Source organism: Trachypithecus francoisi, unplaced genomic scaffold (assembly GCF_009764315.1).
Source record: "Trachypithecus francoisi isolate TF-2019V2 unplaced genomic scaffold, Tfra_2.0 Lachesis_group9, whole genome shotgun sequence".
Taxonomy (NCBI): Eukaryota; Metazoa; Chordata; class Mammalia; order Primates; family Cercopithecidae; genus Trachypithecus; species Trachypithecus francoisi.
The window spans coordinates 32,847,099-32,919,187 of record NW_022681474.1 but is presented as its reverse complement, the minus strand read 5'-3'; the positions used below and the strand labels follow the sequence as shown (position 1 = coordinate 32,919,187).

At 43.4% G+C, this 72,089-nt stretch overlaps 1 protein-coding gene across 1 annotated transcript; it reads right to left on the bottom strand.

Annotated features, from left to right (window-relative positions):
• Positions 1-35,152: 35,152 nt before the first annotated feature.
• On the bottom strand, positions 35,153-62,513 carry MAP3K8 (mitogen-activated protein kinase kinase kinase 8). The gene is given in 9 exon segments (XM_033208464.1): positions 35,153-36,247; positions 36,250-36,321; positions 37,494-37,740; positions 38,755-38,907; positions 45,655-45,761; positions 46,882-47,143; positions 48,744-48,911; positions 56,989-57,347; positions 62,157-62,513. Coding segments are annotated over 9 exon segments (1,716 nt in total). The 5' UTR covers positions 62,449-62,513; the 3' UTR covers positions 35,153-36,191.
• Between the last annotated feature and the right edge of the window lie 9,576 nt (positions 62,514-72,089).

The window sequence follows — 72,089 nt, the reverse complement described above, 5'->3', positions numbered from 1 at the left end:
GAGAAAAGGCCAGAATCAGAGATCTGAGGGCCATCCAGACTCCGTCTGCATCTTTTGCCCTGTTTCTGGTCATCAGCCTGAGCCTCACTCTTGAATGATCAGTATGGCAGGAAATGTGGTTCTTGAGCTCTGAAGTTTTGCACATTAGTGTCCTGTGTGTTTGTGTGTGTGTGTGAGTGTGTCTGCACGCGCGCGCACGTGACTGCAGCCTAGGGTATATTTCCATAATTTCCTAGGTGTGAATTGGGGGCGTGACAACCAAGAGTGTTTAGGTCACACTTGGCTAGAAGGATACAGCAGCTCCTGGCATATATTCTGTAGGGATCATGGATGAGATGTAGTGTTTGGATATAGGAGAGAGGTCTCTAAACTGTCTGGTTAGGAAGCTCTCTGCAAGAAGCAGGTCTGTGGGTGTCATATGTACACTGGTGGTGCTATTGCTCTTTCAGCTCAGATTCTTCTGTCAGTTACTAGTGATGCCTGGGAAAGGAATAACTTCTTATTTTGCTTTATTAATGTACTTGGCGAATGGTGCAACTTTGTGCATTTGGGACAGAGATAACTGACTTCATGGTATTGGGTTTCCAGCTGGGATCTGACTCCCCATACAGACCAAAGCTCATCAGTCAGACTCTGAATTAGAAGTGCAGGGGAATTTTCAAGAAGAGTGGAGTTGCTGGATCGAGTTCCCCAAATCCTTTAACACTGAGTCTTCTGGGCCCCCTGAACCACCTACCTAAGAATCCTCACCTTCCATCCCCTAGCCACCCTCATTCTCCTGCCTGGCGTGCGGCAGCTGTCAGTAAACACTCCAGCTCTCTTTTTGCTATTGTTATTATTGTTGTTATTTTAAGACGGTCCTTACAAGTTGTCATTATATAAGTGCCCCAGCCTAGCATCAAAGAAGCCAGAAATTGCCCCTGACATTGATCTCCACCCAGTTTCTTCTTGCACAGCAAACAACTCATTTCCACCCCCTCGCCCGTTTCTCCAGCTCTTCCCTGGGCTGGGCTGTGTCCCTTGCTTTCTGGGTTAGTCACATGCGTGTCAACTTTCAGTTTAGTTTCGCCACATGAGGAGATTTCTTCATCTCCATTGAACTCCCAAGTTTCCTTCACCTTTGACACCATTCTTTCTGACACCTCCAACGTTTTTTTCAGACAAATTCTGATTCTCCCTTCTACCAAGCTGCAAGCATCCTTCTTTAAGTTTCTCGTGGGGTCTTTTTCTGGAGCCTTGTTGCTCATGTGCCGTTTGCTCCACACAACCCATCTTGCACACACACCTCCAGCCATCTCCACTCAGTTTCCTTGGAACCCCCTTTTTACTCCACTTTCATTCTTTTTTATTTTATTTTTCGAGACAGAGTGTCTCTCTGTCACCCAGGCTGGAGTGCAGTGGCTTGATCTCGGCTCACTGCAACCTCCGCCTCCCGGGTTCAAGCGATTCTCCTGTCTCAGCCTCCAGAGTAGCTGGGATTACAGGCCCGTGCTACCATATCCAGTTCATTTTTGTATTTTTAATACAGACGAGTTTCACCATGTTGGTCAGGCTGGTCTGGAACTCCTGACCTCAGGTGATCCGCCCACATTGGACTCCCAAAGTGCTGGGATGACAGGTGGGAGCCTCCTACCTCTTTTTCACTTGATGCATCTAAACCGAGCCCTGCCTTCCTTGTCCAGGTGGGAGCTGTCTGCTCCTGGCTGTCCTTTGCTGCCCTCGGGGTTCTCCCCACCTACTCCCTCTTCATTCCTTCTCCTCCTTCAGCATCCACTGGTTCATCTTTGCTCCCTCCACCCTTCTTCCTCTCTTGTGGTCTTTGCCTTTTTCACAGGTTGGTCCCTGCCTGTCCCCTGGGCAGGTGTATCCAGCCCCGTGATATTTCCCCTCTCACTCTGAGCCTGCCTCTTCTGCTGTAGCCCACGTGTGGGTTGTTTATAGAAATGTCGCTTTCCTCCACCCAAAGGTTACCCCAGCCTTCTATTTTTATTTTTCTACTGAAAGCACTGTTATCGGCACTATGCTTGAAATATCATTCTCAGCCACAGTGCTGAATTCTGATAGTTTCCCTTTTTGGGGTGCATTAGTTTCAAATGTAACAAAAATGAGCCAGGCAAGGTGGCATGTGCCTGTAATCTCAGCTACTGGGGGCTTGGGTTGAGGGGATGGAGGCAGGATGATTGCTTGAGATGGTTCTAAGTTGTAGTGGGTTGTGATCGCTCCTGGGAGACAGAGTGAGACCCTGTCTCTAAAAAAGGGAAGAAAAAAATGACAAAATGATTTATTGTAATTATAAAAATAATATATGGTTACAATAGAAATTTGGTGACTAAAATACTAACACTTTGTTGTATATTTCTTTTATATTGTTTAAAAGGTATGATTTTTAAAAATTGTAATCATATCTCACACACAGTTGTCGATTCTTCCATTCTCTTTTTTTTTTTTAAACTATTATTTTTTATAGAGATGGGATCTCCCTGTGTTGCCCAGGCTGGTCTCAGCTCCTGGGCTCAAGTGATCCTCCCACTTTAGCTGCCCATAGTTCTGGAATTACAAGCGTGGAGCACTGTGCCCTGCCAATTCTTCCATTTTCACTCAGTATAAAAACTCATTCATAAGGGAAGGATGGAATGAGGTCCTGGGGATACAATGCTCACTGCCTTCATTGAGCTGATGGTCTAGTATCAGAAGTAATTGGACAGGTATGATACATGGAAATTACAAAGTGCTATAGCCCCAGATCTAGTCTCGGGGTTGGGGGAGGTGGTCAGGTTCCCCTCACCAAGCGAGGTCTGAGCTAAGATCGGAAGAATTAGCAGGAGTTTCCTGGGCAACAAGGAGGGAGAGCTCTAGGCAGAGGGAACAGCACACGTGCATTGTAGATGGGAGAAGGGCAAGGGAAACTTTGAAGGTTGAATCTAAAGAGGCGATGTAAGCCAGTTTGTTGAGTTTGTACGTATCATAATAGCAAGGGAAACTTCTTTTGAGGCATTGTGATTTGACAATCAGACAACAACTCTAGCTACAGTAATGGAGCATGAATCAACTCTTTTTTTTTTTCTTTGTCACCTAAAATCCTTAAGTTGGTATACCCACAATTTACTTAATCATTTCCCTGATATTGCTAATATTTCACAGCTGTAAATAATATGCTAATCATAGTTCTCTGTGGCTCTCCTCTATATAAAACTAAAACCATTTTGGGATGCTAATCGAGTAGTATATTTTTGTTTGTTTTCTGGAGGCATGATCTCAACCCGTTGCCCAGGCTGAAGTGCAGTGGCATGATCATGGTTCATTGCAGCCTCAACCTCCTGGGCTCAAGCAATCCTCCCACTCAGCCTCCCAAGTAGCTGGGACTGCAAGCATGTGCCACCACACCTAGCTAATTTTGTTTTATTTTATTTTATTTTATTTTATTTTTGTAGAGACAGGGTCCCACTATGCTGCCCAGGCTGATCTTAAACCCCTTGGTTCAAGCAGTCCTCCCAGCTTGGCCTTCTAAAATACTGGGATTATAGGCATGAGCCACTGTGCCCAGCCTGAATGCCTCTTCTATGTAATGAACCATATCTTGTCTTTGCTCCAATTCTAGTTCCTGTTTCTTGCCTCCAGTCTAAGTCCCAAACTGATCTATTTCACTGGGCTTCTTAGGAATTGCATGAAAATACCAGGCCCCAGCTGGACATGATGACTGACATTTACCTGCCCACATCCACCACCAAACTTCCACTGGAGCACACGGAATGGCGTGAGAAACACCTAGACAGTGCATTTCACACCAAGAAGAGAAGCTCTGGGGACTGGATGGCATGTGTTTCCGCAGGGAGTCGGGAGCCTTGGTGGGAGACACTATGGTGAGAAACGGAGAGTGCACATACTTACTGAAAACGTACTGAGAACTCACACCAAGCATTTTCAAATCCTTCCTCTTTTTCTCAGCCCTTTTTGTAGTTATCCCAGCTCAGCTGTTAATTACCATCAGTGAGTGTAGAAGAGGAAGGAAGCAAATACCGCCCTTCTTAAGCAGCTGGGCTATTTTAGGGCAGACGTGATGGACTCTCAATTAGAAATTTGTACTAAACGTTCAATTCACCCTCACACCGATGTCATAAATCACAAATTGCATTTCTCCAGTTTGGTTGTCAAGGAAGGAGCCAAAAACGTGTGCTGGATGCTCTATAACTACTTAGCTAGGGTGGTGTCCCTCCTTTCTGTGTGTTGTTTTCTACTTATTGCAACCCCTCTTGTTATTTTGTCATTTTTCCTGACCACTTAGCTTCCTCCGAAATTAAATGTTATTCATTAAGGAAACACCTTGTTTTCACGGTTCTTAATTTCTCACTAACTAGGCTGTATACAACCAAGGTATCAAAACCCATGCCAAGGTTTATAAATCTTCCAGAAATCTTACAGTAATGATCTGTCTCATCCTTGGTGCCTTCTTGGTATATTTTTACATTCTCTTGAAGTCCTATTAATAATTCACACGTTCCGTTATGCAGAAGGGGTGCACTGCCAGGTAACAGAGTCCTCCATTCACTCATTCATTCACTCATTTGTTCAGGAAATATTTATCAGGTCAGGCGCAGTGGCTCACACCTGCAATCACTTTGGAAAGCTAAAGTGGGAAGATCATTTGCGCTCAGGAGTTTCTGACCAGCCTGGACAACATAGTAAGACCCAGTTTCCATATTTAAAAAAAGAAAGAGGCCTGGCACAGTGGCTCACGCCTGTAATCCCAGCACTTTGAAAGGCTGAGGCAGGCGGATCACTTGCGGTCAGGACTTCAAGACCAACCTTGTCAAAGTGGTGAAACCTCATCTCTACTAAAAATACAAAAATTAGCCAGGTGTGATGGCACGCACCTGTAATCCCAGCTACTCGGGTGGCTGAGGCAGGAGAATGGCTTGGACCTGGGAGGCCGAGGCTGCAGTGAGCCGAGAATATGCCACTGCTCTCCAGCCTGGATGATAGTATGAGAATACATCTCAAAAAATAAAATAAAATAAAAAATAAAGAAATAGGCCAGGTGCGGTGGCTCGTGCCTGTAATCCCAGCACTTTGGGAGGCCAAGGCGGGTGAATCACCTGAGGTCAGGAGTTTGGGACCAGTCTGACCAACATGGAGAAATGCGATCTCTACTAAAAATGCAAAAATTAGCCAGGTGTGGTGGCGCATTCCTGTAATCCCAGCTACTTGGGAGGCTGAGGCAGGAGAATCACTTGAACCCGGGAGGCAGAGGTTTCAGGGAGCCAAGATCACACCATTGTACTCCAACCTGGGCAACAAGAGTGAAACTCCATCTCAAAAAATAAAATAAAATAAAGAAATATTTATTAAAGCACCCACTATGTGTGAGTTTTGTGAAAGACTCCCTAATCTATCAAGATCTGGATAAACTGAAATAGGAGCAAAGTCCAAGCCCTAAACTCAAATCTTGATCAAGAAGTAAGAAGTTATTCAGTTTTCTGAATACTGTAACAAAAAAAGCCCTCTTTGCACAACTTACAAAGAAGATTCTATCACAGCGGCATATCTAACATGATCCCTTCTTTAATACCCTCTTCCTCTACATGACAAAATTATTTTTAGTCACAGTCATGAAGCAAAATAAATAATAGTTATGGCCAGGAAAAAGCAAATACTTTGAAATTTTTCTTTTATTGAACTTCAAATATATAAACATGCCAGTAAAAAAAAACCAAAATCAAAATAAATATTGTAGTACAAACAAGAAAATGGTAAATGATTAATATTTTAAACTACCTTAATGGGTTTTTTTTTTTTTTTGAGATGGCGTCTTGCTCTGTCTCCCAGGCTGGAGTGCAATGGTGCAATTTCAGCTCGCTGCAACCTCAGCCTCCTGGGTTCAAGTGATTCTCCTGCCTCAGCCTCCTGAGTAGCTGGGACTACAGGCATGCACCACCATACCTGGCTAATTTTTGTATTCTTGGTAGAGACAGGGTTTCACTATATTGGCCAGGCTGGTCTTAAACTCCTGACCTCAGATGATCCGCCCCACTCGGTCTCCCAGAGTGCTAGGATTACAGACATGAGCCACCGTGCCAGGCCCATTAATGTATTTTTAAAAGAAGAAAAACTACATGAAGATATGTGTGTGTGTGTATATATATATATACACACACACACATGCACACACACATATATGTGTGTAGTAAAAAAAAAAAATGTGTGTGTGTGTATATATATATGTTGTAGTAAAAAATAGTAAATTAGTTTCTGGGGCTGGGCTCAGTGGCTCATGTCCATAATCCCAGCTCCTCTGGGACGCCAAGGTGAGAGGATTGTCTGAGCCCAGGAGTTTGAGACCAGCCTAGGCAACATAAGGAGATCCTGTCTCTAAAATTTTTTTAAATTTAAAGAAATGATTAATGTTTTTAGTTACCTGAATGTATTTTTAAAGAGAAAAAACTATCTATATATTTATCAGCTATAGTAAAGAATAATACATTAGTTTCTCTTTTCCAGTTGTAACTCCTGCAAAACTGTCAATGACTTAGTAAAAATTGGTCTTTGCATATTCATGTCCATCAGCTACTACACTCAGATTTGCCCATCTTTCCTCACTCATAGTTGATCATTGCAACAGTTCTTATTAATTTTAATGTTAATAGGGTTTTTCATATGAGACGACAGATATACAAATAGCCAAGAAAGGGGCATAGTTTAGCAGAGATTCCCATTAAGTCCCATTTTACAAAAAATTCCAGAATTGTAATACTGTTTATATTTTTATTTCTTTGAAACTGATTCCAATCCCAGCATTTTTCAAAAGTATTCACATTAAAAATCTTCCATTATTTTCCAAATATCTTTGCCAGAAAGCTCATCATGGATTTCTTCCATGTTTAAAAAAAAAAAAAAAACTTCCAAAATTATTCTACAAAAATCAAGTAAAACAAAGGCAGGACTGGGCATGGTGGCTCACATTTGTAATCCCAGCATTTTAGGAGGCTGAGGCAGGGGGATCACTTGAGGTCAGAAGATTGAGATGACCCTGGCCAACATGGTGAAACCCTGCCTCTACTAAAACTACAAAAAATTAGCCAGGCATGGTGGCAAGCACCTACTTGGTGCCTCCAGCGACTTGGGAGGCTGAGGCAGGAGAATTGCTTGAACCTGGGAGGTGGAGGCTGCAGTGAGATTGAGCCACTGCACTCCAGCCCGGGTAACAAGAGCAAAACTCCATCTAAAAAAAAAAAAAGAGAGAGAGAGAATGAGAGTAAATGTTATTATTATTTGATCGATTCCTTTAGGACAAGTGTCCAGCTCCTGGGGGAAAAAAAATAGAGCATTCAAACAATACCCTTTGAGTTTCTTCTGGCAAGGTACGCCTACATCTATTGTCGTTTCCCTATATTATTTTTCTTCAAAATTTAATTTTCTTTTCTTTTTTCACATTTTATTTTTTGTTTATTTGTTTGTTTGGGGTTTTCTTTTATCGTTTATTTGTTTTTGAGACAGGGTCTTGCTTTGTCACCCAGGCTGGAGTGCAATGGTGCAATTCGGCCTGCACTCCAGCCTGGTGACACAGTGAGACTCTGTCTCAAAAAACAACAAAACAAAAAACAAACAAACAAACAAAACAAAAAAACAGTAAACTCTGCCAAGTTTCTGAGAATCACTTGCAGAAAGCATGAGAAAGGACTTTGATCAGTTCCTTTGATCTTTGGTAAACACTACCATGAACGCCAGGCATAGTAGTGGTGCTGTCATTTCCTTGACCACAGCAGAGGTTTATATTTGGTCCATCCATATCCAGTTGTCCCAATACATGTTGGACGCATTCAGCACCGATCTTCTCAGAAATAGGGAAGATGTCAGCCTGGACTCAGGCCTGTAATCCCAGCACTTTGGGAGGCTAAGGCAAGTGGATTACCTGAGGTCAGGAGTTCAAGACCAGCCTGGTCAACATGGTAAAACTCTGTCTCTACTAAAAATACAAAAATTAGCCGGGCGTGGTGGTGCATGCCTATAATCCCAGCTACTCTGGAGGCTGAGGCAGGAGAATTGCTTGAAGCTGAGAGGCAGAGGTTGCAGTGAACCGAGATCACACCACTGCATTCCAGCCTGGGTGACAGAGTGGGACTCGGTCTAAAAAAAAAAAAAAAAATAGGAAGAGGCCCCAAAATGATTATTTTAATTTGGTCATCTTTAATATGAACACATTTGGTCACTTCAAATATTTAATAACTATATGCAATATTAGGAGTTCCACCAAAAAGACTATGATTTTGCTTTTTTTTTTTTAAACATTTACCACTATTTTAATGCAATTTCCCAAAAAATGAATGAATGGATTCTAAATTTTTTTGGGAAATATATACTGAGTAAAACCATCTTCTAAAGCAGCAGTCACCAACCTTCTTGACACCAGGGACTGGTTTTGTGGAAGACAATTTTTCCATCAATGGGGGTAGGTGGTGGGGGTGGTTTCAGGATGATTCAAGCTCATTACATTTATTGTGCATTTTTATTTCTATTATTATTATATTGTAATATATAATGAAATAATTATACAACTCACCGTAATGTAGAATAAGTGGGATCCCTGAGCTTGTTTTCCTGCAACTAGACGGTCCCATGTGGGGGTGCTGGGAGACAGTGACAGATGGTCAGGCATTAGAGTCTCATAAGGAGTAGGAAACCTAGATCCCTTGCATGTGCAGTTTACGATAGGGTTCGTGCTCCTGTGAGAATCTAATGCCGCCAGTGATCTGACAGGAGGCGGAGCTCAGGTGGTAAAGCGAGTAATGGGAGTGGCTGTAAATACAGAGGAAACTTCACTGGCTTGCCCACTGCTCACCTCATGCTGTATGGCCCTGTTCCTAACAGGCCACGGATGGTACTGGTCCGTGGTCCGGGGGTTGGGGACCTCTGTTCCAAAGGAAGATGTTTAATTGTTACAAAATGACCCTCCAAAACTGGATTGCAACTCAGGTCTATTTCTACTAGCATTAAAATATTTCTTTTGTTTGCTGATGGTATATCTGCTTTATAACCGCAGATAGAAAAGTTTTGTTTGGCTAGGAGCACAATTAAGTCCAAATGATGATATAAACTTTCTCACTATTTTTTGTTTTTAATGTATTTTGACGTAATAGATGTTATGAATAGTGTTTAGGAGTTTACATTCCACTGCCAATGTTTCCCGTTTCTCTAACCAGAGGAGATGTGATTCAGCAATCTCAGGGTCCAGAAACTTTAAGATTTAATTTCTATCAAATTTGAATGCCAGTTATCAAGTTGCATGTTCCATTTTTTTGTTTTTTAATCAGGCCATTCTTACATGGCTAGCATGTTCTGTTTTTAAAATCTTACCAGCAAGCAGTCTCCAACAAAAACAGTACAAAAAAATTAACCTTTTAAAATGAGTCATCTACCGGGTATGGTGGCTCATGCCTGTAATTTCAACACTTTGGGAGGACGAGGAGGGCAGATCACTTGAGGCCAGGAGATCAAGACCAGCCTGACCAATGTGGTGAAACCCCATCTCTATTGAAAATTAGCCAGGTGTGGTGGTGCACGCCTGTAGTTCCAGCTACTTGGGAGGCTGAGGCAGGAGGATCACCTGAACCAGGGAAGCAGAGGTTGCAGTGAGCCAAGATCTCACCACTGCACTCAGGTGACAGAGTGAGACTCTGTCTCAAAAAATAATAGTAATAAAATAAAATAAAATAAAATAAATAAGCCATCTATGTTATTTGCAGGTGTTTTTTGGGGGGGGATATTTAGAAGACATTTATGAAGCCATGAAGTTATCAAATAAAGCACTATTTTGGTTTTTGTTTGTTTGCTTTGTTTTGAGACAGTGTAGCAGGACAAGCCATAGACAAAACTCCTCAGACACTGAGTTAAAGAAGGAAGGGGTTTATTTGGCTGGGAGCATCAGCAAGACTCCTGTCTCAAGAGCCCAGCTCCCCAAGTGAGCAATTCCTGCCCCCTTTAAGGGCTCACAATTCTAAGGGGGTGCGCATGAGAGGGTCATGATCGATTGAGCAAGCAGGGGGTATGTGACTGGGGGCTGCATGCACCAGTAATCAGATCAGAACAGGACAGGGATTTTCACAATGCTTTTCCATACAATGTCTGGAATCTATAGATAACATAACCAGTTAGGTCAGGGGTCGATCTTTAACTACCAGGCCCAGGGCACGGCAGTAGGCTGTCTGCCTGGGGATTTCATTTCTGCCTTCTAGTTTTTACTTCTTCTTTCTTTGGAGGCAGAAATTGGGCATAAGACAATATGGGAGGTGGTCTCCTCCTTTATTTCCCCCCTTTGAGACTCTCACTTATTTTATCAGTGGGAGTTCTCACCTTCCTTTTCACTACCTATGTCTTCCTGCATGACAGATCGATAGTGATTCATGTAGTACACTTGTGAACTCTACCAGGTGGCTGTGTTTGTAGTGCTATTATACAGTTTTTGCCTAAGGCAGCTGAGTCTTCCCACAGGAAGAGTGAAGTCCTTCCCTACTCTTGCTGTACAGTATTGTCTAATGATTGACGCTTTTAGGACCCAGAAGTTATCAGGGTGATTTTTGTGAGCCAGGAATTCATCAGGAACTGGGTCTGTAGGTACTAATTCGCAGGCTTCCTATAGCCACTGATCTCCTATTACAGTTCCTCTACATACATAACATGAAGTGACATCGAGAGACTGGGCTATATGCTCGGCTAATTGCAAACACAAATTTCTTATTTTTCCTGGAATTTCTGGTACTGGCACATTCAGTTTATCATAGAAGGTTTGAAATACTGGCTCAGGAGAGTGTTTATAAACTTCTCCTCAAACCGCTATATTTACTTGAAGATCCAGCCCAGCCCCATCAATTTTTAGGGTTATGTGTTCCTCTTTTTTCTAGAGAGGATTAAAGGGGTTGGTTATTCCTAGTTCTAAGGGGTTACACTGACCACTGGTACAGGAAGGGCCACTTTTCCTTTTCTAAGGTGGACAGGATTTTTTCATTTTTTATCCAAGTAGCCTAAATGACACAAGACCAGTATCCACATTTATTTTTATACAGTCCTAATTTATCACAAATGTACTTATTTTCTGCCACATAGCCTCTTTTTAAATTAAGAGAACCACATCCTATTTCTAACTTGTTACTATTAATGACAGCACAGGCATCAAATTTCAAGGTGACTTGTTTGGGCACCTCTTTTTTTTTGTTTTGTGTTGGCTAACATTTTACTCGTATCATTTATAAGCACCCACCAGTCTTCAGTTCTTAATCTTATTTTAAAAACTGTGGTCATGGGAGGCTCAGATGGTTCACAACACACATCAGGTTGGTAATTTCCTGGGCTACATACCTTGTGTAGAATAACATTATACAAGCAAGTTTGTTTTTAGAGTTCCAGCACATTTATAATAACTGTAAAATAATAGGACCTTAGCAACCTTTTGTCCTACCTCAGTGACCTGATGTATATACCAGGAACAGCCCTCAGTCTGAGGAAGGTCAGTTGAAGTCCTTACTGTACAAATCCAAATTTTAAGGAAAATGAGTCCTGTGATGAGTTTCCTCATGATTTGGCCGTGCGTGGACCAGTCACCTTCCGGGTGTGACTGGAGCAGGGCTTGTCATCTTCTTCAGAGTCACTTTGCTGGGGTTGGTGAAGCTGCTCCTGTCCACGTACAGCTCACAGTCTACTGATGTTCAAGGATGGTCTTGGAGGTTGGGCCTGCTAGAATAAACTGAGTCCAATACCTCTACACGGTTATGTTCAACTGGGCTCTCTGATACCAGGAGCAAGGTTTAGGGTGGGGTTTAGGGTGCTGCAAATGTCAATGGTTATGCGGGGATTTTCACATAGCAAACTTTTGTACCTGGTTAATCTAGCATTTGTTAACCAATAATGTCCTTTGGTAGTCATTAAAGTTATCACAGCATGGAGGGCCTTTATATTCAGGTTTTGCCTAAGGGTTAATTTATCTGCTTCTTGTGCTAACAGGGCCATTGCTGCCAGGGTCCTTAGACATGGGGGGCGGGGCAGCCTTTGGAAACCCTGTCTAGTTGTTTGAGAGATAGGCCACTGGCCTTGGCCAGGGACCCACAGTCTGGGTTAAAACTCCAACTGCCATTTTTTCTGTTTCTGACACATAGGATATAAAGGTTTTTCTCAGGTCAGGTAGCCTCAGGGCTGGGGCCGACATGAGTTTTTTTTTTTTTTTTTTTTTTAAACTCATGAAAAGCTTGTTGCTGTTGGTTGTAATAGATGTAGTTCATCTAATCTACATTTTTATTAACTGTCACCTACTAAAATATTGACTTAAATCCTGTCGTTATTTGATTTTAAGTTTTAAATTGATCTGGTATTCCTTGCGGGTCTCCAATTGCATCTAAATAGATGTGAGAGTTGAAAGACCCATAAGGGGCTTCTCTTGCTTTACAATGTCTCTTTTTTTTTTTTCCTTCTGGTTGATGAAATGCCATGGTGAAAGGGATAGCCAAATGGACTAAAGCACAAGTGCCACTCCAGTTATTCGGCAGAGTGCCCAGTAAAGATCCACCACAATACCACCACACATCCGCTCAGGGATGAACAAGGGCTGACTGATTGATAAGCTCTTGAAAATTCTTAAGCTCATCGCATCCTTTCAGGTCTCCAAGCAATGCTGTTTCCTCCCTGTCATGAGAGACATGAAGTGAACTTAGTTTTGGGAGATAGAAGCTGGATGGCCCTCAGGGGCTGACCCGCAGAGTGCCAGACTTCAGGATGTAGCAGAGAGAGCTTGGCATGACTTATTACTCCAGGCTGTAGAATCCTGGAAAAGAGCTACCATGCAGCCTATGCCTGGTTGACTGGAGGGCCACCTGAGTGGAAGGGAGACAGTCTGGGCCTCTGGTCTGCCATATGTACAAACACAACAATCGCTTTTGTTTAACATGCAGATGGAATATTTGATCCATTTTAACCAGGCATTTGCATCTTGATATCCTGTCTTAATTGCCAAAGTTTGTTTTAAGTCTTTAACTTCTATGACCCTCTGGTAAAATGAATGTATGATTTTAGGAAATCACAAGAACTGGTTGGGCCAGTCCATCCTTGCTCTTTAGTGCTCCACAGAATGTTGGATCAACTACAGCATAAAAGCTCTACATTGGGGGGCACGCCCAAGATGGCCGAATAGGAACAACTGCAGCCTCCAACTTCCAGCGTGAGTGACACAGAAGGCAGGCGATTTCTGCATTTTCAACTGAGGTACCGGGTTCATCTCACTGGGGCGTGTCAGACAGTTGGCACTGGTCTGCAGGTGCAGCCCAACCAGCGAGAGCTGAAGCAGGGCGAGGCATTGCCTCACCTGGGAAGTGCAAGGGGGAAGGGAATTCCTTTTCCTAGCCAAAAGAAACGGAGACACACAACACCTGGAAAATTGGGTAACTCCCACCCTAATACTGTGCTTTGCCAAGGATCTTAGCAAATGGCACACCATGATATTATATCCCACACCTGGCCCAGAGGGTCCCATGCCCACGGAGCCTCCCTCATTGCTAGCACAGCAGTCTGAGATCTAACTGCAAGGAGGCAGCGAGGCTGGAGGAGGGGTGCCTGCCATTGCTGAGGCTTAAGTAGGTAAACAAAGCTGCTGGGAAGCTCGAATTGGTTGGAGCCCGCCACAGCTCAAGGAGGCCAGCTTGCCTCTGTAGACTCCTTCTCTGAGGACAGGACATAGCTAAACAAAAAGCAGCAGAAGCCTCAGTAGAGGTAAATGCCCCTGTCTGATAGCATTGAAGAGAGCAGTGGATCTCCCAGCATGGAGGTTGAGATCTGAGAATGTACAGACTGCCTGCTCAAGTGGGTCCCTGACCACTGAGTAGCCTAACTGGGAGACATCCCCCACTAGGTGCAGACTGACACCTTACACCTCACATGGCGGGGTATACTCCTGAGATGAAGCTTCCAGAGCAAGAATCAGACAGCAACACTCGCTGTTCAGCAATATTCTATCTTCTGCAGCCTCCGCTGCTGATACCCAGGCAAACAAGGTCCGGAATGGACCTCAAGCAAACTCCAACAGACCTACAACTGAGGGTCCTGACTGTTAGAAGGAAAACTAACAAACAGAAAGGACACCCACACCAAAACCCCATCAGTATGTCACCATCATCAAAGACCAAAGGCAGACAAAACCACAAAGATGGGGAAAAAGCAATGCAGAAAAGCTGGAAATTCCAAAAATCAGAGCGCATCTCCCCCTCCAAAGGAATGCAGCTCATTACCAGCATTAGAACAAAGCTGGACAGAAAATGACTTTGACGAGTTGAGAGAAGAAGGCTTCAGTCGATCAAGCTTCTCAGAGCTAAAGGAGGAACTACGTAACCAGCGCAAATAAACTAAAAACCTTTAAAAAAGAATGGATGAATGGATAACTGGAATACTCAATGCAGAAAAGACCTGAAAAGAACTGATAGAGATGAAAACCATAACACAAGAACTACGTGACAAATGCACAAGCTTCAGTAACCGACTAGATCAACTGGAAGAAAGAGTATCAGTGATTGAAGATCAAATGAATGAAATGAAGCAAGAAGAGAAGTGTAGAGAAAAAAGAGCAAAGAGAAATGAACAAAGCCTCCAAGAAATACGGGATTATGTGAAAAGACCAAATCTATGTCTGATTGGTGTGCCTGAAAGTGACGGGGAAAATGGAACCAAGTTGGAAAACACTCTTCAGGATATCATCCAGGAGAACTTCCCCAACCTAGTAAGGCAGGCCAACATTCAAATTCAGGAAATACAGAGAATGCCACAAAGATACTCCTCCAGAAGAGCAACTCCAAGACACATAATTGCCAGATTCACCAAAGCTGAAATGAAGGAAAGAATCTTAAGGGCAGCCAGAGAGAAAGGTCGGGTTACCCACAAAGGGAAGCCCATCAGACTAACAGCAGATCTCTCGGCAGAAACTCTCCAAGCCAGAAGAGAGTGGGGGCCAATATTCAACATTCTTAAAGAAAAGAATTTACAACCCAGAATTTCATATCCAACCAAACTAAGTTTCATAAGTGAAGGAGAAATAAAATCCTTTACAGATAAGCAAATGCTTAGAGATTTTGTCATCACCAGGCCTACCCTACAAGAGACCCTGAAGGAAGCACTAAACATGGAAAGGAACAACTGGTACCAGCCATTGCAAAAACATGCCAAAATGTAAAGACCATCAAGGCTAGGAAGAAACTGCATCAACTAGTGAGCAAAATAACCCGCTAATATCATAATGGCAGGATCAAGTTCACACATAACAATAGTAACCTTAAATGTAAATGGACTAAATGGTTCAATTAAAAGACACAGACTGGCAAATTGGATAAAAGGTCAAGACTCACCAGTTTGCTGTATTCAGGAGACCCATCTTACATGCAGAGACATACATAGGCTCAAAATAAAGGGATGGAGGAAGATCTACCAAGCAAATGGAAAACAAAAAAAAAAGCAGTGGTTGCAATCCTAGTCTCTGATAAAACAGACTTTAAACCATCAAAGATCAAAAGAGACAAAGAAGGCCATTACATAATGGTAAAGGGATCAATTCATCAGGAAGAGCTAACTATCCTAAATATATATGCACCCAATACAGGAGCACCCAGATTCATCAAGCAAGTCCTTAGAGACTTACAAAGAGACTTAGACTCCCATACAATGATAACGGGAGACTTTAACACCCGACTGTCAACATTAGACAGATCAACGAGACAGAAAGTTAACAAGGATATCCAGGAATTGAACTCAACTCTGCACCAAACGGACCTAATAGACATCTACAGAACTCTCCACCCCAAATCAACAGAATAAACATTCTTCTCAGCACCACATCGCACTTATTCCAAAATTGAGCACATAGTTGGAAGTAAAGCACTCCTCAGCAAATGTAAAAGAACAGAAATTATAACAAACTGTCTCTCAGACCACAGTGCCATCAAAGTAGAATTCAGGGCTGAGAAACTCAATCAAAACCACTCAACTACATGGAAACTGAACACCCTGCTCCTGAATGACTACTGGGTACATAACAAAATGAAGGCAGAAATAAAGATGTTCTTTGAAACCAATGAGAACAAAGATACAACATACCAGAATCTCTGGGACACATTTAAAGCAGTGTGTAGAGGGAAATTTATAGCACTAAATGCCCACAAGAGAAAGCAGGAAAGATCTAAAATGGACACCCTAACATCACAATTAAAAGAACTAGAGAAGCAAGAGCAAATACATTCAAAAGCTAGCAGAAGGCAAGAAATAACTAAGATCAGAGCAGAACTGAAGGAGATAGACACACAAAAACCCTCCAAAAAATCAATGAATCCAGGAGCTGGTTTTTTGAAAAGATCAACAAAATTGATAGACCGCTAGCAAGACTAATAAAGAAGAAAAGAGAGAAGAATCAAATAGATGCAATAAAAAATGATAAAGGGGATATCACCACCGACCCCACAGAAATACAAACTACCATCAGAGAATACTATAAACACCTCTACGCAAATCAACTAGAAAATCTAGAAGAAACGGATAATTTCCAGGTCACTTACACCCTCCCAAGACTAAACCAGGAAGAAGTTGAATCCCTGAATAGACCAATAGCAGGCTCTGAAATTGAGGCAATAATTAATAGCCTACTAACCAAAAAAAGTCCAGGACCAGACAGATTCACAGCTGAATTCTACCAGAGGTACAAGGAGGAGTTGGTACCATTCCTTCTGAAACTATTTCAATCAATAGAAAAAGAGGAAATCCTCCCTAACTCATTTTATGAGGCCAACATCATCCTGATACCAAAGCCTGACAGAGATACAACAAAAAAGGAGAATTTTAGACCAATATCCCTGATGAACATCGATGCAAAAATCCTCAATAAAATACTGGCAAACTGAATCCAGCAGCACATCAAAAAGTGTATCCACCATGATCAAGTGGGCTTCATCCCTGGGATATAAGACTGGTTCAACATATGCAAATCAATAAACGTAATCCAGTGTATAAACAGAACCAAAGACAACAACCACATGATTATCTCAATAGAGGCAGAAAAGGCCTTTGACAAAATTCAACAGCCCTTCATGCTAAAAACTCTCAATAAATTCAGTATTGATGGAACATATCTCAAAATAATAAGAGCTATTTATGACAAACCCACAGTCAATACCATCCTGAATGGGCAAAAACTGGAAGCATTCTCTTTGAAGACTGGCATAAGACAGGGATGCCCTCTCTCACCACTCCTATTCAACATAGTGTTGGAAGTTCTGGCTAGGGCAATCAGGCAAAAGAAAGAAATAAAGAGTATTCAGTTAGGAAAAGAAGAAGTAAAATTCTCCCTGTTTGCAGATGACATGATTGTATATGTAGAAAACGTCATCATCTAAGCCCCAAATCTCCTGAAGCTGATAAGCAACTTCAGCAAAGTCTCAGAATACAAAATCAATGTGCAAAAATCACAAGCATTCTTATATACCAGTAACAGACAAACAGAGAGCCAAATCATGAATGAACTCCCATTCACAATAGCTTCAAAGAGAATAAAATACCTAGGAATCCAACTTACAAGGGATGTAAAGAACCTTTTCAAGGAGAGCTACAAACCGCTGCTCAGTGAAATAAAAGAGGACACAAACAAATGGAAGAACATTCCATGCTCATGGATAGGAAGAATCAATATCGCAAAATGGCCAGACTGCCCAAGGCAATTTGTAGATTCAATGCCATTCCCATCAAGCTACCAATGACTTTCTTCACAGAATTGGAAAAAACTACTTTAAAGTTTATATGGAACCAAAAAAGAGCCTGCATTGCCAAGACAATCCTAAGTCAAAAGAACAAAGCTGCAGGCATCACGCTACCTGACCTCAAACTATACTATAAGGCTACAGTAACCAAAACAGCATGGTACTGGTATCAAAACAGAGATATAGACCAATGGAACAGAACAGAGCCCTCAGAAATAATACCACACATCTACAACCATCTGATCTTTGACAAACCTGAGAAAAACAAGAAATGGGGAAAGGATTCCCTATTTAATAAATGGTGCTAGGAAAACTGGCTAGCCATAAGTAGAAAGCTGAAACTGGATCCTTTCCTTACTCCTTATACAAAAATTAATTCAAGATGGATTAGAGACTTAAATGTTAGACCTAAAACCATAAAAGCCCTAGAAGAAAACCTAGGTAATATCATTCAGGACATAGGCATGGGCAAGGACTTCATGTCTAAAACACCAAAAGCAATGGCAACAAAAGCCAAAATTGACAAATGGGATCTAATTAAACTAAAGAGCTTCTGCACAGCAAAAGAAACTACCATCAGAGTGAACAGACAACCTACAGAATGGGAGAAAAATTTTGCAATCTACCCATCTGACAAAGGGCTAATATCCAGAACCTATAAAGAACTCAATCAAATTTACAAGAAAAAACAAACAACCCCATCAAAAAGTGGGCAAAGGATATGAACAGACACTTCTCAAAAGAACACATTCATACAGCCAACAGACACATGAAAAAATGCTCATCATCGCTCGCTGTCAGAGAAATGGAAATCAAAACCACAATGAGACACCATATCACACCAGTTAGAATGGCAATCGTTACAAAATCAGGAAATGACAGGTGCTGGAGAGGATGTGGAGAAATAGAAACACTTTTACACGGTTGGTAGGACTGTAAACTAGTTCAACCATTGTGGAAAACAGTGTGGCGATTCCTCAAGGATCTAGAACTAGAAATACCATTTGACCCAGCCATCCCACTACTGGGGATATACCCAAAGGATTATAAGTCATGCTGCTATAAAGACAAATGCACACGTATGTTTATTGCAGCACTATTCACAATAACAAAGACTTGGAATCAACCCAAATGTCCATCAGTGACAGACTGGATTAAGAAAATGTGGCACATATACACCATGGAATACTATGCAGCCATAAAAAAGGATGACTTTGTATCCTTTGTAGGGACATGAATGCAGCTGGAAACCATCATTCTCAGCAAACTATCGCAAGAACAGAAAACCAAATACCGCATGTTCTCACTCATAGGTGGGAGCTGGACAATGAGATCACTTGGACACAGGAAGGGAAACATCACACACCAGGGCCTATTGTTGGGGGGGTGGGGTGGGAGGGATAGCATTAGGAGATATACCTAATGTAAATGACAAGTTAATGGGTGCAGCACACCAACATGGCACATGTATACATATGTAACAAACCTGCACATTGTGCACATGTACCCTAGAACTTAAAGTATTAAAAAAAAAAAAAAAAAGAAGTATAGAATGGGCAAGCCCTTCCACACCTTGTTGGGGAGCTGACTGCAAACCAACAAATTCTTAAGGAAAAATATTACTGTGCACTTTCAATTTATGTCTTGAATTCATTAGAATGCCATGTTAAGAATTTACTGTGATCATGATTTATTCAAATCTATTTTTTTTTTTGCTGTAGTGTCTAAAGTATGTTAGATCCAAGTCTGTTACCTGCTTTTGATCTCTATCAGGAGCTACCAGTCCAGATTAAAGAACTCATGCTGTGATTTGAAAAGGCGAGAATATTGCCTAAATACAAATAAAGTGCTCATTTCATTCCAAAAAAAAAAAAAAACATATATCTCCTTCTCATAGTTACTCATGCAGTTACCCCTGTAAGAGGCTTCCCAGCACTACTGCTTTATAATAAAATGTTCCAGAGTGTCTATATATAAACTGAAGCTCAACTTGTCCATGCAATCTAACTTGTTGCATATGTATTGCAAAGAAGAAAAAAAAAAAAAAAAAAAAGCTCTACATTGGGGGCAAGACTCCTGGTTGGCACTGGTGTCTTTATCAAAATCTCCCCAGATTGAATGGTCCTAGTTTACTAATGCTCAGTCTGAGGAGAATCAGGAGGGACAGAAGTACTTTTCTGAAGTAGAGAGCTGTCTTTGACTTGGCAAGCCTCCACAGGGTATAACAAGGCAAGCATTAAAAGCAATCATTTGAGGCAAAATTGACTTGGTTATGTTAATAACTAGATAGTCAGCAATAGAACGAGGAAAGAAGAAAGAGTAATAGAATAGATGAAAAGAGTTAGATTTTTCTTAGCGTTAGTTTGGTAGGGTTTTCCCCTGGGACTATGGCCCACGACTCTGGAGGGGGTGGCGCTTTCTTGACTCGTGTGTGATGAGTCCATCCTTTTTTGCTGTACGAACAGCAGTCTTGGGGGTTAGCAACACAAGATAGGGTCCTTCCCAGGCTGGCTCGAGTTTTTCTTCTTTCCACCCTTTGATGAGAACGTGATCTTCAGGCTGGTGCTGGTTTACCAGAAATTCTAGGGGTGGTACATGTGTTGAAGAATTTTAGTTTTTGAGAGAAACGAAAGTGGAAGATAAACCAAGTATATAATTTTTAAGAAACTGACCTTTTGTTTTAAATGTGGAGACCTTGGCAGTGGACCTTATAGTCCTTAGTGCCATTTTACTGAGAAATTTCCTTAATCATCTACTTTTGTTAGTTTTTAAGCCAAAGCCAAATACCATTTTATGTTTAACAATGCTTTTTGTATGATTTTTATACCAGATAAGCTAAATTGTACCTTTATATTAGTGTGTTATTAATGTTAAAGTTAATTTTAATAAAACCTTGTAGACATATCTATCCAATTTTTAATGTTTGACCATAAGGTAAGATTTTATAGATCTTTTTAACCTTTCATAATTTTTGCTAAAGAGCAGGTTGGTGCTTTAAGAAAAACCTGCTATGCTTTTATTTTAATGTCCAGTTTACAGAAAAGCTGGATGATACCTCTTTAACTTTAGCCAATGTTTACACACAGAATTTTCTTTCCAATTAACATTTTAAAACTTGATTAAATCTTTAAAACAAAATACACATTTTTAAAACTTTTTAATGTAGGTAAAATTTGCATTCTTATGCCTCCTTATAATCCTTTTACTAAAGGTATATTTTACTTTCCTTATACACCTTGCACATAAGCTTTTTTCTAAATAGTTTTACATTCGGGAGGCCTAGTTACTTTTAAATTATACAACACTTCTTGCATAAATTCTTTTTTATTTTTATAACATTTTTCTCTTTCACAACTTTTGCAGACAATTCTTCGACATGCCTCAACTTTCTGACTTACTACAAATATTTGTTTCTTTAAACAACCAGTTAATTTATTTCAGGACAAGAATTTACCATATAATACTCTTTTTACATAAATTCTCGCCCCCCTTTTCTTCCTTTTTTTTTTTTTTTTTGGAAGATGATAACCATTCTTTTCCAAAGCGAACTTCTTTTATGTCTGTAGACTAGACTGTCTAAGGCCACAGGAATAGAAGCTGGTATAATACATGTTACACCGTTAACTTTTAGCAAACTTTACTTTTGTTGAAAACCTTGTAAGTTTGGGATTTTAATTATCCTTTGCTATTAATAAAACCTTTTTTTGTCCAAATTAACTTAGAATTGGTATAGACAGCTTTTTTTTTTTTTCCTTCAGTTACCCAGTAGGAACTACCCATAGTCCTGTCCTGAAGGGAGTTCCTGCTAGGTCTGGTTGGACCTTTGTATGGTAATTAAGATTTAGATCCCCTGTTAGGAAAACTTCTGGGTTAAGGGAATTTTCAGTGGTTAATGTTAAATCATCCTTTTTTGAAATTTTTCAACATAGTTTCTAGTAGGGTGGGCTTATTTGTGCCTGACCCATGCTTCTTCAAGACAAAACACCACGCTCACACCACACACAAACCACAAAACAAAGAATGGGTAAAAAGGGCACACACATACTTTTGCTGTTTACACCAAACCAAAATCAAAACCAAAATCAGAGTATCCAGAAATCCAAGCCAGGTCAAAACCAAAACCAAAGTATCAAGCAATCCAAGTCAAGTCAAAAACAAAAACCAAAGTGTCAGTACAGGCACACCATGGGTGATCAGGCCACGCTTCCACTCAAATGGAGTGCGCAAGTTCTCAAGACTGGTCTTACCAAGTTTCAGATGTCCGGACTCCAAGTACCAGTTCCTTCCCGGTGTTCAGACACAGCGTTGATCCTCCACCCGGGCCTGCCACACACTGCTCTGGAGAGGCGTCCCACTGGGGCAAATGCCTACCCGGGAGCGCTCTCAGGATCTGCGTCGCTCGGGCTGGTCGGGGTCCCCTGCAGGGATGTTCCACAGGGCAGGCTTAAGCCACCTAAGGGGCTGCCTTGACCATCCGCCAGTCACCTCGCTTCCCGGTCAAGGAACCGAGAAATATAGCAGGATGAGCCGCAGAAAAAACTCCTCAGACACCGAGTTAAAGAAGGAAGGGGTTTATTTGGCCGGGAACATCACAAGACTCCTGTCTCAGGAGCCGAGCTCCCCGAGTGAGCAATTCCTGCCCCTTTTAAGGGCTCACGACTCTAAGGGGGTGTGCGTGAGAGGGTCATGATTGATTGAGCAAGCAGGGTGTGTGTGACTGGGGGCTGCATGCACCAGTAGTCAGATCAGAACAGAACAGGACAGGGATTTTTACAATGCTCTTCCATACAATGTCTGGAATCTATAGATAACATAACCGGTTAGGTCAGGGGTCGATCTTTAACCACCAGGCCCAGGGCACAGCACCGGGCTGTCTGCCTGGGGATTTCATTTCTGCCTTCTAGCTTTTATTTCTTCTTTCTTTGGAGGCAGAAATTGGGCATAAGACAATACGAGAGGTGCTCTCCTCCCTTAGCAGAATCTCACTCTGTTGCCCATGCTGTAATACAACAGCAAAATCTTGGCTCACTGCAACCTCCACCTCCTGGATTCAAGTGATTCACCTGCCTCAGCCTCCTGAGTAGCTGGAATTACAGGCATGCGCCACTACATGCAGCTAATTTCTGCGTTTTTAGTAGAGATGGGGTTTCACCATATTGGCCAGGCTGTTCTTGAACTTCTGACCTCAAGTGATCCACCCACCTCAGCCTCCCAAAGTGCTTGGATTACAGGCGTAAGCCATGGCACCCAGCCTATTGTGTTCTTTTCTCTCTTATTTTGAACGGTAGAGAAAGCTCTTCCTTCCTTCCTTCCTTCCTTCCTTCCTTCCTTCCTTCCTTCCTTCCTCTCTCCCTCTTTTATTCTCTTTCTTTCTTTGTTTCTCTCTCTCTTTCTCTCTTTCTTTCTGAGACAGAGTCTTGTTCTTTTGCCCAGGCTGAAGTGCAGTGGCCCCATCTCGGCTCACTGCAACCTCCACCTGCTGGGTTCAAGCAATTCTCCTGCCTCAGCCTCCCAAGCAGCTGGGATTACAAGCAAGTGCCACCAGGCCCAGCTAATTTTTGTATTTTTAATAAAGACAGTTCCACCATGTTGGCCAGGCTGGTCTCGAACTCCTGACATCATGTGATCCGTCCACCTTGGCCCCCCTAAAGTGCTGGAATTACAGGCGTGAGCCACTGTGCTGGCTGAAAAAGTTTTCTTTATTGTGAGAGACTCATTTTCCCTCTTTACCAGGTTGTTGCTCAAGTCATATACTGCTAATATTGGCGCACACACACGCACAGAAAGAAAACCAGTTATTTTCTTGACCAATTTATCAGTTTTAAACCAACAATTATTAATTAAAATTAGAAAAATACATCTTAATTTTAAAGATGTAAGTCAGATTTAAAATACTTCATGTATGAAAGTTTGCATTTACCAGACCAAAAAGAAAAATTTACCTCACAGTTTGTTCTTTGTTTCACAGTTTCAAATTTTAAACACAAAAATTCCACACTGAATGACAGAATTGAAGTAACACAAGTTCTGTGTCATCTTTAAAACGACTTGGCTAATCCGTTTCAAACATAGGGATGTGTAAGACCACAGAGGAGTGCAGACACCAACATCCCTGAGTAAACTTCAACAGTTACATGACATCCAGAACTCACTCTGGAAACTAACACATGTGGCTGAGTTGAGATAACTTTATAACTAGCTTCCCAAATTAGTCACCTTTACCATACAATGTTTATTAATGGGTAAGTGACCAGGCACGGTGGCTCATGCCTGAAACCCAGTGCTATGAGAGGCCGAGGCAGGAGGATTGCTTGAGCCTGGTTCAAGGCTGCAATGAGCTCTGATTGCATCACTGAACTCTAGCCTAGGTGACAGAGCAAGACCCTGTCACTACTAAATGAATAAATTAAGGATAAGTAACTGAAATGTACTAACTTGAACCTTAAATACATTATTAAAATCCAACAGTGGTGGGGCGTGGAACCTCACCCCTGTAAATCCAGCACTTTGGGAGGCTGAGGTGGGCAGATCACTTGAGGTCAGGAGTTCAAGACCAGCCTGGCCAACATAGTGAAACCCCATCTCTACTAAAAATACAAACATTAGCCAGGCGTGGTTGTGAGAGCCTGTAGTCCCAGCTACTCAAGAGGCTGAGGCAGGAGAATCGCTTGAACCCGGGAGGCAGAGGTTGCAGTGAGCGAGATGGCGCCACTGCACTCCAGCCTGGGTGACAGAGCAAGACTCTATCTCAAAAAATAAATAAATTGATTAAAATAAAATAAAATAAAGTTAATTATTTTGCTTATGCTGATATTTAATTTTGCTTTCATCTCAAAACCTTAATAGCAGTCTTTTTCCTGCCACACCAAAGGGAAATTGACCTGCTTTATTTCCAGGCTCTTCAAAGTACAACCACACCCACTTACCAGTAATTCTTCTAATTCTTCGACTTCCAGTGGATAGGACAACTCCCCACCCCCTGCCAATGTTCCCTGAACTTGCCTTGCTTGTTCCTGCTCCTGGGCATTTGCTCACCTTTCTTCTCTTGCCTGGGACACTCTTCCCTCGCCCAGCCACCCTACTCACCTTACTCACCGTGCAAACAGCTATGTCAGCTCTCATTTAATTAAAAAAAAAAAAAAAAAAAGTCAGGAGTGAGAAAGACCTAGACCAGATGCTGCATACGCCCCCTAGATCCACTCTCCTCACCTCCCCACCCAGCTCTGAGCCCCAGGAGGCTGACCTGTAGAAACTACCCCAATAGTCTCTTACTCTCTGGCTTCTGGTTGGAACTCTTACCCTCAAACTTTGTGAGGGTTTTGTTGTTTTCTTTATTTTATTTTTTTGAGACAGGGTCTCTCTCTGTCATCCAGGCTGGAGTGCAGTGGTGTGATCATGACTCACTGCAGCCTGTACCTCTCAGACTCAAGAGATCCTCCTGCCTCAGCCTCCTGAGTAGCTGGGACCACAGGCACAAGCCACCATGCCTGGCTAATTTTTTATTTTTTTCTAGAGATGGGGTCTCACTCTATTGCTGAGGCTGGTCTTGAACTCCTGGGCTCAAGTGATCCTCCCATTTTGGTCTCCCAAAGTGCAGGGATATCCGGCATGAACCACTGCACCAGCCCTAACTCCTACTTTGTGAGATTGCCCTGGGATTGGTCGTGTCCCTTGACCAAAGGTCGTTGTTCCCTTCAAGGTGGCCTCTTCTACATGAATGTCCTTCTGATTCCAGTAATTACACTCTTCCCTAAATCCCTCCAGCCCGGACTTGGTAAAAGCTCTGCTACTACCAGCCCAGAGCTACCAAATTATCCCTCATGCTTCCCTTAGACTGCTATCTCTAGAAAGAGTGCTTTTATGAATAGATTTTTCTAACATTACCTTAATTTGAATGTCTTATCTCTTTTCTTTTGGAACTCTGTATCAGACACAGTTTACACACCTCCTCAGGTTCCCCTGGCCCCAGCTATCTCCCGTGCCCTTGGTTGCTCACTCATGGAGACCCCCACCACCAGCCATCACTCCTGTCAGTGCCACATCATCAGCTGGACTGACAACCCCCAAGCCTCCACCCAGGGGGATGCTCAGCTCCAACACAGCCCCCATTGCTCCCACTCCGATGGGAGTTGTAGCAGCTCTGATGCCCAGGCATGACCAGACCTAGAAGGCTCTAGTCTTTCCTTTCACGGATGGATTTGGAGGAAGTGCTGATGTGTAGCATGTGGAAACTGGCTTTCCCAGCAGCTGTGCAAAAGTGTCTGGAGACACAAGCCAGAAAGACGGGAGAGTGAACACTCATGGGAGAACCCCGACCAGTGGGAGACAGGAGAGAGGAGAGAGAGAGAAAATAGATTCCTCTCCCTTTTCCCCTTCTATGGGCTGTACTGGGACACTGTGTTCTCTATGGCTTCTCTGAAGACAACCCGTGTGACTAAGCAACTAGCTGTGTGTTTTCCTGAAGCCATGACCAGTTCTGGAACATGTCTCCTTTTACTTGCTTCCCCTCCCCTTCTGAGGTGATTCCTCTTCCCACTTCCCACTTCCCTCTTTCCTTACTCTCACTAACCTGGAGTTGGGCCTCCCATGACGTGTTAGCAGTTAATTAAGCTTTGCCTGATGCTCAGTTTTCTAGGAAGCCTGGTCCAAGAAAGACTCTTAACTAGCAAAAAATAATTAAATGAATAACAATTAATTAACTTAATTTAATTAAAGAAGCTTGAGGCCAGCCATAGTGGCTCACACCTGTAATCCCAACACCTTGGGAAACTGAGGCAGGAGAATCACTTGGGCCCAAGAGTTCAAGACCAGCCTGGGCAACATCGCAAGACCCTATCTTTACCAATTTTTTTTTTAACTAGCAAGTTGTGGTGGTGCACATCTGTAGTCCTAGCTACTTGAGAGACTGAGGTGGGAGGATCCCTTGATTACAGGAGATCGAGGCAGCAGTGAGCTATTATTATGCTACTGTACTCCAGCCTGGACAATGGAGAGAGACTTTGTCTCAGAAAAATAAATAAATAAAAAAATTTTTTAAAGGAGTTTGAGCCGGGCACAGTGGCACATGCCTGTAATCCCAGCACTTTGGGAGGCTGAGGTGGGTGGATTACCTGAGGTCGGGAGTTCGAGACCAGCCCAGCCAACATGGTGAAACCCCATCTCTACTGAAAATACAAAAATTAGCTGGGCATGGTGGCACGTGCCTGTAATCCCAGGTACTTGATAGGCTGAGGCAGGAGAATCGCTTGAACCTGGGAGGTGGAGGTTGCAGTGAGCCAAGATTTAGCCATTGCACTCCAGCCTAGGGAAAAATAGCAAAACTCCGTATAAAAAAAAAAAAAAAAAGGAGTTTCCCTGAGGCCGGGCATGGTGGCTCACGCCTGTAATCCCAGTACTTTGAAAGGCTGAGGTGGGCAGATCAAGAGGTCAGGAGTTCAAGACCAGCCTGACCAACATGGTGAAACCCTGTCTCCACTGAAAATACAAAAATTCGCTGCGCGTGGTGGCACGCGCCTGTAATCCCAGCTACTCAGGTGGCTGAGGCAGGAGAATGGCTTTAACCTGGGAGGCCGAGGTTGCAGAGAGCTGAGATCGTGCCATTGCACTCCAGCCTGTGTGACAGAGTGAGACTCCGCCTCAAAAAAAAAAAAAAAAAGGAATTTGAGTGCCATAGAGTTAGTTCACTGTATCTACCCATAACTACATCCCACAATTCTCTCTCTCTCTCTCTTTTTTTTTTTTTTTTTTGATACAAGGTCTCGCTCTGTCGCCCAGGCTGGAGTGCAATGGCACGATCTCGGCTCACTGAAGCCTCTGCCTCCCAGGTTCAAGCGATTCTCCTGTCTCAGCTTCCTGAGTAGCTGGAATTACAGGCATGTGCCACCACACACAGCTAATTTTTGTATTTTTAGTAGAGACAGGGTTTCACTGTGTTGGTCAGGCTGGTCTCAAACTCCTGACCTAAAGTGATCCACCTATCTTGGCCTCCCGAAGTGCTGGGATTACAGGTGTGAGCCACCACGTCCGGCTGTATCCCACAATTCTTGAGCCCATTGCAGGTATGGCAACATTCTGTGTCATTGTTCACCTTAATGAGCGGCTCGTGACTTTATTTTCTTGCGCCAAATCTCATTGATTACTCTCCTTTAGTATCACCTTGATTTTGCATTCATGGTAGAGTCTCTTCTTTATTTTATTTTATTTTTATTTTTATTTATTTATTTATTTATTTTTTGAGATGAAGTCTCACTCTGTTGCCCAGGCTGGAGTGCAGTGGTGCGATCTCGGCTCACTGCAAGCTCCGCCTCCCGGGTTCAAGCGATTCTTCTGCCTCAGCCTACAGGTGCGTGCTACCACACCCAGCTAATTTTTGTATTTTTAGTAGAGATGAGGCTTCACCATATTGGCCAGTCTGGTCTTGAACTTCTGTTCTCATTATTAGCCTGCCTTGGCCTCCCAAAGTGCTGGAATTACAGGTGTAAGCCACCGTGCCCAGCTGATCCTGTCTTTACAAAAAAATTAACAGTTAACTGAGTATGGTTGTGCGTGCTGGTAGTCCCAGCTACTCAGGAAGCTGAGGCAGGAGGATCACTTGAGCCCAGGAGTTTGAGGCTGCAGTGAGCCGTGATTGCAACACTGCACTCCAACCTGTGGAACAGAGTGAGACCCTGTCTCAAAAAATAAACTGGACCAGGCGTGGTGGCTCACGCCTGTAATTCCAGCACTTTGGGAGGCCAAGGCGGGCGGATTACTTGAGGTCAGGAGTTCGAGACCAACCTGGCCAATACGGTGAAACCTCGTCTCTACCAAAATTACAAAAATTAGCTGGGCATGATGGTGCATGCCTGTAATCCCAGCTACTTGGGAGGGTGAAGTAGGAGAATCGGTTGAACCCAGGAGGCAGAGGTTGCAGTGAGCCGAGATCTCGCCACTGCACCCCAGCCTAGGTGACAGAGTGGTATTCTGTCTCAAAGAAAAAAGAAAAAAAAATTAATTAATGAATTCAAATAATTGAATTACATACTTCCTTGTAATTTTTGGGAAATAGTCTGTCAAAAAAACAGATGGGCTGGATGAGGTGGCTCATACCTGTAATCCCAGCACTTTGGAAGGCTGAGGCAGGTAGATCATGAAGTCGGGAGTTCAAGACCAGCCTGGCCGATAGAGTGAAACCTCGTCTCTACTAAAAAATACAAAATTAGCTGGGCGTGGTGGCATGCGCCTGTAATCCCAGCTACTTGGGAGGCTGAGGCAGGAGAATCACTTAACCTGGGAGGCAGAGGTTGCAGTGAGCTGAGATCACGCCATTGCACTCCAGCCTGGGCAAAAAGAGTGAAACTCCATCTCAAAAAACAAAATAAAACAAACAAAAATGTAGAGAGCTATGTATAAAGTATGCTACCATGTGCACCTTTGTTGTTGCTTATAAAGAAGAGTGTTATATAATCATTATATCATCACATATGTTTGTGTATGCATAGACTATCTTTGCTAGAAGCAATTGCTTCTGCAGAACAGAACTGGGGAATGTAGAATGTAGGGAAGTGTATAGAGGAAGAGGGACAAGCTGAAGAGGCAAATGAGGAAGGCACAAGCCAAATCTTTCTGTTCCCTCTTGCTTGCTGGCCAGACCAAAAAAGGACCTTTCAGTTTCAGTAAGAAAATCTGAATTAATTCCTTTGTTCTTTCTCTTTCTTCCCTAAGTAACTTAATTAAGATAGAAACAATTGGTGCTTTCTTGCTCGCTGGTTCTGGCAAGGGCTCACAAATTAGTCCCCACAGGGAAACTGTGAGAGATTCTGGGAGCCTCCTAGGCTTGGAATCAGCTCCTAGCCCTCTGTCCTTTTGGGAGTAAACTTGAGCAAGATGCAAATTTCCAGTCAGAAGAAAGATATAGGTAGCAAGAGATGAGTTGTGTGTGTATGCGAGGTTGACACCATTTCCTTTTCCCACAAGCCCAGACATTGACAGAAGACTGTCTTAGTGCCAGCTGTTGTCAGCCTATAGCCTCTCTCTATTATCTTTTTTGTGTGTGACAAGGTCTTGCTGTGTTGCCCAGGCTGGAGTGCAGTGGCATGAGCATGTCTCACTGCAGCTTTGAACTTCTATGCTGAAAACTTCTGCCTCAGCCTCCCAAGTAGCTCGGACCACAGGCACACGCCGCCGTGCCTGGCTAATTTTTTATTTCATTTTTTGTAGAGACGGGGTCTCTTTCTGCTGCCCAGGTCGGTCTTGAACTCCTTGCTTCAAGCGATCCTCCTGCCTGAGCCTACCAAAGTGCTGGGGTTAGAGGCACGAGTCACCATTCTCAGCCCTCTTTCCATTAGTATCAGTCCCGTGGGCTTACTGTCACTGGTGCATTTGCAAAAAGCAAGAATGAACCAAAAGTTAACTCCACTACAAGCTCCAAGCCTTCCTTCAGTAGTGCCTATTACCTCTCTTTTTGTTGAAAATACTCTTCTTCCTTCCCATCTACCTTGATGCCTTGGAAGAATGTTAATTAGGCTGAAAAGAGTCAAGTCTATTCAGATTTATAAATGGACCAGTATGAAGATATGCTCCAATGAAATGCTGTCTGAAATTCTACATATATATGGGAAAGATAAAGTGGAATTTCATTAAGCTTCATAGAAGAACATTTAGCATTAATGAATTAAAACAATAATAATAGCCAATATTTGTAGGGAAAGTCCATATATCCTCTAATCTTTAATGTTATTCATGTAATGATACAATTGCTAGGCCAACTCAGGGTACCTTGGTGTAGAGCCGTAATGAGAGACCGCTATGCTCTTAGCTGATTGCGCATTGATTTGTATTTCCAGTTGACCTCCTTGCACAGTCACCAGGATGAACAAGATGTCATTCAATCAGCGATTATGCTCCAGGCAGCCAGCCAGCCAGTTATTATTACCTTTGGTTCTGTAATATGTGGTGAAGCAGATATCTCGAAATTGGTTAAGTGCTCAGAATTTATCCCAACCCTGAAAATAAACACAGCGCATGCTTATATGTGCTGGCTATGAGTGGTAATCTCTCACTGTGATTTTGAAGTGTGACAAAACAGATTGCCCACATTGAGGTTAAACATAGGCAATGTGGGAAGAAATCTGTACTCCAAGTTCCAGTTGTTGAAAATGCAGCTGTTGCTCCCGGAGCTGAGGACCATTGCCCAACAGAACAGGGACATGATTCTCCCTCCTGTCCACACTTGTATCTGCACACCCTGCCTAGAGAGAGCTGAGCACAAATCCGGATGAGGGTGTTTCACAGATGAGTACAAAAATGCTTCATGATAAGATCTTATACCTAGAAAACCCTAAAGAAAAAAAAAATCCTGCATTTGATAAATGAATTCAGGAAAGTTTCAGGATACAAAATAAACATACAAAAATCAATACCATTTCTTTGTATCAGTAACAATCAAACTGAGAACCAAAGTAAGAAAACAATCTCATTTACAATAGCTACTAAAAAAAAAAACAAAAAACAAAAACCTAGGCATATATTTAACCAAGGAGGTAAAAGATCTCTGTAAGGAAAACTACAAGACACTCCTGAAAGAAATCAGAGATGACACAAACAAATGAACAAATATCCCACGCTAATGGGTCGGAAGAATTAATATTGTTAAAATGACGATTCTGCCCAAAGCAATCTACAATCTACCGATTCAATGCAATTCAGAACGCCAATGTCATTTTCACAGAATTTTAAAAAACCCCTAATATTCATATGAAACCACCAAATAGCCAAAGCAATCCTAAGGAAAAAGAACAAAGCTGAAGGCATCACATTACCTGACCCTAAATAATATTACAAGGCTATAGTAACCAAAACAGCATGGTACTGGTATAAAAACAATTGCATAGATTAATGGAACCCAGAATAGAGAACCCAGAAATAAAGCTATACATCTATAGCCAATTGATCTTAGACAAAATCGATAAAAACATTAAAAAAAGAAAACATATATAACAAAAACATAAAAAAACAAAAACGTGGAGAAATAGGAACACTTTTACACTGTTGGTGGGACTGTAAACTAGTTCAACCATTGTGGAAGACAGTGTGGTGATTCCTCAAGGATCTAGAACCAGAAATACCATTTGACCCAGCCATCCAATTACTGGGTATATACCCAAATGTTTATAAATCATGCTGCTATGAAGACACATGCACACGTATGTTTATTGCGGCACTATTCACAATAGCAAAGACTTGGAACCAACCCAAATGTCCATCAATGATAGACTGGATTAAGAAAATGTGGCACATATACACCATGGAATACTATGAAGCCATGAAAAGGATGAGTTCATGTCCTTTGCAGGGACATGGATGAAGCTGGAAACCATCATTCTCAGTAAACTATCGCAAGGACAAAAAACCAAACACCACATGTTCTCACTCATAGGTGGGAACTGAACAATGAGAACACTTGGACACAAGTGTAAGTAAGGGGAACATCACACACTGGGGCCTGTCGTGGGGTCAGGGGAGGGGGAAGGGATAGCGTTAGGAGTTCTACCTAATGCAAATGACGAGTTAATGGGTGCAGCACACCAACATGGCACATGTATGCATATGTACCAAACCTGCACGTTGTGCACATGTACCCTAGAACGTAAAGTATAATAAAAATAAAAAACAACAACAACAACAAAAGAAGCTTGGTAAATGACTACTTTGCGTTTCCCCTCTCTCTGGCCCAAAGCAAACTTTTTTTTTTTTTTTTGAGATGGAGTTTTGCTCTTGTTGCCCAGGCTTCAGTAACTGCAGCGGCGCAATCTCTGCTCACTGCAACCTCCACCTCCCAGGTTCAAGCAATTCTCATGCCTCAGCCTCCCAAGTAGCTGGGATTACAAGCATGCACCACCATGCCTGGCTAATTTTTTGTATTTTTAGTAGAGATGGGGTTTCACCATGTTGGCCAGGCTGGTCTTGAACCCCTGACCTCAGGTGATTCGCCTGCCTTGACCTCCCAAACTGCTGGGATTACAGGTGTGAGCCACTGCACCCGGCGCAAAGCAAGCTTTTGAAACCTGATGCTGATGCCTAAACCATGTTCTTTTAGTCATCATCTTCTTATGCATTGGCGATTCAATGGACATTTAGAAAGCCAGCTCACAGGCAAAACGTAAAATTTCGAGTAAATACTTGATGAAAAAAGCCTTTTTGGAGGCAGATGGGGATATACATTAAATCGAAGAACCTCCTAACAATTCCAAAATGGAACGTGCTTCCTTTCAGCAGAGAGTGGATAAGTTAGAGGGGCTAGAGTCTTCTCTCACTTGTGTCCCCTTCAGGGCCCAGCACAGTTCCTTGCCCAGAGTTGGTCCTCATGAGACTTCAACTCTCCATTAATAGGCCTGCTCTCCTGCTGGGCACATTCCCTCCTGGGTGCCCATGGGGCATGGCATCAAGCAATCTTTACTCCTGGTCACATTGCAGGCCTATGAAAAATATCCCCCAGGCCCTCCAGAAAACACTGACTTTCATAACTTGCTGTCAATAAAAGACCAAATTGCTTGTGTCTGCCAGACAACGAGCATGCATCAGCAAGGAACCCAGGGGACTGACAGAATCCCTTCCAGGTCCCACTGTAGTGCTCAGTGACATGGCAGTCATCAGTAGAAACTTAGCACCACGGACACTGGCTGATCCCTAGATGAGAAGCATCTCTCCAAGGCTAGGCAAATTCCCATCAGGTCCAGTAAATTCCTGGTACAGTCTCCATCATCTGCTTCTGAATATTTTACAGACCTCAAGGAAAATACAAAGGGGGTGGTGACAATCAGAAGATAAGACACTAGCACTGGTTGTGTGACCTCTAGGAAGCATGTAATCTCAGCACTTTGGGAGGCCAAGGTGGGCAGATCATTTGAGGTCAGGGGTTCCAGACCAGCCTGGCCAACATGGCAAAACCCCATCTCTACTAAAAATACAAAAATTAGTTGGGCATGGTGGTGCACGCCTGTAATCCCAGCTACTGGGATTATGGAGGCTGAGGCAGGAGAATTGCTTGAACCCGGGAGACGGAGGTTGCAGTGAGCCAAGATTGTGCCACTGCACTCTAGCCTGAGCAACAGAATGAGACTCCATCTCAAAATAAATAAATAAATAAATAAACTAAGATAAAAGGGGGAGGGGTGTGGGATGAAAAACTACATATTGAGTGTAACATACACTACTCAGGTGATGGGTCCATTAAAGTCTTATAATTCACCACTATATAATTCATTCATGTAACCAAAAACCACTTATACTCCAAAAGTCATTGAAATAAAAAATACATTTAAGAAAATTAGGCGCAGAACTATGGAGGCACCCATGCAAGTGAGGAGTCCTGAGGCTGAAGCTTTATTAGCTTCATGGTCAATCTGCCTCTGCCCTTACCAGTGGGGCAGAAAAGGAAATTGTTTCTTCTGCAGTGTTAATCTCTCACTTACAAGCAGCAACGTACGAGGGAGAACATGTGTATTGGAGTCAGAAAGGCCTGGGTTCAAATACCAGCTGTTTCTTCACTTGCTTTGGGGTCTTGAGGAATGTTACGTACCGTCGCTATGCCTCAATTTCCTTCTCTGAGAAAAAAGAGGTAGCAATCCATATGTCATGGGTATTTACATGGATTACAAGGAATGGCATGTTCTACATAACACATGTAAAAGTGTTTAATACTATTAGCTATGTAGATGATAGACTTCCATTCAACAGCTTTCACTAGATTTGATGTATGTGAGTTAAAGCCACCTTCTACAATGGCTAGTTATTAGCTTGCCACATAGCAATGGACAAAGAGTATGCAAGCATGTATTCAAGGATAGTATAAATGTATAAAAATAGGGTGCAAAATAGAACCACATAACCCTAAACCAGTGGCTCACAATTATTATTTTATTTTTAGGGGGGACAAGGCCTCCCTCTGTTATCCAGATTGGAGTGCAGTGGCATGATCTTGGCTCACCGCAACCTTCACCTTCCAGGCTTCAGTGATCCTCCCACCTCAGCCTCCTGAGTAGCTGGGACTACAGGCGTGCACCATCACACCTGGCAATTTTTGTATTTTTTGTAGAGACAGGATTTCACCATGTTGGCCAGGCTGGTCTGGAACTCCTGGGCTCAAGCAGTTTTCCCGCCTCAACCTTCCAAAGTTCTGGGATTACAGGCACAACCACAATTACTTTTTCTACCTCGGTGTACCAGGGGGATGCAAACCATTCCAGTTGACAATAGCTTCATACAAGAGCAATAGAAAAGTAGTGTGTTAACACAATTTGCAAAGCTCCTGGTATTTTTTGCCTTCTTAATGATACACATTTCCTTCCAATCTATATCTCAACTCCTATAGCCCATCCTCAGTCCCAGTTGAGAATCACAGACTTCACAACAACTAAGGCAAAATACTGAATTTATTCAGTTGATTTGACCAGTCACATTGGACAAAAGTGTTGGGTTTTATTTGCATAATGTAAAACATACTTTACTTAAGACTACTCACATACTTTACAATGTTACAAATACATATATATACACACACATATATGAAAGATTTATGAAGGCATTTGATATAAAACATACACAGTATGCTATTTTAATATACAAATGCTTAAAAGAAAATTGAGTCATAAGAGTTACAAAAGGAGCATCATCAATAATTTACAAAAGTGTTCATTTTTCTTCTCATTCTCATCCTTTGGGATGTACAAAAATTATGTGGTTTACACAGTTGTATCCACATTCAAAACATCATGTTTTGAATGTCTTAAGCATAGCATGTACAGTACAAAATGTTTCCATAGGAACACAAAAGAAACCGTCACTAGTGGCCTGCTGTCAGATGGCTTCTAATTCATCAGTTAGCCATTTTTAAGACACTAGTCCAGCTTATTGCTACGATATTCAAGTTGTTCTATTCACCTAAATTATAATGAATTCAATGTATACCAGAATTTACCAATAAAGACTCAAAGAGCTATATAATATACACCAATATACACAAAACAACTATTCTGAGTAAAATGAAGATTCCATACTTAAATAAGAACCAAGAATAGTAATTTTAGGCTACTCTGTTATCCTTGTGATGGGTATTTTTAAAATTTTGAGCAAAGTGCACAGTGAATGGAACAGTCAGCAGACACGATCCTTCTGTGAACTCTCAAATTCCTTCCTTAGAATCACATCACCTGCGAAATGAGAACCTTGAGACCTGTTGCGTATCAGATAGCTTCACAAGTCAAACACACAGGAGCCACTTGGAGGCACATTCATGGGTCACGGGAGGTCACACCGCTCCTTCAAAACTGGCACCATTCACTGTACATGGCCCCCGTGTCCAGGCAGCAGAACCAGCCCCCAAGGAGATCAACGCTGTCTTAATTTAGAGCGAACATGACATGTTTCTGCAGTGGCGTGCCAAAACATGCCGCTTCAGCCATATTCAAGTGTTGGGGGTCCCCGGACAAGATTGAAGTAGCCAGCCAGGCACCGAGGTCTATGTAGAGAGAGCGTTGTCTCTTGAGCATCTCAGATTCCTCAGTGCTTCCTGTGCATGAAGAATCTGAAAAGGAAAACATTAAAGAGGAAGTTACAAGAAAACCTGTCAAATAATAAATACCTGTTCCTTCTGCAGTGAAATAAATCCTTTAGAGCCTAATAAAACAGTGTCTTAAGCGTGAAAGATGGGTCTTGGAACATTATGGATAAGTTCACATAATAGGACATAGAACAAAAAGTTCAAACGGGAGTCAATGGAGACAAGAAATGAGTTAGACATCCTGGCATATTTTTCCAATAGCCAGATCGTTCTCTTTAAATACACAAAAGTCAGACAAGCAGCAAAGAAATATAAACAAGTGCGCCAGGCTTGACATCTGGGTTTGGACCTAAATGGATTAAGAATGCCACAGATTTGTAATAAAAATGGAAACCCCTGTCTATGCATATTCAATGCTCCTGAAATGCATACAGACTTTCTTAAGTTGGAAAAATTTACAACTGGCCAAGATTTTAAGCCAAGGAAGATGGAAATGCAAGTTGACTTCAAACTCAGTATTTTATCTGTGCAGGGCAGTGCCATGATGTTCCCCCACCAAGGACTGGGGTGGCTTAATATAAATGAGTTAGGCTGGGCGCGGTGGCTCACACCTGTAATCCCAGCTCTTTGGGAGGCCGAGGCAGGTGGATTGCCTGAGGTCAGGAGTTAGAGACCAGCCTGGCCAACATGGTAAAACCCTGTCTCCACTAAAAATACAAAAATTAGCCAGACATGGTGGTGGGCACGTGTAATCCCAGCTAGTCAGGAGGTTGAGGCATGAGAATCACTTGAACCCAGGAGGCAGAGGTTGCAGTGACCTGAGATCATGCCACTGCACTCCAGCCTGGGCAACTGAGCAAGATTCCATCTCAAAAAAAAAAAAAAAAAAAAAAAAGGTGAGTTAAGACAAATGTTGCAAAAAAGCAAGTTGTAGAAAAGCAAGTCAGAAGCATTTTCCAGTGACTGTGCTACCTACACTTGCACTGAAAATCTATTATAATTTGGTGCTAAATTAGCCAATTTAAAAAAAAGAAAAACATGCTTCTGTTAATCTTGCTGAAATTTCTCAAGCAAGGTATGGTACTCAAGAAGTCATTTCCTTTTTTTCCAAGTGCTTTCATGAACTACATTAGAGGTTGGAAGTGGACAGAAACAGAAGGGAAGCAAGGGTGCGGCACATAGCAGGGTGTCCTCACCAGCAATGTTCTCAGGAAGTTCCAGCTCCTTCCTACTCAGCAGCCTCTTGCGCTCAAAGAGGGCAGAGTCCAGACTCTGACAGCGTGGCTGATCCTCTCTGGGCGGGTTCAGGGCCTCATGTTTTAGCAGGTCTGCGGCTCTTGGGCGGTGATTGGGGTTTCTCTCCAGCGCAGCTTCTATTAGCTCTCTCATCCCTGGACTGCAGTCATCTGCAATGTCTTCCAGTGGAGGCGCTTGCTTGTGGATCTATGAACAAACCAGCTCTCTTAGCATCAAAGGTATGGAGATACACCCTCAACAGCAAACGCACGCTAGTAACAGGACCTAGAAAGTAATCTGTTTCCCACCACATGCCCTGCAACAAATGCAGTTCGTGCCCTTAAGCAAGCAAGCTTCCCTTTAATTTATTTTTTCTTTTCCCTTTGAGACAGGGTCTCTGCTCTGTTGTCCAGACTGGAGAGCAGTGGCATGAACACAACTCACTGTAGCCTCGAACTCCTGGGCTCAAGTGATCCTCTCACCTCCGCCTCCCACGCAGCTGGGACCACAGGCCATACACTACCACACCTAGCTAATTTTTTTTTTTTTATTTTTTGTAGAGATGGGGCCTTGCTTTGCTGCCCAGTCTGGTCTTGAACTTCTAGGCTCAAGAGATCCTTTTGCCTTGGCTTTCTAAGGTGTTGAGATTACAGGCGTGAGCCACCGTGCCTGGCCCACTTTAATTTCTAAAGGATACCAGGTTAAACCCATCTTCTGGTTTAATGTTGCAAAAGATAAATGCTAGGTTTGAATGTCAGTGACAGCTTCAAATCAGTGGCCCAAAAGTCACTATGTAGTAACAGGGAAGTGTCTGCTCCTGAATTTATCAACAGTAAAATGAGAATTGCATGTTCCACTACAAGCCACGCTGGTGTGAACATTAATAATAAAAAATGTGCTAAGTGTTCAAAGAACATATACAACTTCGGGGGCTGATACATTTACGCTACTCTGATGCTACTAGCATTGCATTATTACACATAAAATGGAATAGCATAATTATGCCCAATGCACATTTTAGTAAGCTCCCACTAAAATAGCTATGTTTTCTTTGCAAGAATGGAGCTTGCTTCTACATGGGAAGAACTTGTAGCTACCTGTCATTTCACCATTCCCTCATTCAGATGGGGGTGGTATAGAAGGCAGAGCAGTCCCTCCCAGCCTGCGGGATGCATAACTCAGCCCCTACCCTGCCCCCAGGCCTGGCTGAACCCCACTTACTATGTACAGGTAGGAGGGATAGGCTGAGCGAGGGTAGCGCTTCACCCAGGGCGGGGTGCCCGTCTGCATGTGGATGAGCGTGGCTCCCAGACTGTAGATGTCTGCTTTGGTTGAATGGCCCCTGCATAGGATGACCTCTGGGCTCATGTAAATCTGGAAAAGAAGTGGGAAACATTCAGCGTCATTCCCCTCCTTTGTGTGGGGTTTCATTTCCCTACTCGTTCTGGAAATGGACTCATTCGCCTTAAACTAGGAGAATAATGCGGGCATTCCCCAGGAACCATGCAGCTCTTGCTGGAGGTGTCCCTGCAGTCTGATAAAGAACACCTGGCTGGGCGAAGTGGCTCACACCTGTAATCCCAGCTGAGGTGGGCAGATCAGTTGAGGTCAGGAGTTCAAAGCCAGCCTGGTCTCTACTAAAAATACAAAAATTAGCTGGGCATGGTAGTGGGCACCTGTAATCCCATCTACTTGGGAGGCTGAGGCAAGAAGAATTGCTTGAGCTTGGGAGGCAGAGGCTGCTGTGAGCCAAGATCGCACCACTGCACTCCAGCCTGGGAGACAGAGTGAGACTCCGTCTCAAAACAAAACAAAACAAAACAAAAAAACACCCTTTTCTGGTTGATCTGGCAGCAAAGAGACTAGAACCAGGAATCTATCTGATACTGCCACTCATCAAAGTTCTGCAGTACACTGATCAGGTGTAGCTAAGTTTTCTACTAAGAGCCAATTCCTTTTATATTTAAATGAACTACAAATAGACTTCTTGATCTGTTTGTTGTTACATTGCTAACTCTCTAAATATCTGCAATGATAAAAGGCGATAAGTCTATAGGGTATTAACACAAATGTCTTGAAAGGGAAAAACTTAAAAAATAAAGTGTAATGTTGTAAAAGTGATTCTAAAGAGTCATTTTTACAAACTATCTGTTATTTTTACCTACCATGTAGCCCAGTGACTAAATATTAAATGCAGCCATATTAACATTGTATAAGTTATTTTTGGTTTCATGAGTCCATGCTGAATAAATGGGGTTGGTTTTATAAATAGTTTCTCTAAGAAGCATTTATTTCTAAACTTAAGAAAGAAACAAAGAGAGGTGGGGCATGGTGGCTCATGTCTATAATCTCAGCACTTTGGGTATTTTTGTTTATTTTTGTTTTTTTTTTTGAGACAGGGTCTCTGTCTGTCACCTAGGCTGGAATGCAATGCAATGGCGCGATCTTGGCTCACTGCAACCTCTGCCTCCCGGGTTCAAGCTATTCTCCTGCCTCGGCCTCCCAACTAGCTGGGATTACAGGCGTGTGTCACCATGCCTGGCTAATTTTGTATTTTTAGTAGAGATGGGGTCTCACCATGTTGGCCAGGCTGGTCTCAAACTCCTGACCTCGTGATCCACCTGCCTCGGCCTCCCAAAGTGCGGGGATTACAGGCATGAGCCACCGAATCTCAGCACTTTGGAAGGCCAAGGCAGGAAGATTGCTTGAGCCTAGGAGTTTGAGATCAGTCTGGACAAGATGGAGACCCTCCATCTTTACAAATTAATTAGTTACCTAATTGAATTAAACATTTTTTAAAAAAGGAATACAGCAAACACTGGTGACTAGTTATTTGTATTCATGGCTGCTGCAGATATATAGTAGTTAATATCCTAATTATCAATATTTTGCTTGAAACAGCTTGTACACTGTCTGCCACGTGAATAAGAGAATGGAGGTCAGTATTCCCGGAATACATTTCAGGGTAAGTAAGTAGAGAACTAGCTTACAAAAACCGAAGAAACTGCCCAGTCTCCCCACCCTAACCCTGCTCAACTCCTTCCTACAAGCCACTTCCGGGCCAGCTTCCTTTTGCTGTCAGCAAACAGGTCAAACTGAGCTCCTGTTCTCAAGCCTTCCCTGCAGCAAAGCCAAAGGATTTTCCAGAAGGACTTTGCTACTAATTAGATCACCAAGTTAAAAAATTAATGCACAACATTGTACCTATAGTCAACAATAGTGTATTGTACACTTAAAAATTTGTTGAGAGGGTAGAGTTCATGCTAAGTGTTCTCACCACAATCAAATAAAAAAAAGAAAAAGAAATGCAATGGGTATTATGAACTGTCCATAGAGGATGACTATCTTCTCTCCTGTACCCCCTCCTCCCCGCCAATACAGCAAGGATTGGGCTGAGTGCTCACTGCTGGTGTAGGCAACAGGGGTTGTGCAGAGGTGGCTCTGCAGGTTCTACGTGACTGCACGCCCAGGCAGCCTGGGGAGATGGAGCATCTGTAAGCCTGGTGGCCTGGGTGCTGCCCCTCAGGCAGAAACCCTGGCTCAGGGCTCTTGTTCTTCAAGCTCTACCAACTACCAGATAGATCACAGAGCAGCAGAGCATGACGTTCAAGCACTCTGGCTGATTAGAAGGCACGAAACAGCTCTGGTGGGGCCAAGACAGGGCTCTCTGAGAGTTCTGCACCCTTGGGGCTGGGCACCGCAGCAAGAGAAAACCTTGATGTCAGCGATCGAACCCTTCACCTCTCAACATGTTTATTAGAAAGGGAAAGAGACCGTATGTGTGCGTATATGTGCGTGTGATGATTATATAGTTAACTTACAAAGGTAAAACCAAGCAGACTTAGAAGGACTTTTCAAAAAGGACCAAGTTCTAAAAGTAATTCTGATTTGTTATTCACATTCACAATGTATTCTTTCTCTGTACCATGTAACTCAAAAACAGTCGATTCTGTGTACACCAGATTAACCCTATATGTGTATTACATGGTTACAATAGAATGCTCTGAATACCGATGCTTAGAGAGAGAAATCAAACAGGGGTAAGCAGGATTTGCATTTGGGAGCTATACTGCAGAAATCAGAAACTGTCTATGACTGTGCAGTAGCCACATGATCAAATTCTAACATCAGCCAATCTGCACAGTTGACTGACTAATTCGATCTCCTAGCTCTTTAAGTAGGAAGAGTAAAAGCAAGCTTGTTGAAAGGTTTCATTGGTGACTTCACAACTTTGTTCATTACCAAACTTCAACTTGTGTGTATTAGGCAGATAGTAAATGCAGGCTGATTAGAAGAGGGTTTATATTTATAAACATCGAGGCTCAGTTTTACACTTCACAAAAAGCAATTTGCATTTGCCAAAAATAACCTGATCCAAATACTACTCAGGAGTAAAATATGTTATTATCTCACATCCATGCATTCTGCTAGACAGCCCCAGAAAGAACACTTCTTTCTCCAGTGTTGCAAAATGTTCAACTTCACCACACTGCCAGGAAGAGAAAAGTATTTTCCATCTTTCATACCATAAATAGTTTGTTTCTTAAACTGGTTCCAGGAAAAAGGGTGGTGGAATATTACATATCTGAACTCCTGACTAACGCCAAATATGCTGAAACATTTTCCAAAGAAAACATGTCGTAAGCATTAAGTCTTATGAGATCTCACATTTTGGTAAAGTTTTCTTAAGATCTAGGGACTAAGCATTCTTAAAAACAAACAAACAAACAAACTACAGTTTCCCTTCTGAATATTGTTCTGCTCAAAGACAAACTATCAAGAATCCCCGCTTGAGTATTTTCAATAATAACTTCGGTAATATTTGCAAAAGCAAGGATTTCTTCTGTTGCCCTGGAGAGTCTTGGCTTTGAGAGAGCTGAGAAAGCACTTACAGAATCTTGTTTTCTTTCTTTTTTTTTTTTTTTTCTTTTTTAGGACGAAGTCTTGTTCTACTGTCCAGGCTATGGGTGCAGTGGCATAATCACAGCTCACTGCAGCCTCATCCTGGGCTCAAGCAATCCTCCCACCTCAGTCTCTTGAGTAGCTGGGACTACAGGCATGCACCACCATGCCATTTTTACAAAAAGTAAAGTTTTTGTTTGTTTGTTTACTTTTTGTAGTGATGGGGTCTCATAATGTTGCCCAGGCTGGAAGAATCTTGGTTTGAAAGGAAGATAATTTTTTTGTTGCTGTAATCCAGTTCAGTGCAACACGTACACTAGCTAAACTAGACTAAGGGTTGTCATCTGATTGAACACCAAGACTGACCTGGTAACCTTGACATAGAGGTGCAGTCAAAGACCCTCTCTCTATTTCCTATGGGCACTTCCAGCAAAGAGAAGGGCATGGGGCTGAGTGGCTCAGGCAGTGAAGCTTCCCCGAGTAGTGGTGAGGGGCCAAGGAGGCAATTTTACACCCATTTACCTTCCTGCTTGAATCCAACCTTGTGCCCATCACAATCAACTGTGAACTAAACTGTTGTGCTCTTTCTTTTCTCCCTTCCCTCCCCTCCCCTCCCCTCCCCTTCCCTCCCCTTCCCTTCCCTCTTTCTTCCTTCCCACTCTCTCTCTCTCCCTCCCTCCCTCCCTCCCTCCCTCCTCCATCTTCCTTCCTTCCTTCCTTCCTTCTTTTTTTTTTTTCAAAGAGATGAGGTCTCACTATATTGCCCAGGCTGGTCTCGAACCCCCAGGCTCAAGCAAACCACCCCTACCTCCTTGGCCTTTCAAAAGGTTGGGATTACAGGTGTGGGAACACCATGCCCATCCCTAAACGGTTGCTCTTTCAATAATTAAGGTAATTTAAAGTAAGTCCCCCTACCAAAGAGTGAGGATTGCTGGAGTACCACTAAGGCTTGCTCCTCATTGTCTTGTCTCATGCTTCCTTGTTGGTGCCCACAAGAACCTGCCACATAGCAGATGCTCAACGGACACTTGCTAATTGAATCAACCAGCCAGCATAATGATGTGCATGTTAAATATATTATTTGGAAGCCCTCGAATGAATTTTTCAGAATCTCATTTGGCCGGGCGCGGTGGCTCAAGCCTGTAATCCCAGCACTTTGGGAGGCCGAGACGGGCGGATCACGAGGTCAGGAGATCGAGACCATCCTGGCTAATACGGTGAAACCCCGTCTCTACTAAAAAATACAAAAAACTAGCCGGGCAACGAGGCGGGCGCCTGTAGTCCCAGCTACTCGGGAGGCTGAGACAGGAGAATGGCGTGAACCCGGGAGGCGGAGCTTGCAGTGAGCTGAGAGCCGGCCACTGCACTCCAGCCTGGGTGGCAGAGCAAGACTCCGTCTCAAAAAAAAAAAAAAAAAAAAAAAAGAATCTCATTTACAGTCAGGAAAGAAAGGCTTTTCTGGGTCGTTTTTTGCTTCACAGATGAGTTAAACATGAGTGCTATTTTACATATTTAAATAAGATACATTTATGCTCACTACTTGAGGTTTATTATAGGATTCCTAGGCTCAAAGAGAGGCCTTTAGAGTCCTCATAAATATTAATGACCATGATAATTAAGACTGTCATTGAGCCAAAACTCAGTGATATTAGTTATATCAGTAATATATTTTAATAATGTATGTAGTAGTATATTTTTTTAAAGTTATGTAGCAGTTAGACCTTAGGGTTAGACCTTAGGGTTAGACTTAGAAAGAACTCTGCTTCAAGTCCAGAGTCTGTCACTGAGTGACTCTGGACACTTTATTTTAATCTCTGCAAACTTATTTCCATTATTGTGAAATGAGAATAACAATAGAATTTACTTACAATAATGGTATTTACAACAACTGGGTTGTTGTAAGGATTAAATAGCATACTGCTTTTTAAGGGCTAAACTTGTTATAAAGTTAACTATAATTCTACAATTATTATGAAAGCTGAACTGTGGGCCAGACACGGGGGCTCACACCTATAGTCCCAGCACTTTGGGAGGCGGGAGGATCACTTGAGGCCAACAGTTCAAGACCAGCCTGGCCAACATAGTGAAACCCCCGTCTCTACTGAAAAAACAAAACAAAACAAAACAAAAATTAGCTGGATGTGGTGGCACACACCTGTAATCTCAACTGCTCAGGAGGCTAAGAAGCACGTGAACTCAGGAGGTGGAGATTGCAGTGAGCTGAGATCATGCGACAGAGTAAGACTCTGTTTCAAAACAAAACAAAACAAAACAAAACCAAAACCAAAACCACACAACATAAAGCTGAACTGTGGATATGATCTATTTGCGGGGGGGGGTGGGTTTGAAACAAGGTCTTGTTCTGTCTTCCAGGCTGGAGTGCCCATGGCTCACTGCAGCCTTGAACTCCTAGGCTCAAGCAATCCTCCCACCTCAGCCTCCCAACTAGCTGGGACTACAGGGGTGTACCAACACAGTGAACTAATTTTTTTTTTGAGATGGAGTTTCACTCTTGTTGCCCAGGCTGGAGTGCAATGGCGCGATCTCGGCTCACCTCAACCTCTGCCTCCCGAGTTCAAATGATTCTCCTTCCTCAGCCTCCTGAGTAGCTGGCATTAAAGGTGCCTGCCACCACGCCCAGCTAATTTTGTATTTTTAGCAGAGACGAGGTTTCTCCATGTTGGTCAGGCTTGTTTCGAACTCCCGACCTCAGGTGATCAGCCCACCTCAGCCTCCCAAAGTGCTGGGATTATAGGTGTGAGCCACCGTGCCCAGCCCTAACTATTTTTTTTTATAGAGATGGGGTCTTGCTATGATGCCTAAGCTTGTTTCAAAGTCCTGGGCTCAATTATTCCTCCCACCTCAGCCTCCCAAAGCACTGGGATTATAGGCATGAGCCACCACACTGGGCCAATATGATCTATTTTGTCATTACGTTGTTTATAAATGTTCTATGTTATATATATCAACATGTATATTATATTACAAATACTACTATGTATTATAAATAACACAGCAAAAAATAAAATAAAAAATCAAGTGCTAAACTTAGTACTTGACACAGAGCAAGTGCTCATTAAACGTGTGCCAAGGATAATAATGATTTAATGCAATGGATTTCTTTCCCTTCTTTGTCCTTCATTCCCACAATAATTCTAGAACAATTTTTCCTTTTTATTCTTAATAAAATAGTAACCCTTTTCATGTGGATATAATTACCTCTGTTCCTCGGAGGTCCTTAGGAAAATAGACATCTTCGGTCATTTGAACACTTAGGCCAAAATCCACCAAAACAGCTTTTGTGGACATGAAAACAATGTTGCTAGCTAAAATGAGAGGAAATTTTTTTAGGATAAAATTTTTTATATATTCATAAGTCAAATGAAAACATTATCTGAAACAATAATGAATCTCAAATCAGAAAAGACTGAAATGCTTCCTCTAGTGAGATGGGTGTATTATATTCAAAAGGGGAGAACGCATCTCAAGATTTTAGGTGAAAATCACTTCGGATCCATCAGGAATTCAGCCAATGTGGGTGTGAATGATTGTAGCCATTAATAATGGTCAAGAACTTGAGTTTCAAACTCTAAGACATAAGCATATTGTTGTCAAGCCACTTTTCTAAAGCAGAAAAGTAAAATACCCATTTTTTTTTTCCCCAGTAAAAGTTATGCCACTCTAATTTAGTACTGGCTATTAAAGGTTTACCTATTTCCTCATCATATCAGACTCCTAGAAAAGTTATCAAAGTTGTGTTTAATGAATTATTGTTACATTGGTATACAAAATGAAAGAGGTATTTGTTTCTCAAAAATACTTGTCTCTGTGTTTGTATGTTTTTAAGTAAATTGCATTTTTTGGGGGGGAGGGGACGGAGTTTTGCTCTTGTCACCCAGGCTGGAGTGCAATGGCGCCATGTCAGCTCACTGCAACCTCCGCCTCCCAGATTCAAATGATTCTCCTGCCTCAGCCTCCCAAGTAGCTGGGATTACCAGCACCCAACACCAAGCCCAGCTAATTTTTTTTTTTTTTTTTGGATTTTCAGTAGAGACAGGGTTTCATTGCATTGGCCAGGCTGGTCTCCAGTTTCTGACCTCAGGTGATCCACGTGCCACAGCATCCCAAAGTGCTGAGATTACAGGCATGAGCCATCATGCCCAGCCTAAACTGCAATTTTAAAAGCCTTTTTAACAGAGTAGTACCTAATAGGTATGTAGGTATAACTTTTCAACAACTGTTCAAAGTAATCGTTCCATATGACTTGGAAAGCTCTAGTAACCCCGCATGATTCTAAGACACGTCTCTGGAGAAGGAAGATGGACGGTGCTCTGAGGGAGTTTTCCACCCTTCATGGAAGGTCTTCAGATTACAGGAAGGAGCTTGTTTGTCTCCTGAATAACTAGTCTCTTTGAGACAAAAAGGTATATGTCCAAAGATACTTACGTTTAATATCATGATGGATTACTTTCTTTGAGTGTAGAAAATCAAGTCCCTTGAGAACATGCTTTGTCACCCAAATAATTTCAAATTCTCTCATTGGTCCACAGCTCTCCAGTTTCTCCAGAACAGACCCTCCCTCGCCTGCTTCCATAAAGAGATGGACAGTTTCACCCCACAGGACTGCGCCATACAGCTCTGCGATGTTCTCGTGCCGGAAGCAAGCCTGGATCTCCACATCAGATGGCTTAAATTGATCTACTGGGATCTAGAACACAAAAATACGAGCGAGATTCTAAACAACCCCAAAGTCATCTTAAAAATATATAATATAGGTCAATGCAAAAACCAAAAGGCAAATAAATGCCCTCAAGAATATTCTGCCCTGTGTGAAAACGGACTGCCCAGTTACAATACTGTTCACCTCAGATCTGCCTTTAACTATGTTAGTCAGCTTTCAGTATAAAATTCAGAACAAGAAAATAAAAAACAAAATAATGAGTTATTATTTTCACTTAGAAGTCAGAAATCCATCCAATGTTTTCAAATTATGAATGAATCAAAAAAGAGATAATTTCCCACCTATTAGACAACAGTGTCTATGGTACCTAGATTTTAGGTTGTATTTTCAATATTTCAGTTTGTTGTGAGATAGTATGAAGTGTTTGCTGCCCCAGTTCATACTCTATTATAGCAACGTATTTAAAATAAGCACTGGAGCTGGGCATGGTGGCTCATGCCTGTAATCCCAACACTTTGGGAGGCCAACGTGGGCAGATCACTTGAGGCCAGGAGTTCAAGACCAGCCTGGCCAACATGTCGAAACCCCGTTTTACAAAAAATACAAAAATTAGCCAGGCATTGGTTGTGCACGCCTGTAATCCCAGCTACTCTCTTATTACAATAAGAGAGACCAAGACATAATATTTGGCAATTATTTATTTTTTGTTAAATCAAAAGTGAGTGCATTTTTTGTTGTACTTTTTGAAAAATTAATTAAAGCAAAACAGACATACAGAAAAGTGTAAAAATGATGGGTCCAACTCAATGAATTATCAACTGAATGTACAAATGTAACCCCCCATCTAAATCAAAATGAAAAACCACGTCAGGCCAGGTGCGGCAGCTCACGCCTATAATTCTAGCACTGTGGGAGGCCAAGGCAGGTGGATGGCTTGAGGTCAGGAGTTCGAGACAAGCCTGGCCAATATGGCAAAACCTCGTCTCTACTAAAATTCGAAAATTTGGTGGGCATGGTGGTGGGTGCCTATAATCCCAGTTACTTGGGAGGCTGATGCAGGAGAATCGTTTGAACCCAGGAGGTGGAGTTTGCAGTGAGCCAAGACCCTGACACCGCACTCCAGCCTGGACAACAGAGCAAGACTCTGTCTCAAAAAAAAAAAAAAAAAAAAGAAGGGATAGGGTCTTTTTAATCATTGATGTATTTAAATTCAGCCTTTTAAATCTGCCTTCCTGAGAAGGCTACCTCCTTCCCAGTTTCTGCCTCTGCCTGGACCCCTCCGCAGTTGAATGAAAGAAGCACCTAGAATTGCTCCTACTTCGCAGGATGGCTCTTCTCTACCTCTCTCCAAGAGTGATGATGCTATTTATCCAAATCAGTGCTTTAAAAACCAGCACTTTCCTTGTAATCATCTAGATTAAAATCAACTATGCTCCTAAACAGAGATTTTGGGGCTGAATGGCCCCAAGTAGCCAACGAATTCAGAAAAACAAATGCTTTGAGGCAGTGCGCCCTTAGATAAGATCCAATCAAAGGATAAAAATCTTTGGTTAATGCAAATGGACAAACAAACAAAAGCCAGAATGCCAAACACACAGTGTGGGTTATCTAGTTACATAACACATACCAGTTTACACGCCATTCTTTTCTTCGTCTTTATATCTTGTGCCAAGTATACCTTTCCAAAGGCTCCCCGAGGAATAAAATCAGAACCAATATTCCTGTAAGTCAGCTTCCAAGGGATCAGGAGAACATCAGAGTCTATTTGGTAACGTCCATTTTGAGGAGTGATGACCTACAGCAAAATAAAAACGTGAGAGGGTGAGAACTTCAGTCAAGTTGGCTTTTTCTTTTTCTTTTTTTTTTTTTTTGAGACGGAGTCTTGCTCTTTCGCCCGGGCTGGAGTGCAGTGGCCGGATCTCAGCTCACTGCAAGCTCCGCCTCCTGGTTTTACGCCATTCTCCTGCCTCAGCCTCCGGAGTAGCTGGGACTACAGGCGCCCGCCACCTCGCCCGGCTAGTTTTTTGTATTTTTAGTAGAGACGGGGTTTCACCCTGTTAGCCAGGATGGTCTCGATCTCCTGACCTCGTGATCCGCCCGTCTCGGCCTCCCAAAGTGCTGGGATTACAGGCTTGAGCCACCGCGCCCGGCCAAGTTGGCTTTTTCTAAGTTTCCATTAGGAAACTGGTTATTTTAGCAGCATTCTGATACACAGTTACGAAATTCATGTCACCGTGCTTAATCCTACCAACTGTACAGACCTATATTTAGAGCTTGAGGAAGTCAGAGAGAGCATGTAACAGACACAGGTGCCTGGTCAGACTTGGTCATATTTCCACCTACTCATGAGTAATTAATTGCCAAATAGAACTTTAAAAATTATTTATCTAAAAAAGCATGACTATGGCAACCAAAAGGTTGAAAATAAAGATTGCGTAAATACAAACCGTGCCTGCAGGTTGACTTGTTTCTATTAAAATTTGTGAACCTGTTAGTCCGCATAGCTATTACTCACACATGATGCATACAGAGAAAGAGCATCAAAATTAACTGATGATCATGGAAGATTTTGGAAAACCACAGCGTATGCCAGAGCTATGAGTTGACAATGCTATGCAAATTAAGTGAGGGCTGAATTACTTCTCATCTACTTACTCACTTAATATCTATTGCATGCATTGTATCTATTGTGTGCAAAAAAGTTGCTAGGCACTGTGTTTGGTGCTGCGGAGGCAGCCATGAACAAAAGATGGCTGATCCTTGACCTCCCAGGGTTCACGAGCAAGCTGACTCTTAGAAGTTTTGAAACCAGTTGATTCAAAAATTGAGAGACAGCTGGGAGCAGTGGATAACGCCTGTAATACTAGCACACTGGGAGGCTGAGGCAGGAGGATATCTTGAGGCCAGGAGTTCAAGACCAGCCTAGGCAACATAGCAACACCTCATTTCTACAGAAAGAAATAAAAACACAATATAAATTTTAAAATAATAAAACAAAAATTAAGAGGTCTACTCTGAGAGCAATGTGGGTTCAAAGGCACATGCATTTGTCAAAACTCGTAAAATTGGACACTTAACATCTGTGTATTTGGCTATATATAAAATAATTTTAATTTTTAAAGAGGAAAAAATTAGAAGAGAAAATAATTATAATCAAAATTAAAACAAAATAATATGGTAGTTCATGGGAAATGCGATCTGGAATACCTGCCTGTAACATGTGTTCTTTCAAGGGATAAATCACCTCAGTACCAGTTTCTCCTCAATGTAATCAGTAATATTACAGCTTCTGATTCGGAATTCAGGTGGAATGATCTTGGCTCACTGCAACCTCTGCCTCCCAGGTTCAAGGGATTCTCTCATCTCAGCCTCCTGAGTAGCTGGGATTACAGGTGTGCACCACCATGCTCGGCTCAATTTTGTATTTTTAGTAGAGACGGGGTTTCACCATGTTGGCCAGGCTGGTCTCGAACTCCTGACTTTAAGTGATCCACCTGCCTTGGCCTCCCAAAGTTCTGGGATTACAGGTGCGAGCCATGGCACCTGGCTCAGGAATTGTGAAACTATTAAAGGACCTTATCTTATTTCAAGTAACAGAAGAAGCTGAACAACTAGGTGCGGTGGCTCCCGCCTATAAGCCCAGCACTTTAGGAGGCTAAGATGGGAAGACTGCTTGAGGCCAGGAGTTCAAGATCAGCCTCGGTGACACACTGAGACCCCATTTCTATTTTGTTTAAAATTTAAAAGCAGCAGCAGCAACAGCTGAAGGGAATATGACAAATCCCCAAATCTACCACATGGGAAGAGAATGAACTCCTGATTCTTTTAAAAGAATTTTGTTTAAAATTCAAAAGCAGCAGCAACAGCAGCAGCTGAAGGGAATGTGACAAATCCCCAAATCTACGACATGGGAAGAGAATGAACTCCTGATTATCTGCAGATGCGTGGGACTTCTCACTTGGGACACGGCTACAGAAATAGTTCTAGTAACTGTAAGGGCCATTCAGTCAGCTCCACCACTGCTAAGTTTAGCTACACATCCCACAAACAGATGTGTTCACTATTAGGGAATAAAGCAGAGACTAACTCTAATGCTTAGAAATATGAAGTCATTAAATTCAGAAACTATTTACTGAGCGTTTCTGCTGTGTGAGACCCTGTGCAGGGCCCTAGAGCTAACATGAATAAGTACAGATGGCGGTCTTGCCTTGTTTGAAAGATGACTTCCTTTCAAGAAGTATGTCGCCTCTGGTTGCCGGAGGTCTCTTTTGCAGCATGCTGAGAACATGATGGATTTAGTCCCTTTTGACATTTAGACACTCAAGAGCACTTGCTGATTTTCCCTTTCTTGTCATTAAATATTTACAGGCCTGATTTCAATGCACCCTCCAGTGAACCATCTCTGTGTTTAACTCACTTTCGTGAAAGTTTTATCAACCTAAATTTGTTGTAACCCAATTTAGGTTTTTTTGTTTGTTTTTGTTTTGGGACAGAGTCTCGCCCTGTCACCCAGGCTTGAGTGCAGTGGCTGGAGTGAGTTCTCCTAGGCTGGCCCTGAATTTCTAGTGTAATATGCAAGTCCTGACCAGTTTGTAGTTCTGCAAATGCCTGGTTCTTCCCCTAGCCCCGGATCCCCTGTATTTAACTTTCTTTTTTTATTTTGTTTTGTAATGGAGTTTCGCTCTTGTTGCCCAGGCTGAAGCGCAATGGCATGATCTCAGCTCATCGCAACCTCCGCCTCCTGGGTTCAAGTGATGCTCCTGTCTCAGCCTCCCAAGGTGCTGGAATTACAGGCATGTGCCACCACACCCAGCTAATTTTGTATTTTTGGTAGAGATGGGGTTTCACCATGTTGGTCAGGCTGGTCTCGAACCCTGTATTTAAATTTTAGATGGGTGTTTTTCTTCTTTCTAGGGGCCCTTATAATTTTTTTTTTTTAAGACAGGGTCTTGCTCTGTCACCTAGGCTGGAGTGCAGTGGCCCCATCACAGCTCACTGAAGCTTCAACCTCCCAGGCTCAAGCGATCCTCCCACCTTGGCCTCCCAAGTAGCTGGGACTACAGGTGTGTGCCACCTCACCTGGCTGACTTTTTTATTTTTTGTGGAGATGGGGGTTTCACTATGTTGCCCAGGCTGGTCTCAAACTCTTGGGCTCAAGTGGCCTCAGTCTCCCAAAATGCTGGGATTACAGGCACGAGCCACCACACCCAGCCCTATCAAACCATCTTAGGGAACTCAATGCTGCTTATCTCTGCCAATTCTTCAACTTACCAAAATCATCTCTAAGGGCAGGCATTATATAAGCACATTTTCTATTTCCTCATCCAGATCACTGTCATTTATACTAAACAACACTGGGCCAAGAAGCAGCATATTGAGAAAAATTTTTAAGTATTATAGTAAGAATAAATTCCACAAGTGACCTGTGTGATATGCTACTATGAAACAGACATGGTATTGATCTCCAGTCATGCAGGCATATTATCTAGCACAAAGGCCAAGCTAGCTCTGTCCTACTCTGCTGATCACAACGAATGGATCCTCACATTCAAAATATGGCCCCAAGATAGACACCAATACCAGCTTGAGTTCCTAGTGTCCTGCCCAGATCATGAGAAAAGTTAACAGCACAATTCATGAGAAGTCATGGACACAGTTGGCAATGCATGTGAAAGAAGAGAGAAGATCTGGGGCACATGCAATTTGAAAAATTTTGGGAGGACTGTCATAAGGAAAAGGTGTAACAATTGTATACAACAGTAACTCCCACAAGGCCTTGCGTCCATTTAACACTCACTATGTGTAACCAGGTCACGTGTATTCATTAATTGCTCCAAATATCAAACCTATGGAGTGTCATGATGTTATCCATTTTATAGATGAGTAAACTGAGGAAAGGACGGGTAAAATGACCATCCCAGGGTCACACAGCTAATCCGTTTCAGAGCTGAACTACATAACACAGGTACTTTAATTCAGGGCCCATCATCTTCAAAACTGCTCATCATATGTACTTTTTTTAACGGCCAACAAGTAGGGCTTGCACTAAATAGTCAGAGATGAATTTTGGTTCTATATAAGGAAGAGAACTTTCTTACAGTCAGGACTGGACAAATAGGAAACTGTGTCCCAGTGTGTAATAAGGTCCTTGTCACAGTAGATTTTCAAGAATAGACCAAAATGTTCTACCAATTATTGGAGATGATGAACAGGGTTATTTGAGTACTAGACAGAGGGCTGGACTCAAGTATCTTAAACGCTTTTTCAACTCTGAGAAGCCATAACTCCATGACTAAGCCCTAAGAAACATCTTCAGCATTTCACATGTATAGATATAAAGTTGTAAAAAAGTGAAGGAATGGGGTCCTTCAGTCCCCATAAAACTACCACAAAGTTGAGTGTTTGGAACCCATTTTAGATTATTTGTTCCCAGACCAGGTTATGAATCAGCGTAGATTCTAAATAACATGCAGCACTCTTACCCAAAGCAATTCTCAGGTTAGGCTCCCAAAGCTTCTTCCCCAGGTCTTGCTGGATGTTGGTGGGATCTTTAACAAACATTATTTTTAGTAAAATCACACACACACACAATCACTGAACATGACTGTGCTTCAGGATACTTTTGTAATTCCTGGTTCTGCACCCTGTCTAAAAAACTCTATGGTGTTGTGGTTGTTGGCTGCCTGAACACATCAGGTCTCTATGTCTCTGGGTCTCTGCACATGCTGTTGGAACCCTCTCCACTTCATCCCGCTGACTCCAACTCAACGCTTCAGACCTCAGCTTAGGCATCAATCCTTCTTGGAAGGCTGTGCTGACATTCTCCTTCCTTCTACCACACTCATGGCTATGTAAGGTATCCTGCCTGTGCACTGCCAGAGCAAACAGGGTGCAGGTATGCTGGAAAGCAGCACATTCTACTATAATTGCCTATTTAACTGCATCCTGCACGCACTAGGCAGCAAGCTCCCAGAGGCACAGACTGTTCCATACTATCTCTAGCACCTGACGCACTGTAGATGTCCAAGCTATGTCTAGCAAATGAATAGGTAAATACTTGAATGAAAGTTTCCCCATCCCTATGTAGATACACTGTATAGATGGATTTTACCTAGGAACCAATCGTGTAACAGATAATCAGCTGCTATTTTCCTAAAGCCGAGAGTTAGAGAGCAGCAAATGAAGCCCAGTGAGTAAAGTTTTGATAGGGTAGTGGGTGGAAGATGATGGGAACAGAAAGATCTTGAACATTGGGTGGTTCCAATGTTCCATGTGAGGATGAAAGGGAGCCGAAAGCAAGCCCTGCCTCCCTCACTACTGTCTTGAAGTGACTATGTTCAGAGATGACAGTCCCAATCCCTAGGCTATCATTTATGAATCACGGAGCTCGGATGGGTTACCTAGCAGGCACAGCAATGTAGTCCATCTTTAATGTGAATGGCAGGAAAGTCAACTGCAGTCCCCCAGAGCCATCAACCACTGGGTCGATTTGCCTAGTGAGGCCATGTCTACGATCCAATGGATTTTAAGGTCCTCCTCTTATTCTATTCTGTTTTTTAGTCTTCTTGTTTTATATGTTATATTCTTGATCATTTTTAAAATAAAAATCTTTTGCAAGTTTTTCAAGATCCCTGCCTTTACTTACATATTTGTTTACTCTTAAAATTTTTCTTGGCCAGGCGCAGTGGCTCACGCCTATAATCCCTGCACTTTGAGAGGCCAAGGCAGGTGGATCACCTCAGGTCAGGAGTTTGAAACCAGCCTGGCCAACATGGTGAAACCCCGTCTCTACTAAAAACACAAAAATTAGCCGGGCGTGGTGGCAGGCGCCGGTAATCCCAGCTACTCAGGAGGCAGAGGCAGAAGAATCACGTGAACTCATGAGGTGGAGGTTGCAGCGAGCCAAGATTGCGCCACTGCACTCCAACCTAGGTGACACAGCGAGACTCTGTCTCAAAAGAAAAAAAAAAAAATTATCCTTAATTATGTACTTGTTCATTTAAAGAGCATAGGACCCATGACAGGTAATGACAACATTTTACTCAAACCCTTTGCTGATACAATTTTACCCACCTCTTAATGTCTTAGTCTCTCTCCTTTTTAGGATTAACTTTTCTGGTCCCACTCCTAAAAGACTTCAGAAGGCTATTTTTTTGTATTTCTTCTAATTTTCCTGAATTTCTTTCTGTACATTCCCAGACAGGCCAGGCGAATAGGCAAACATACCTAAGTCTTTGCATGTTTACAAGCACGAATAATTTGTTTTTTTCTGCATATTTTCATTTAAAATACTAATTTTTATAGAAGGAGCAGGATTTAAAAAAAATAATTCCCATTTTAACAAATAAATACGTTAAAAATGAGAGAAATACATAAACAATTATATTTCTCGGTATAGACATATATATAACTTTGAACCCGAGTTCTCCAACTATCCTTTAGTTGAGAAAATCAGATATGGCTTCTAGTTCAAATGATTACTTCTCATTTATAAAAGGAAGAAATATTCTGAAGGTAAAGTACTTAGTCAACTATTAAATAGAGCTTGATAGATCCAGACCAAAGCAGTCACACAACAGTGCAAAATATAATCTTGCTCCATGGTGAGCTATGGTTGAATATGACTAGCTTCTGACAAAACAATTCACTACATACCTGACCTAAATTACTGTGTTGTTTTTAATTAAATGAATGTGATACGCAAAAAAAACAAAATAATTAAGTACTTTGTCTGGACTCCATACTCACTCAGCACTGCCTTTCCCCCCACATTAGCCATTTTGCCATTTAGATACACCAAAAGAAAGGGCGTCACTTTCATCCATAAGCATATTTTGTAAGTTACCACCTACTCCTTTGCAAATTATTCTTTTTAAAAATATTAGGTTACCTTTAGCCAGCACCTACGTTCACCTCTGACATACTAAAAGCCTGACAGAATCCCAGGCACACCTAAACACACCACCTGATCTACTACTAGGGCAACAAAATGTTGCCACAATATTTTGCATGATTTGCATACTTGTGATGATTAAGCAAATATATCATTTGCCATTCATACTTTGCCAATTAAAGAGAGTGAATCTGTGGATAGCTATTTACTGCCTACATACTACATTTTTGCAGAAATGAATTAATAACATTTCAAGATGTGACAAGAAAGGAATAATTCAACATTCAAGAAGATTAATTAATGACAAGAAGATTAATTAATAAAAAGTGTTTATTCTCCACTCAGACGAAGAAGTCTCATTAAGCCTTTCTTTTCTGCATAACTGATGAATAAACTTTTTAGTGAATTGTTAAATTAAAACACATTCTTCTTTGTTGTTGTTGTTGTTGAGACAGAGTCTCACTCAGTCACCCAGGCTGGAGTGCAGTGGTGCAGTCTCAGCTCACCACAGCCTCCACCTCCCAGGTTCAAGGGATTTTCGTGCCTCAGCCTCTCAGGTAGCTGGAATTACAGGTGCCTGCCACCATGCCAGGCTAATTTTGTATTTTTAGTAGAGACGGGGTTTCACCATCTTGGCCAGACTGGTCTCTAACTCCTGACCTCAAATGATCCACCCACCTCGGCCTCTCAAAGTGCGGGGATTACAGGCGTGAGCCACTGTGCCCAGCCAAAATACATCCTTCTTAATGACCTATTTGTAGAAATACTACTAAAATATGATCAAGAGTCTTCAAATAGAACTTTTAATGAAGACTTTTTTTGCATCTTTAACATGGAGGTACTTCTTACTGATGATTACATTTTTTAAAATCATACCTGGCAGCCCATCTAAACCAAATTCAAACACCACTCTGCATTAAATGAAGCTGCAGTAGGAAAGCTGAGCACACAGCACCCAACTGATCGGAAAGAAACGTACCATGTTTAATAAAATTCCAGATTCCTGTGGTCGCTGTCCATAAAAATGCTTTGCAGTGTTGGATATATGGTTTGCAAAAGCAAGCAAATCCTCCACGGTTCCATATCTGACTGATGACAACCATGGTACCTCTTGGCCACTAAGCAGCAGAGACTTAGAACGCTCATCGTTTTGATTGCTGTCTTGACACATGGTCATTAGACTGGGTTCATAAACTGCTGGCTCTTCACTTGCATAAAGATTTTCCATAATGTCTATTACATCGGACACATTTAAATGTTTAATTAATAAATCAATCTCTTCTTTATTGTCACTTCCAGTGCTCATGTACTCCATTACTGTTGCGCTTTCTGGAGAGTCTAGGAAAGAACACACAAATCTTTAGTTTACGATATTTGTTTGCATTCAAGACCAATGGGAAACTAACATACAAGGATTGGCAACAGGATTTTATATGCTTTTGTTCAGAAAACGAGGGTTTTGTGTCAACTGTGTGTGTGAATTCAAGTTGACAGTGCAGAAAGGGACCTAAGATAACCTTTAGTCCAGCTCACTTTGCAGAGGGGAAACCTGAGACCCAGAGAGCTTACTGTTACTCACGGAGTCAGTGATATCAGCTACAGGCACTGAAGACAAACTTTCACTACGCATACACACGAATCAAGAGCAGTTCAGGAATCTTTGAAGACCTCAGGCTTCCGGCTCTTTAGGGCTTCCAACTTTACACAACCCAGCTATTCCCCTCCCTGCAAGTGGCACCCTCCCTGCAAGAATCGCTATGGCTTTTTTATGCCTCTGGTGACTTGAAAGAAAAATAACCTCTTTACTAAATGCAGGAGCTAACCTGGCAAATAAAACTCAGGCCCTGAAAGCCAGAAGCTGTAAAAATGGATTTCAATCTAAACAAATTTGATGGCAATAGGTCAAGTTTCAGGAATGATTCTTATGCAAATGAGTTAAACAGCTAATTGGAAGGGTGACAGGGAACCTTGTTCTCCCAGCGATGAGTATGAGAAAGATGACGATGCATTTAACCTATGATTCAGCTGTCCTCCCTTAGGACCAGAATTCTTTTTTTTTTTTTTTTTTGAGACGGAGTCTCGCTCTGTCGCCCAGGCTGGAGTGCAGTGGCCGGATCTCAGCTCACTGCAAGCTCCGCCTCCCGGGTTTACGCCATTCTCTCGCCTCAGCCTCCCAGTAGCTGGGACTACAGGCGCCCGCCATCTCGCCCGGCTAATTTTTTGTATATTTTAGTAGAGATGGGGTTTCACCGTGTTAGCCAGGATGGTCTCGATCTCCTGACCTCGTGATCCGCCCGTCTCGGCCTCCCAAAGTGCTGGGATTACAGGCTTGAGCCACCGCGCCCGGCCAGGACCAGAATTCTTTAATAGTGCAAAGCAAACATCTTGAGGGTCCCAGAAGATTAATATCTAGATAAACGGCCCTCTAGAAGCTGTGAGTAGTAGAAAGAAGCCAGGAAAGTCAAATATATCATAAGCAAGGCCAAGTGACTATATTAACAAAAATTGCATTTCAACTCTTATATACAAATCAGCTGCCACACTTGGAGATCTGTAGATGAGAAAAAGAAAGTAAAGCAAGAGTAAAAACTGACGTTGTTACTCAGGATTTTAGAACAACTCTGTTCTGAAGGAGAAAAGACAAAAGCTCTAAGAGAATTTCAAGGCACATTGGTCAACTTAAATCATCGATTGCACTCCCAAAAGCACAGCCTCTTTCTGAAAGGTATTTCAAGTTCCGAAAAGCAGAAGCCTTTAACACACAGGACACTCAGGGCTAAAGCCACACATCTCTGATCAACCTGGAGCTTCATTTCAAAGCTCCAGGAAATGCTCCACTGCAGAGCCACCTGCATGCATGACCCAGCCATCTGCCTCTCAGTGAATTTCATTTGACAAAAGAACCATGCAATTTAGTGTCATCATTCACTTACTTGATGGTCATTTTCTGACGTATGAATTGTGTCTGAGGAAAGTGGTCTAGCATCCTGCAATCCAACATTCCTCTGGTCTCAGACTGCTTGGAGTCAAATCTCATCACCTCCCCACCACACTCCCATTTACTGCTTGCATGACGTTGAGCAAGTATCTTAACCTCTCTCAACCTCAATTTTCCCCATCTGTAAAATGGAAGTAATAATAGCACCTACCTCATGAAGTGGTCGTGAGGATTAAAAGACTTCAAGCTCATAAAGTGCTCAGTGCAGTGTCAGGGGCATGGTAAATAAGCTGTGTCATTTTTAGCTGCTTTATATGCATGAGAGAGGAAAGTACTGAGTCAGACTCCTGGCTTTGCAGATACTGCATTAGCTTCCTTTCTTATCTGCAAATGAGATGTGGCTACCTATTCCCCTGGCTTCTTCGCAGTAAGAAGATTGTATCTAAAACAAGACATAAAGAGAGAGAGAAAAAAAGGCAGAAACCCATGAAATGCTTTGATGGCTGTTATCAACACAGTGAAATCTAGAGTGAGGGGGCAGCTTCCCCTCCGGAGATCTTGTACATCTTTGAGGGAGATTGTGATTCAGGTTCTTGGAGTCTACTGAGTTAGGAAAGGAACTTCTTAGATTAATGGAGGAACATTTGACTTCGGTTTTACTGAGCCATCTAGTTGCAGTTTCTGCTTGTCGAATTTACTGGAAACACAGAAGTTAAAACAAAAACAGCCCAATTTGGGGCCTCAGGGGTTGAAAGGATCCAAGTCTCCTGGACTTATTTATCAAATGGATAACTTGACAGAAAAACAAAAGTTCTCAGTACTAACACGACTCAAGAAAGAAAGAGGAAAAATGTCCACACAGTTCAAATTCACTCTGCTGATCCGGGAAGACAAATTCTAGAGGTTAAAAAAAAAAAAAATCAGTAGTAGTATTCTTTTATTTTGTTAATTGGGGGGTTTTCCTGTGAGGACTGGAGATTCTTTTTTTTTTTTTTGAGACGGAGTCTCGCTCTGTCACCCGGGCTGGAGTGCAGTGGCCAGATCTCAGCTCACTGCAAGCTCCGCCTCCCGGGTTTACGCCATTCTCCTGCCTCAGCCTCCCGAGCAGCTGGGACTACAAGCGTCCGCCACCTCGCCCGGCTAGTTTTTTGTATTTTTTAGTAGAGAAGGGGTTTCACAGTGTTAGCCCGGATGGTCTCGATCTCCTGACCTCGTGATCCGCCCGTCTCGGCCTCCCAAAGTGCTGGGATTACAGGCTTGAGCCACCGCGCCCGGCCGAGGACTGGAGATTCTAAAAGACAAATCCTAAAAGAGCTGTAATACAAGGTTTTGGTCTTTAAATCCTGCAGAAAGTCTCAAGCATTTATATGTAAAACCCAAGAGCTTAAACACACACAACCACACCCCTAAACTCTGAGTTGCCTGGAAAGGGGAGAGGGAGGGAAGCAGGACCCGGAAGGTGGAGGAGTGTCTGACGCTGAGACTTTTCTCAGTGCCTGGATTAACTCCTTAGCAACACAGGGCCCCTGTCACGCAAATCTATGCTCCCCAGAAACCCTGCTGACCAGTTCGCCTGCTAACTGCTCCTGCAAAAAGCCTCAGCACTTTCCAGCCTTAATGAAGCACACAATAAGCTAATGGTTTCTGAGTTATTCACGATCTGTAGCCACCTAGAGAAAGTTCAGATTGCGAAGGTATTCTAGTTTGGCAATAAGGACGTTTAGTATAAGATGATTTTTCCTTTGACACAGTTTACAATAAAAGTCCTCATAAAATTCCTGCTTCCCAACCAAACAGAAAATTATGCCAGCTTTTGGAATTGGAGAGATGTGCAAATACAGTCAAAACTAGTTACACTGAATTATTTCAGAAATCAGCAATAAAATCACGAGGAAATTCTGTTCCTAAACATTAACATAATACTCTTGGCTGCCTCCACATACATAAACAAAATGTGAGTGTTTCCTGGCAAGTGTGAATGAAAATGGCCAACGTACCAGCATATGCTTCTGCCTCACAAAGAATGACTATTCCTTGTGTTATTTCCCATTGAAAATAGTTTTTTTTAGGCCGGGCGCAGTGGCTCATGCTGGTAATCTCAGCACTTTGGGAGGCCAAGAAGGGTGGATCACCTGAGGTGAGGAGTTCAAGACCAGCCTGGCCAGCATGGTGAAACCCTGTCTCCACAAAAATTAGCTGGGCATGGCGGCGGGTGCCTGTAATCCCAGCTACTCAGGAGGCTGAGGCAAGAGAATCGCTTGAAGGTGGAGGTGGAGGTTGCAGTGCGCCGAGATCGCGCCATTGCAATCCAGCCTGGGCGACAAGAGTGAAACTCTATCTCAAAAAAAAAAAAATTATATATATATATTTATACTAATATATATATCTATCTATAGATAGATAGATAGATAGATAGATAGATCCTGCCAAAATAGTATATTCTCCCTCAGGGCACATCTCTGATTATGTTTTTGTTCTCAAAAAGCCCCGGAATTATGCATTTCAGGAGTATAGAAGGAAGGACCGCCACTCTGCTTCAAAACCTCTAGATGCCTCAACGTTCCCATTTTCTTTACACGACAAAGTCCTTATGGGCCATCTGCCAGACGTCCTGCACACAAACCTCAAACCTTCGGAGAGAGTGGGGAGTCAGCTGGAAGTGGATTACACGTTCCTTGGCACATACGACTCAGGCTACAAGTATGTAAAGCAACTGCAAGAGCCTTTCTGTCCCTGTTTTTATCAAGAGCAGCCTTTTATCTTGTCTTCCCCAAAGTGAAATAGACAAGCATGGCAACGTTTCACTCTGAAAGGCAGCGGGTGACTTCCCCTGTTAACTATGGGGGCAATCCCTGGGCGTCCTTCTCCGCCTAGAGCTAGAAAAATTTCAGTCAGTCCTGATCATGCATTATCACTCGAAAACAACTTCCGTGAAAATAACTTTTTTTTTTTTTTTCTCCTAGTATTCTTTCTTAGACCAAAAGCCCAGCCTTCGTGTTCTGCTATGACTCCTTTAGTCACAGGATACAGTCCAGGTTACAAACTTGAATTTAGTTCCAGCCATTCACAAGTCTCTGGGCTCCGCCAGCCCACACTCCCACTCCCTTCCTCCTGGTTCTCTAAGTCAAGGGAGCCGAAAAAGCTTGTAAATTATCAAAGCACCCAGCATTTGGGAGGGTCGGGTCCTCCAACCTCCGAGCTGCACTCACCGGGTCTGGGGCAGGGACAGCGCGGCCGTCCAGGCGGTGTCGGCGGCGGGAGGCGCGGTGACAGCGGGTACCCGCTTCCCCGCGCACTGCCCAGACCAGCACTGCCCTGGCCCTGCGGATCCGGGAAGGAGGAGGAAGGGGGAGGAGTCGCGAGTCTGCACCCCGTGAGACCCTTGCGCAAGGTGCTTTCCAGCTGTGCCTGGTGCAGCCGGCGACCCGCGAGCGCAGCTGTGGGCACGCCCCCACCTCTTCCCACGCCAGAGTTTTCCCCTCTGCCGGGGGCACCCTCCATTTCTGCATGGGAATCCCCGGGGAACCCAGGCGGGACGCGACCCGACAGACACGCCGGAGACCCCCCAACCCTGGGTTACCTGCGGCCTTGGCGCTCCCACGCCGGCCAAGCGCTCTAGCCGCGGCCCCCCGAAGGTTCGGTGCGATGCTGGCTGCAGGCCCGTGCGAGCCCGGCACGCCAGGCCACCGGGATCCGGCGGCGGCAGCGGCAGAAGCAGGAGCCAGGGCGCCGGACCCCAGAGCGTGGCGCGCAGTCCAGAGCCGAGAGGACAAGTGAGCCCCGCGTCGCCCGCACGTCCAGACCGCCGTGCTCTGCCCCTGACTCACTGCGTCTGAGCCGGCCCAGGGGCGGCGCAGCGGACGCCAGCCACCGCCTCCCCGACTTTTCCATTTCCCCTTTCTCTCCGTAAACAGAAAGAGACTGCCTAGTTGCAGGGGAAGCCAGAGCCCCCGCGCTGGGAAATTCCGCGTCCACCCCCCCGCTCCCCGCCGCCCCTCGTTTGCCCTCTGGGCGCCCGGGCGGAGCTGGAGGCGGGACTAGGGAGGAGCGGAGCGGCACGCGGGGAGGGGCGCAGGACGTGAGCTGCGGCTCGAGTCGAGAGCCTGGGATGTGGACGAGTTTTTCCCCCGGCCTGGTGACCCAAGACGTCCTGGTGGCGGAGTTGCAAGAGGCGGTTGTGCCCTTTCCCGGTCCCCAGGGAAGGTCGTATATCTTAGTGTACTCGCGCCCTCCGCGCTTCTCTGGAGTCCCAGGGTCCGGCGGGAGGGCAAGCTCCCGGGGGGCGGGGCGGGGGAGGGCGGTCATCAGGCTATTTGCCGCGCGCCCCATGCTCTGGGGTGGGGACAGAGGCGCCTCGTGCCCTCCCAGCCGTGCTGCGTTAGGCCCGGGAAGCTTCGGGGCTTCTCGGAACCGCGACTGTGGGTCCGATTACTAGTAGCACGGCCCCGCCTCGCCCAGATTTCGCTTCGAGTTCACACACACAGAGGGCAATGGCTCACGCACACGTTCCAGCTTAGAGATTTCCTAGAGGCTGCCTCAGGGTGGGCCCGGAACCTGGGTGCTGGGCGCTCGGCTGGGGGCCTGTGCACTCCGACAGCAGAACCTGGCTTTCTTCTTTGTAGTCTTTATTAAAATTGGTTATTTTTGTAGCACCGCCTCGTTAGGAAGCGTACCTGTACTGATCTCCCTCCTCCCGCCCACCCCCTCAGTCCTAGCTGCTCATCTGGGGTTTTCCTTCTTGAGTGGCAAGCGTTTACTCCAGGTGTAACCGGAAGAGAGTTCTAGAGAAAAGCGCCACTCTCCCGAAATCCACTCCGCGGGACATTCCCAATACCCCGCCACCCCCTCCCCCTACATTTCCCACGTATCAAGCACCCACTAGGAGCCAGGCATTCGGCTAGAGCGCGGAGAGCGAGGGACCATGTGAGGAGGACATCCTCTCTCTCTGCCCTAAGGCCCAGGAGGTGGGGTGCCCCAGGCACAACTCAGATTCAAACGCGGTCACACTTCAAGTCCATGCCCTTTTCTTCACAGTGCCCAGGTACGTGCTCCCGCTGCAGTTTCTAAATTGCCGTGCGCAGCGGCGCCCGCCTGTAATCCCAGCGCTTTGGAGGCCAAGGCGGGAGGATCACTGGAGGTTAGGAGTTGGAGAGCACCTGGGCAACATAGCTACCCCGTCTCTACAAAAAAATAAAAAATAAAAATTGGCCAGGCATGGTGGCTCACGCGTGTCATCCCAGCTACTCGGAAGCTGAGGTAGGAGGATCCCCTGAGCCCAGGAGTTCGAGTCTGCTGTAGCTGTGATTGAGCCACAGCACTCCAGCCTGGGCGATAGAGCGAGGCCTTGTCCCAAATTTAAAAAATAAAACAAAAAGATTTTTTGAGACTGAGTTTCGCTCTTGTTGCCCAGGCTGGGGTGCCATGGGGCGATCTCGGCTCACCGCAACCTCCGCCTCCGGGGTTCAAGCGATTCTCCTGCCTCAGCCTCCCGAGTAGCTGGGATTACAGGCATGCGCCACCACACCCGGCTAATTTTGTATTTTTCATAGAGATGGGTTTCTCCATGTCGGTCAGGCTGGCCTCAGACTTCCGACCTCAGGTGATCCGCCCACCTCAGCCTCCCAAAGTGCTGGGATTACAGGCGTGAGCCCCCGCGCCCGGCCAAAAATAAAATTTTTTTAAACGATTTGCCTTGGACCTTCTCTAGAGCCCTCCACATTTCTGCTATGGAAAATGAATTACAATTCCAACCTGAGGATGTACTGAGAGAATTGCTGGAGGAGGTAGGTTAGCTGAAGTGACAAACTAGGGGCTTTTTGCAGGACCTTAACTCGCAGACAAGCCCAGGTAGCTCATCCAACATCGAGGGCCGATTGACTGGACACTGTCATCCCCCAAGTTATTTTAAATACGAGAGCGATTTAATTTATATTCATTCACCTCATGAAGCAGGGCGTTGGCCATTCCCTCCAAATATCCAGGCAGTCCCTTGCACCAAGAGGAGAACCACTTCCTGAAGCCTCCGCCTTTCTGATCTTGGAGCGAGGGAAGGCAGCTTCCACCAACGCGGCAGCATTGACCCGGCAGAAGCAGCCTGGGCCAGGGTTGGGGAGGAGAAGCCCGCTCGCCTGCGCGCCGGATGGCTGAAATTTGGCATTGGCTCAAGCGGGTTTTCCCAGTCTCAGCTGAAGCCGAAGTTATTAGTACACTTTTGGCCTTTTCGCTGGAAACCGGGGTAGCACAGGTTGTTACCTCTGATTGTAAGGTGAGAAACTGTGAGACGTCTCCTTCTCTTCTGCCGTGTTTAGACAACAAAGGATGATCTTTACAAGAGTTTTAAAAATAGAACCATGGAACCACTCCCCTCCCCACCCGCCTTGAGTGAGCTCATTAAAACCACACCTAATCTTCTGGGAACTGCATTATTAGCCTTACTTCCTACATAGAAGTCTCCCAAATAGAGCTGCATTTTAGAGAGCTCGTGAAATGGCTGGTCTAGCAGGGTTCTCTCTTGCTTCTGGCTTAAGCCAGAGTAGGTTTCATCTGTTGGGGTGAAACAGAAGGTTTTAAACTTTAGAAAATATTTGTAAAGTTTTTAACAAGGTGGCCAAAAGGGAGAGAACAGCTGAAAAGAAATAAAACGTTTGTGGACTTCTTGTTTGTTTGTTTGTTTGTTTGTATGTATGTATGTATGTGTATATATTTGAGACAGGTTCTGGATCTGTCGCTCTGGCTGGAGTGCAGTGGGGCAATCTTAGCTCACTGCAACCTCCACCTTCCTCAAGTGATCCTCCCACCTCAGCCTCCCAGATAGCCAGAGCTACAGGTGCATGCCACCACACCCGGCTAATTTTTGTATTTTGGGTAGGGTTAGAGACGGGGTTTTGCCATGTTGGCCAGGCTGGTCTCAAACTTCTGAGCTCAAGCGATCTGCCCGCTTCAGCCTCCCAAAGTGCTGGGATTACAGGCGTGAGCCACCGTGCCTGGACTCCTTGCATTTTTCTTGGTCTGGCTTTTCGTTTTTTATGCAGGCTTACTAAAACAATCCTGCTCTTTTAGGAGCAAGCTAAGTGAGTTTTAAACCTACCAATGAGAAGTCCCTTGAGCCAGAGTGCACACAACCATAGGGGGTTATTCTGGAAGCGATCCTAAAGCACATTATGAAACAGCTCTCTATAAGCTGTTTGAAGCAAGCAAAATGCATTTGCAAATGAAGTTGTAACCGATTGCAGTTTACCTGAAGAGGCTTGCTCCAACTCACAGGTTGGGACATTAATGGGTTTGTAATTTGTAATTGGGAAATCCAAATTATTTTACTCACAGAAACAAAATTGTTAACAATGGGTAGGTAACCCTGTTGGCCTATTAACCTATGTAACCACAATTGTGCTCTAGACTAATTAATATGATATGGGGCATTGTTTCTCAGTTTTTTGTATTAGTAAAATATGGAATTTTGTGAATAAAATAAGCTGCAATAAATTGGGAGCATAGCTATAGGTCGCTTGGTGAAAATATGTTTTTTTTTTGTAAAAAAAAATAAAATAAAATACAAAGTGTTGAAGGAAGATAATTTGAATAAAGCTTTAAATGAGATATTTTTAAAGTTAAGAGGAACTTGAGCCTGATTTTATGATCATAACTTTTTCTTTATGGTTTCATGTTGAAACAGCTATACAAATTAAGATGTATCAATAACAACTTATTTATACTTTTGATAATAACCCTCAGGTGAGAAGCTGTACAGACACATAGCTAATAAATTTACAACTATTATTATTGCCTTAAGTTGTAAACAACTTGAAATTGGATTTTAAAAATCCAGTAACTTTTTTTTTTTGTTGATATGTGTAAGTTTCTTATGATGATGTGAGTGGATTTCAGATATAATTGAAGTTTTTATGGCCGGGCGCGGTGGCTCATGCCTGTAATCCCAACCCTTTGGGAGGCAAGGCAGGTGGGATCACCTGAGGTTGGGAGTTCCAGACCAGCCTGACCTACATGGTGAAACCCTGTCTCTACTAAAAATACAAAAATTAGCCGGGTGTGGTGGCTCATGCCTGTACTCTCAGCTACTTGGGAGGCTGAGGCAGGAGACTCACTTGAACCTGGGAGGCGGAGGTTGCAGTGAGCCAAAATCATGCCATTGCACTTCAGCCCAGAGAACAAGAGTGAAACTCCATCTCAAAAATAAAAAATAAAATAAAAATAATTAAAGTTTTTCTGGTGTTTTTTTTTCTTTCTTTCTTTCTTTATTATTTTTATTTTTTTTTATTTTTATTTTTTCCAGACACAGTCTTACTCTGTTGCCCAGGCTGGAGTGCAGTGGCACGGTCTCGGCTCACTGCAAGATCCGCCTCCCAGGTTCAAGCAATTTTTCTGCCTCAGCCTCCTGAGGAGCTGAGATTACAGGTACGTGTCACCACGCCAGGCTAATTTTTGTATTTTTAGTAGAGATGGGGTTTTGCGTGTTGGCTGGGCTGGTCTCAAACTCCTGACCTCAAGTGATCCACCCACCTCAGCCTCCCAAAGTGCTGAGATGACAGGTGTGAACCACCACACTCGGCGAATTTTTCATATTAAGAGTTTCAAGTGGAACATGGTGGCTCCCGCCTGTAATCCGAGCACTTTGGGAGGCCAGGGGAGGTTTTCTTAAGCCCAGGAGTTCAAGACCAGGTTGGGCAACATGGCAAAATCCTCTCTCTACAAAAAAAATAAAAAATAAATAAAAAAATTAGCCAGGCACAGTGGCACGCACCTGTAGTCCAAGCCACTCAGGAGGCTGAGGTGAGGCAGAAATTTAAAAATAAATATGCATGCATTCACTGTAAGAAAAGTAACAGGTATTAGCCGGGCATTGTGGCAGGTGCCTGTAGTCCCAGCTACTCGGCAGGAGAATGGAATGAACCCGGGAGGCAGAGGTTGCGGTGAGTCGAGATCGCACCACTGCACACCAGCCTGGGCAACAGATAGAGACTCTGTCTCGAAAAATAAATAAATAAATAAATAAATAAGAAAAGTAACAGGCAAGGCAAGGGTTAAAAAGAAAAGAACAAGCTGTAAGTTTTCCTGTGCCTAGCAAGCTCACTTCAAAGGACAGTTATAAGATAATGCTGTCCAGAAAGCCAAGGCCAAGGGAATGGGCTCCAGACAACACCCCCCTCCAGAGCAAGGTTGAAGGAAAAAAAAAAAGAAGAAAAAGATAAATTCTTTTACTGTGACTCCTTTCCCTGGTTTCTTAAGCATGATTATGTTTTACAAAAGTCTGTATTTAGCCAGTTCTTGTTTTTCTTTTGACGCAGCTACAAGGTCACCAGCTGTGCAATGCCACAAGTTATGCTAAGTCAACAGTTGTGCTGTAGATTACGTGACTTGTCACTGTATGATTAATTGCTTTTGTTTGGCTTTTGTAAGTTTGCTTATAAAAACCCCGCTCAGTCTTTGTTCAATGCTCAGCTTTTTGGATGTGAATCCACTGAGCTGGTGCGTACCTAAAATAAACAGTCCTCCTGTTCTCCATACCAGTCTCTCTGGTCCTCAGTGTCCTGCAACAGAGGAGGGCGGATTGCTTGAGCCCAGGATGTTGAGGCTGCAGTGAGCTATGATCATGTCACTGTGCTGCAGCTTAAGTGACAGAAAAAAAAAAAAGGAGGGGTGGGATTTTCAAACTGACAAAGTAACATGCAGAAAATGCATGCATCCTTAGAGCAGTTAGCTTGGATACCACTGAAAAGGCACATGGGCCCAAAGAATGAAGTATCTAATGGAGGCAGAGATTTACGGTTGCCTTTTCCACTGTGGGAACCGATAGCTCCACCCCATGCCCCATCCCTGCCACTGACTGCTCCTTGGACTATGGCCATCTGCTCCAATACCTAAAACATAAACTCCTGCCTCTAGCACAGACTGGGCCCTCTGTTCATGACCACGCAGTCATGAGAACCTGTTCAGCCTCACTTAGCATCTTGAGGTGGAGCAGAGCCATCCATCAGACCTGTGGGGACCACAGGGTGCTTCATTAGATTCTGCTGTCCCCCAGCAACCCTCTAAGACAGCCCAGGTGAGATTGCAAAGACACCAGGCCCTGGAGCCACAGGCCCACCTGCCTGCCTTAAGGAATAGAGATGAGTATGTATAATGCATTCATGGTACAGCAATGGGCAAGGCTATGCCCTCAGCTCTTACAACCCTCTTCCCTTCCCATCCACCTTAGGACTATGGGGGAGGAATGCAGACAAGGTTGAAAGGGACAGTCTTCTCCATCCTCCTCCTTTTGCCTTCTCCTCCCCTTTGGGAGCATTTCTGGGCACACCAACTTTTGCCTTTACTGTGTAAAGTGAAAACAGCAACTGAGCAAGGGAAATGGGGCCCCAGGCAGAGATGAGGTCCTCCTGTGGGGTAAGGGGAGAGAAGTCCCCAGTAACCCTAGGAAGGGAAGGGGAGTTCCTAAATTCACTCAGCTGTGGCTGTTGTTTATCTTGAAAGCTGGGTGTAAACTGGGCCTGTGTATGAACCAAGACCATCTGTTCTCATGTGCAGAAAACTAAAATGTAGGTCTCTCAAAGGGCCTAAAAAGCACTATTCTGTATGCTAAGTGTTAAGAATGTTATTACTTAGTGTTGTGGCTTCCCCAAATTTGAGGTTCTTGAACGGCACTTTAAAAACAGAAACTATTGGTCTGTGCTCCTCTGTTCCACCTCCCAAATGGAAACTCCTTGTGCAGCGTTTCTTGATCATGGCCTTCCGAAATGACCACAAGGCATAGGACTGCTAGCACTCAGGAACTGTGCAAGGTTCTGTCCTCATGCACATGCAGTAGCTTTCACTTGCCCCCCCACCTTTGTTTTTTTTTTTTTTTTGAGACAGAGTCTTGCTCTGTCATCCAGGCTGGAGTGCAGTGGTGTGATCTCAGCTCACTGCAACCTCTGCCCCACAAGGTTCAAGCGATTCTCCTGCCTCAGCCTCCCGATTACCTGAGATTACAGGCATGTGCCACCACACCTGGCTGATTTTTTGTATTTTCAGTAGAGATGGGGTTTCACCATGTTGGCCAGGTTGGTCTCGAACTCCTGTCCTCAAGTGATCCACCTGCCTCGGCCTCCCAAAGTGCTGGGATTACAGGCATGAGCCACAGCACCCTGCCTCACTTGCTAAACTTTTACAGGGGGAGAAAGACTCAGCAATCATGCTCCCTCCAACTCCTTGTCTCTCTAAACTGCCTAGAGCTAAATGCTATGGTGTAGCCCCAGTTGAGTTGGTGGAGATTTCTCATCTGCAATCTTAAGTGCCTCCTCTCACTCCTTTACATATTAACCTCACAGTCCTCTCTCCCCCCAGTACAATGCAGGGCCTGAAAATACTGCACAGCGAAGGCTCTGCCTGTGAAAGGAGTGAACTGCTGTCAACGTATTGTTTGGGCAGGGAGAGGAACTGGTTAAAAAAAAATATGTACAATCTGATCCCCATCCTGTACATACAAGTGTAAATGCATAAACAAAGAAAAAAAGGGCTGGGCATGGTGGCTCACCCTGTAATCCCAAAGCTTGAGAGGCTGAGCTGGGAAAATCACCTGAGCCCAGGAGACCAGCCTGGGCAGCATAGTACTACAAGCAATTGCCAACAAATTCAATTTCTTTAGTGTGGGGGAGGGGATATTACTTGCCTTTCTTAATTAAATCTGTGGATTAAAGCCCATCAGAACTTTTTTCCTTTTTAAAACAATATTTTAAATATTTATTTATTTTTTTTTAAAGACAGGGGTCTCATTATATTGGCTAGACTGGTCTGGAACTCCCAGCCTCTTTTTTTAGAGACACCATCTCTGAAAAAAAGACTTTTTTTTTTTTTTTTAATTAGCCCATGTGGTGGGGGTGCCTGTAGTCCCATATAATCAAGAGGTTGAGGTGAGAGGATCGATTGAGCCCAGGAGGTCGAGACTGCAGTAAGCTGTGATCAGGCCACTGTACTCCAGCTTGGGTGACAGAGCAGGACCCTATCTTAAAAAACAAACAAACAAACAAAAAACATGTGTGGCCAGGTGCAGTGGCTCATGCCTTCATGCCTGTAATCCCAGCACTTTGGGAGACCAAGGCGGGCAGATCACTTGAGGTCAGGAGTTCAAGACCAGCCTGACCAACACGGTGAAAACCTGTCTCTACTAAAAATATAAAAATTAGCCTGGTGTGGGGGCACATGCCTATAATCCCAGCTGCTTGGGAGGCTGAGGCAGGAGAGTTGCTTGAACCTGGGAGGCAGAGGTTGCAGTGAGCCAAGATTATACCACTGCACTCCAGTCTAGGTGACAGAATAAGACTGCATCTCAAAAAAAAAAAAAAAAGAACGAAAGAAAACTAGAATATTATACTCTTCAAAAATAATTTGTCTTTTTGAAATGGTGTTTTTCCCATGCAGTGCTTTGGGAAGTGGATTTAAAAGGATGTGGCATTCTTATCTTCATGTGAGACTTTGTTTTAAGCTGAGTTAAACACATTTTGTTCCTTGGTTTTTCCTTTCTTAGTCCCTTTTTGTGCTGCTATAACAAAATACCTGAGACTAGGTAATTTATAATGAGGAGAATATATAAAGAACAGTTCTAGAGGCAGGGAAGTACAAGATCAGGGCACTGGTAGGTTGGGCATATTTGGTTGTCTGGTGAGGGCTGCTCTCCCCTTCCGTGATGGTGCCTTGTTGCATGATGGAATGTCAAAGGACGATGGAGCCACTGCTCCCTGAAGCCTCTTTTATAAGGGCTTTAATCCCATTCCCAAAGGAAGAGGCCTCTTGGCTTAATCACCTCTTAAAGATGCCACCTCTTAATCCTGTTGTCAGAAGCTTTTGAACCAGAGCGACTCCATCTTGAATACATCTGGGTAAAATAATGCTGAGACCTACTGGGCTGCATTCACAGGTTAGGCATTCTAAGTTCCAGGATGAGACAGGAGGTTGGCACAAGATATGGGTCACAAAGACCTTGCTGATAAAATAGGTTGCAATAAAGAAGCCGGCCAAAATCCACCAAAACCCAGATGGTGACAAAAGTGACCTCTAGTTGTCCTCACCGCTTATTACATGCAAATTACAGTGCATTCGCATGTTAAGAGACCCTCCCATGAGCACCATGACAGTTTACAGATGCCATGGCA